Here is a 71,674-nt window from a genome sequence, read left to right as displayed (position 1 = left end):
ATAGACCTGTGGTTTTCAGGGGCCAGGGGAGTGGAGAATGACTGCTAATGGGTATGGGGTTTATTTTCAGTGTGATAAAAACATTTTGGAATTAGATAGTGGTGATGGCTGCCTAACTTTGTGACTATATTATAAAACCATTGAATTATATATTTTAAAGGGGTAAAATTTATGGAATGTGATTTATTTCTCAGCTGCGAACAAAAGGGGTTAGCCAGGACTTCCGACCAAGATGGAGGCCTAGACAGACACACTGCGTCTCCCTCCACAACTAAGAAGGAATACAACTATCTGAAAACTAGATACAACCAGAAGTTCCAGAAAATTGAGCTCCATGGAAGTCCAACAAAGATATAAAGAAGAAATATTCATCCAGACAGGTAAGAGGGGCAGAGCCAGGGTGGAGAGGACACAGTGTGGTGGTGGCAGGAGCGGTGGCAGTGGCAGGCCAGCAGAAAGCACAGTCACACATTTTAAAAAGTGGGGAGGGACACCTGGGGAGCGCTCCCAGCACCAGACCAGTCCGCTCAGCTTATGATTCCAGTGCCAGGGAAAATAAAATCTCATTGTTTCAGACTATGAAAACCAGTGGGGTTGGGGCAGAGGAAGAAACTGCCGGTTTCTCAGTAGAGTCCATTTGTTTAGAGGTCCCCATGGTCCTAGAACATCCACAGACCCACCCACTCTGGGAACCACAACCAGGGCAATAGCTAGAGAGGTGCCAGTCCCATTGGAAGTGGGAGAAGTACCTGGAAAAGGGATGAGTGCTGAGCAAGTGGCATTGTTCCCTCTCAGACCCCTCCCCCACATACAGCACCACAATGTGGTGAAACGGGTCACCTGTACTGACAAATACCTAAGGCTCTGCCCCTTACAACATAACAGATGTGACATCTCTGTCTAAGACACAGAGGCAAACAAACACAGGAGCCTGTCAAGATGAGGTGACAGAGAAATATGGTCCAAAAGAGGGAGCAGATCAAGGTTGCAGTGGGAGAACTAAGCGACAAGGAGATCACCAATTTAACAGATGAGGAGATAGCTAACCAAATAGACATAGAGTTCAAAACACTGGTGATAAAGATGCTCACAGACTTGACAGATATGCTTAAGTATGGTAAACGCATAAGGGAAGAGGTGAAGGCGATGCTAAATGAAACGAAGGAAAATCCACACAAAACCAAAAGTGAAGAGAAGAAAATTGGCGTTCAGATCAATGATCTGGAACATGAGGAAGAAAAGAAACAGTCAACCAGTACAGAATGAAGAAACAAGAATTGAAAAAATGAGGAGAGGCTTAGGAACCTCTGGGACAACTTTAAACATGTCAACATTCAAACCATAAGGGTGCCAGAAGGAGAAGAGAAAGAGCAAGAAATTGAAAGTGTATGTGAAAAAATAATGAAGGAAAACTTCCCTAATTTGGCAAAGGAAATGGACATGCAAGTCCAGGAAGCACAGAGAACCCCAAACAAGCTAGACCCAAAGAAGACCACACCAAGACACATCATAATTAAAATGCCAAAGGTTTAAGATAAAGAGAGAATCTTAAAAGCAGTAAGAGAAAAGCAGAGAGTTACCTACAAAGGGGTGCCTATAAGCCTATCAGCTGATTTCTCAAAAAGAGCTTTGCAGACAAGAAGGGACTGGCAAAAAGTATTCAATGTGATGAAAAGCAAGGACCTACAACCGAGATTACTCTATCCAGTAAAGCTATCATTTAGAATGGAAGGGCAGATAAAGTGCTTCCCAGACAAGGTCAAGCTAAAAGAGTTCATGATCACCAAGTCATTATGATATGAAATGTTAAAGGGACTTATTTAAGAAAAAGAAGGTCAAAACTATGAACATTAAAACAATATCCAACTCACAAACTATCAACAACTGAATCTAAAAAATAAAAACAAAATCTAACTAAGCAAACCAGAATAGGAACAGAATAATAGATATGGGGATCATGTGGAGGGTTATCCGCTGGGAGGGGGAAAGGGGAGAAATGGGGAAATGGTGCAGGAATTAAGAAGCATAATTGGTTGGTACAAAATTGACAAGGGGGAAGTTAAGAATAATATAGGAAAGGGTGAAGCCAAAGAACCAATATGCATGATCCATGGACATTAACTAAGGGGTATGGGATTGCTGGAGGGAAGGGGGGTACTGGCTAGAGGGGAGTAAAGGGAAAAATATTGGGACTACTGTAAAAATATAATCAATAAAATATACTTTAAAGAAAGTGTGGGGTAGCCAGGGCTGGGTTCTCATCTGGGGCCTGACTGGGGAGGAATCTGCTTCTGAGCTCATGTGCCAGCATCCAGCTCCTTGCAGGCTGCTGGGGGAAAGCCTCAGTCCTTGTCGGATGCCGACTCCAGAGGCCCCCTCAGCGCCTCAGCCCCTCAGCCACATAGCCCTCTCCATACGGCAGCTCAGAACATGGCAGCCGGCTTCGTCAAATGCAGTGAGGGCTGGCCCCTGGGCACAGTTTTACAGTCTTCTGCAGGTAGCATAGCCGCATATATGTAATCACACCCATTCTGTCGCCTTTGCTGGATTCTCTTTGTTAGAAACAACTCACAGGTTCTGTCCACACTTAAGGGGAGGTAGTTGTGCAAGAGTGTGAACACGGCAGTGGGGATCTTGGGGGCCACTTGGAGTCTATTACCATGTAGGCCAATTTAAGTGACTAGGACTTTACTCTGAGATGAGGGTTTTGAGCTGAGGAGTCACATGATCTGACATGTTTTAAGAGGATATCTCTGGCTGCCATGTTGGGAACAGATCGAAGGTATCAAGAGCGGAAGTAGGAAGCAAGAGTTAGAAGGCTACTGCACAGTATCATCCAGAGGAAAGGTGGCGTGTGGGCTGTTGATGAGTTGACAGACACAGTTCCCCTCCACTTCTTAGGGGCCCCCGGAGCTTCTCCAGGGGTGAGGACTCTTCTCTTCCAGCAGGCTTCAGCTTCTCTCAGGGCCCTCCCTCTTCTTTCTTTAAGGTGTCTTAGGCCCAGCGCACATACTAGTCAGCTCACTAAAGGAAACAGCAATTTGGCTGCTGCTCCATCTGTCAGCAAAATGTTATTAAATGTCTTGTAACTAGAACATGATGTGAATACTGAGAATACAAGGAGAAATAAGGCACGATCTATGTGCCAGAAAAGTTTATGGCCGGGTTAAGGCTATGCCACTGTAGGTGAGACACACACTCTGCCAGCAGGTGAACGAACATGGGGGAGGGGCGCAGGACGTATTCAGGGCTGCAGAGCTAGGGGGCGCTGAGCGATACCTAAGCTTCGCGATGTAAACGAACAGACACGGCCTGCCCCGTGAAACACATTCTTAATGTTGCCAGGTCGGTTGTCTCTACCCGCCCACCAGCCTCCACTCCCTTCCTACCCCAGCTCCCACCACCGAGCTACCTTTGGCTCTACCCTCGAGAACCTTCTGCACCCACCTTTCTAATTATTCTCTTCCACCAGAAGCCAGAGTTCAGTCTCTCCAGCGGCCTTTACATCTAGAGAGAAAAGCTGTCTGGTAGAAATGCAATGTGAGCACCTGTGATTTTAAAATTTCTAATAGCCACATTTTAAAAACTTTTTAAAAGGTGAAATTAATTTTAATAGTATATTTATTTAAACCATATATCCAAACTATTATCATTTCAATATGTAATCATGTAAAAATTATTAATCTGGTACTTGAAAAAAATTTTTCATACTAAGTCCTAGACACACATTTCAATTTGGATGCTAAATTTTTATTGAGAATACATGGTCTGTATTTAGATTTCACAAAGCTAGATTGAAAAAGTAAGTTCACATACCCAAGTTTTCTCATACATACTGATGTTTTCCAATAACTGAATGGAATACAATTTTAAAATTACTTTTAAATTAGTTAAAATTAAACACCCTAATGGTTCATCTCTTAAGTGGCACACACAAGCCACATTTCAAATGTTTAATATCCACATGTGACTAGTGGCTCCCAGAGCAAAGGCCCCTCCTGTCTGGGCCCCAGGTCCATCACTCAGCTTCCGCTTTCTCCAGTAACCCAGCTTACCCAGATCCTGTTGTGCTCAGCATTTCTGTCCAGTCATACATTTGACCCTACTGCCTGCCCTTCATCCCAGCACCCCCATCTCCATCCTGCAGGAGACACCCATGATGCACACCCATCCCTGGCTCTCCTGGCCCACTTTTACCTGGTCCTCCTAGCTAGATTATCATCTTTATGCATAGACAATAGCACACCAGAAAGACAATTTGCATACTGATTATTTCTACCCAAGTCAAATTCACATAATTTCAGGCTCATAAGGCCCCAGGAAATTGGATCTTGTTTTCCTGTTACCTACTGGAGGAGGTAAGATTTCAGTATCTGCTTGGTTTATAAAATGGGAAGGAGAAAAAGAGAAGGTACCTGAGCATGGGTGGTGGTGTGAGTGGGAGAGAAGGTGCTTGTTGGGTGTGTGGGGGGCATGGGAAGGATGTTTCACATATGGTTCATTGTGTTGGAATGATTTAGTTGTTAAATAAGCGTCAGAACATGGTGGCAACTGGACTGCCCGCTGGGACGCTGATGTATGCAAATGAGCCACATGCAAATTAACCTTCCGAATGTGTTGATGGGTAAACTCATCCTAACCGAATGTACTTTTAGAAAGATGTGGAGACAGCACCTGCAGGTACACAGACAGGAGATACATACGGGCATGAATGGGTGACTGGGAGCCTCCATTCCCCCCTGCCCCTTTCCTTTTCCTGCATTTTCTTGCTCTTACAGGTTGTTGAGTTGGTCTGGTAGTTTCCTCTTCTCTCAATAAACCTGGTGTAAAATCCTAAACTGTTCTCTGGGTAAATTCTCAGAGCAAGGCTACCTGCCAGTAGCACCTTAAAAAGTTATTTCACATTCATATTTTAAAATTTTCATAATTTAAATTCTTTCCCCTAAACTGGGTTTTTTCAAGCTTCAGATCTCTGGCTAGAATTGGCTTTATCTGCATAATCTCACCTCTGAGATTTAGTCCATACCTGAGGACCCTCTCCTTGCCATGCCCTGCCCAGAAGCCTCTGCTGGGCATTTGCCTTCACCAGCCTTCCCACTTTGGGCAGCCACCCTGCCCTGGCTGCCCCCTTCCTGAAAATGAGCCTACCATGCTGCTGCTGAGAGGCTGGGATAATTCTCCCTGAGCTATTTCAAGGATTAGTCCCACTGCCCTGTACCCAGCTCCCACACTAGTGAGGTTTCAGAGCTGTGGACACTGTGTCAGGTGAGGAGGAGCACAACTCCTGGGGTGCAGATCCATGCAGGGCAGTGGGCACCAGGTTCCAGGTTTTAGGTTCCTTTGAGCATGTCATACATGTCATAGTCCATGGAGTTCAGTGAGGTGGACCCTGGCAGCTTGCGACCCTAAATCTTAGAGCTGGAGAATTGAGAGCCCAAAGTCCTGAGTCCTCAGTCTTTGCCTTGAAAACACACACGCACACGCACACGCCCACGCCCACACACATGCATGTGCAGACATACACACACACACACACACACACCCCTCTTATTTTCCCCCTCACCCTTCACTTTCACACACCAACCTCCTTATGACCTTCATAGATTAAGTGCATTGCCTTCACAGGGACCTTAATCTATATAAAAACAATATTTAGTATAATACTTTATGTTGGCACACAGATGAATATGTTAATATTACATATTAAAATACCTCCTTCAATCTAAAGTTTTTTTTCTTCTGATTTTAATTATTTTTGTAGGCCCTTAAAATATTGTGTCTACAGTGCCTAAGGCACAAGTTAGCCCTGCCTGCTGCCCTGTGATTGCTCCCCCTCTCTTGTTCCACAGCTGTAGACTTGGGGGTGGCAGTAAGGCAGAAGGCAGCACAGGAAGAACTCTGAGACTGCTCTGCAGTTGCTGACCAGCATCTAATGTCCTGGTTACCAGGAAACGCCTTTGTCACTTAGGCAGGATGGATAGTATACCAAGGCAGGGAGGAGGAGGGAGACGTGTCTCACCCACTAGCTCAGCAGTCCTGAGCCTGGTCTGATACTATTGCCAGGTGTTACAACATCAAAAGAAACACTATGCTAACACAGGAGGAGGGCAGTCCTTGACATTCTATGTATGGTCTCCACTGTCTGGGAAAGAAAGCCTTTGAAACTGATTTCACCCCAAGACCAGAAAGGCAGGAAATGACTCACAGTACCCCAGAGAAGAAGCCTGTTAACATCTTTGGGTATTCACCTCCCTCAAAAGCTGGCACCACCTTTACCTGTCAATCAATATGTAACTTCTTCACCCTCATCCTGCCAACTATATCAGTCCTCAGAATAAATGACCTGGCGCACAGGCTTGCCACCCTGGCTTTTGGCTGCCCTTACCCTGCTTTGCCATGAACCTATGCCTTAACCCACCCCGCAGCAAGGCCCGTTCTTTTCCATGAGAACATACCACCAGTAAACCCTGCTTGCTTGCTAATAGATTTGCTGATCTGTAATTCTTTATGGTGTCAGCAAGAACCAGGTTTCGCCCTTTCACAGTAGGAGAGCTGTAAGGCCCTCAGGTGGGTCATTTTGAGCACAGAGAAGGGCACTAAAGTTCCCCGTCCCCTCCCTCTGAGAATGGAGACCTTCCTCACCTGGGAGCCAGGTGCTGACCAAAGAAGAATGTTTTTATGGTTTCAAGAAGCTCTTCCTGCTCCCCCTCCACTGTATTACAGGTAAGTCTGAGGAAATCTAAGGGAGCCCAGGTTTGGCAACAGAAAGAGATGACTCAAGTCTAGACTCCTTACTATGACACATGAGACCCTCTTTGAGAGGTAATGTAATAACCGTGGTGAGAGTGCTTATAAAGAGCTGGCCCTATCTGACCTTGGATAAATTCTTAACTCCCTCAAAGCCTTGTTTTTCTCCAACTGCACATAAGAATGACAGGAATATTTTCCTCCCCAAATTTTTATAAGTATTCAATATTGTATATGTACATGTGTGTGCACACAATGAAGCTTTATGCACTTGTTAGGAAATAGGATTGTTATGCAAAACAAATACACAGAAAAGATCTCTTCTCCTCCACAGGTCAGATACGCTATCGTAATTGAGATTATGTATGTAAAGTACTGAACTCATTGCCTGGCACAGAGTGGGGATCCAAAAATGGTACCAAGTGTTGTGGTCTGGTTCCTTTTTACTTCTCTAATCTCATCCCCTCCCCTCTCTGCCTTGAAGTTCAACACCAAACTGTTTATGGTCTCATTCAGTTCCCACTCCACACCAAACTGTGCATTTTCTCACCTCCTGATCACTGTAGTAGCGCCTGGCTAGCTCTTCCTCCTGGGAACATAGATAGACTATCTTTCCCAGCCTCCATCTAGCCAATGGAATGTAAATGAGAGTGACAGGTGCTGCTTCAATGCCCATTCTGTCAAACCTCCCACATGATCTTCATGCTCTTTCCCCTTCTACTTTGGAAGCCCCGTGTTTCAGATGGTAGAGCCATTGATGGAAAGCAAGTGGGTCCCTAAATTAAAGTGTGAAGAAAATTCACCCACTGTTCCATTAGTGAGAAATAAACTTCCATTATGTTTAAGCCATTATACAGTTTTTAGTTTGTTGCAGCAGTTAGCCTTACCTTAATTAATACACTCTTGTTGCATGTCCCTGGAAGGCCTATAACCTCACCCTGCTTCGCCAGGGAAACTCCTACTTACCATTTATCATCTCTAGCATCAAATCATCCAGAAAACTCCTAAGCAACCTCTGACCTCTCAAGGAAAGGTTAGGTGTATCTAGCAGACACCACACCATTGACTACCCTCTGTCTGTTCTCTCCTTCTTCCTCATAAAATCCCAATTTTGTTCAGGGCAGTAATGTTCCCAGTTGGCAATACCCATTTCACAAGACACCCTTCCAGCTAGCAGCAGTCATGTGATCCAGTACAGGCCAATAAGATATAAGAGGAAGTTGCTGATTGAAGTATCTTAGAAAAGTTTTTTTAAGAAAAGGAGTTGATTGGGCTCATATCTGCCTTTTATGTTTTTCTTTGTGCTTCCCTTTTCCCATCTGGAAGTCAGCTGCAATGCCCAGGAATGGAGCACATGTTACACCCTAAGGAGGACAGCCACATACTAAGGCAGAGTAGGAAGAAGATTCCAGCTTCCTCAAGGCACCATGGAGCCACCATAGCAGCCCTGTTTTGTCTACTTCTGGTTCTCCTGTAACGTGGAAACTAGAAACTCATGACATGGAAGCTCTGAAAGCACGACTATGAGCACCCTGAACTGAATGTGTGCCTTGCTCAATGCTCCAGAGTGAAAAATTCAATGGCATTTAGTACGTTCATAACATTGTACAACCACTACTTCTATATAGTTCCAAACATGTTAATCACCCCAAAATAAAACCCTGTGCCCATTAAGTAGCCATTTCTCATTCTCCCCTCTCCTCAGCTCTTGAAACCACCAATCTACGTTCTGTCTCTCAGGACTTACCTATTGTGGATATTTCATATAAATGGAATGACACAAGGGGCCAACAAAGGTAAGCAAGACCTTAGTGCCCACAGATTAGAATGACATTCAGCTTTTCTTTATCCAGAGTGAGGTCAAGGATTCCCACTGCAGTTTGAGTGGCTGAGGTCAAATGTCTTTGCAATCTGTTTCCTTGGAGATTTTAATATTTTTTTCTTTTTTTAAACATAAATTTTTACTTTTCAATTACAGTCGACATAAAATGTTATATTAGTTTTATGTATACAGCATAGTGATTAGACATTTATGTAACTTACAAAGTGATCCCCTGATAAGTCTAGTACCCATGTGACACCACACATGGTTGTTACAATATTATTGACTACATTCCTTGTGCTGTACTTTACATCCCCATGTCTATTCTGTAACTACCAATCTGTACTTCTTAATCCCTTCCCCTTTTATAATCCATCTTCACCTTCCATCTGACAACAATCAAAACGTTCTCAGTACTTATGAATTTCTATTTTGTTTGTTCATTTATTTTGTTTCTCAGATTCGACATATAAATGAAATCATATGGTATTTGTCTCTCTCTGTCTGATTTATTCCACTGAGCACAATACCCTCTAGGTCCATCCATGTTGTTGCAGATGGCAAGATTTCCTTTGTGTGTGTGCACCACTTCTTCTTTACCCACTCATCTACTGATGGACATCCAGGTTACTTCCACGTCCTGACTATTGTAAAATAATGCTTAAATGAACATCTGGATGCACATGTCTTTTTGAATTAGTGTTTTAGATTTCTTTGGATAGATGCCCAGAAGTGGAATGGCTGGGTCCTTCTTAGTCTTTCGTGATAGTCTTTGTTTTGAACTCTGTTTTGCCTGGTATAAGTATTGCTACCTCAGCTTTATTTTGTTTCTATTTTCATGAAATACCTTTTTCCATGCCTTTACTTTCAGTCTGCTGTGTCTTTTGATCTGAAGTGAGTCTATTATAGGCAGCATATGTAAGGGTCTTGTTTTCTTATCCATTTTATCACCCTATGCCTTTATTTATTTATTTTATTTTTTAGAGAAAGGGGAAAGGAGAAAGAGAGGGAGAGAAACATCACTGTGTGGTTGCCTCTCACTCACGACCCTAACTGGGGACCTGACGTGCAACCTAGTAATGTGCCCTGACTGGGAATCGAACCAGCGACACTTGGCTCACAGGCCGATGCTCAATCCACTGCCCACAGCAGCCAGGGCTTACCCTATGCCTTTTTATTGAAGCATTTCATCCATTTACATTTAAAGTAATTGTTAATAGGTATGTAGTTATTGCCATTTTATTATTCACATTTTTTATCTATTTTTTTCTTCTTAAAAAAGTCCCTTTAACATTTCTTGTAATACTGGTTTGGTGGTGATAAACTTTTTTACAGCTTTTTTTTGTCTGGGAAGACAGTTTTGAAAATTGGGTCTGGGATAAGCCTGTCAATAGATTAGGTAGAGAACTTCTATGATGTGGAGAGTGAACTGTATGGAGGTGAACTGCCTGGTCTGGGCCCAGGGGCACTGTCTAGCAGCACTTTTAAGTTTGATATGTGATATGGTGTGTGTTTGTGTGTCTATATGTAGATAGACATCCTAGAGCATATATAAATTTCCTTTCATGCTTGAATATGCTATATAAATCACAAAGTACTCCAACAACCAATGGCAGCTCACAAGAGGAGGCAGGGCAAGCACTCTTGACCCTAATTTATAAACAGGGTAACTGAGCCCCATTAGATAACTTGCCCAAGGTCGCACAAGGAATGAATGTCAGAGCCCTCAAGTCTGTGTAGTCTCCTTTGTGCACAGCACATTTTCCCTTCTTTGATGTGTCCTGGGTACCTTTGACTACTTAGTCACTGCTCTAGGAGTGAAGGGGGAAAAGTGTTAGCAGGTTGTATTAGTTAAAAACAAAATACCATAGCCTGAATGGCTTAAAAAACATAAATAATTATTTCTCACAGTTCTGGAGGCTGGCAGATCCAAAATCAAGGTGCCAGCAGTCAGTTTGGTCCTGAGGAGAACACTCTTCCTGACTTGCTTATGGCCATCTTCTCTCTGCATGCTCACATGGTGAAGAGAAAGTGAGAGCAAACTCTCTGATGTCTCGTCTAATAAGGTCACTAATTCCATCATGAGGGCCCCACCTTCATGACCTCATCTAATCCTAATTACCTCCCCAAAGGCTCTATCTCCAAATAACATCTCATTGGGGTTAGGGCTTCAATATGTGAATCGAGTGTGGAAGGGACCACAAATACTCAGTCTATAATACAGGCGGACACCACAGCTGGTGGAGATCATACATTACAGTTGGTGATAATGCAAAATGTTGTCAAAAAAGACAATTCAACCTAACCCCCCCAGGAGGGGCAGGGAAGGAGGACAAGACTCAGAAAGTATTAGGAAGAAAGCAGTGTTGCCAGATTTAGCAAATAAAAATATCAAATGCCTAAGTGACTTTCAATTTCAAAAGTAATAACTGATTTTTTAGTATAAGTACATCCTGTGGTTAGTTTGAGATATACACTTATATAAATACACATATGCATATACATATATACTATGTAGAATTTTATATAGTCTATCCGGAAGGTATCCAGCCATATAATATGAAAAAGAGACATTTATTGAAGAAGATACAAGGTACAAGAAATATTGATGCCTGAGTCCCCTTCAAAGTAGGCAGCTTGGGACCTCACATTAGTTCTCCCAGTTGCCATCAGCTGCCCTGTGATATTGTCCTGAATCCCATCAATGGTCTGAAATCTCTTCCTTTTCAAAAGTGATTTTAGTTTTGGGAGAAGCCATAAGTCTCAGGGTGCCAAATCTGGGCTGTAGGTGGGCTGAGTCACCTGTGTGATTTGATGTTTCACCAAAAACCTCTGTATTAGATGTGATGCACGAGTGGGTGCATTATTGTGATGAAGCTTCCAATCACCAGTTGCCCATAACTGCGGCCTTCTGAATCATCCAAATAGTTTCTGTGGAGGAATGTTTAAGCTTAATGTAAAATCTGATGCAGACTCGCTGCTCTACTTTCTCATTTTGAATGCATGTAACAGCCACACAGTACACATGCTCATCCAACAGCGCCTACTGCCCCCACTGACTAGTACAGTGAAGTCGTCATTGTTCACACATGCACATTCCCGCCCACTCTCTTTGGCTGCCTGGTTACGTCAATGTTGCGTTCCCGTTATATGAACAATAGTTGGATTTTTCTGGACAGACCTCGTGTATTAGTGTAAGTATGTAAATTTTATCTGAAGTTTAAATTAACTTGCTGTCCTGTATGTTTCTCTGGCAACCCTAAAAGAGAGGAACCAAGAATTCTAAGACAAGCCAATGAACTTCACGAGGGACTATTGCAGGATCTCTGGACAAATGCTTCCTTTATATATTTAACTTTTAAAAAATCTTGTTTTTAAAAAATAGCTTGCTATTTTTGTGTGGTAACATAAAAATAAGAAAATTTAACATTTTTAACCATTGCTAAGTGTACAGTTTAGTGACATTAAGTACATTTGTTACAGAATCCCTGGGCTGTTCCAATTGAAAAAAACCCACGGGCTCTTTAGTTAGGGGTCCGATTGCCCGCCGCCAGAATTACAACTCTGAATATTATAGTTGAGTGAAAAGAAAATTGTTCATTTAACAGTTACACATATCCTTGCCTCCCCTCTACCAAACCAAGCCAGTTTTAGGGGGGGGTCAGAAACACCGTTTCCCTACTTCCTAGGCACAGTTCAGCTTTACCAGCAGCTGCCAATCACTCAATCTGATTGGGGAGGTCCCTTCTGGGCTGTGGTGCCCTCCAGCTCTCAATGCAGGACCGCCTGGATTCTCAGCCTCCTTGCAAACTGTCTTCTTTCTGTAAACTGCGTGGATCTCCTCTCCTTCTCCAGAGCACCTCTGCGGACACTCACCAGCCAGAGCACGCTCCCCCTAAAGTGTTCACAGCTGCCTATATATCCCTGACTGTGTCCTCTGACGCAGTGGGTGTTGCCAACAGTTCTGACCATTCACAGAACCTTACGTAGGCTCTGTGTGCTTTCCATACCGTCCCCTGGTTCAAGACTCCTCCCATCCACCTGAGGCTTTGGGTGCATCCAAGCAATTTACATAATGAAAGACACCGGCCACCAGCCTCAGGCATGTGGAGGCTTCTGAAAGCTACTTCCTTCTCCCCATCCCCCAGCCACAAACTCCAGGGATTTTTGGACTCCGCTGTTTCTGTAACAAGCAGATATAGAGGGTGAGGGATTCTCACTAAAATTTGGAGAGGCAAGTAGAAGCCTCTCTGACTACAGTTTGGTCAGTCTTTGTTCAAAAACTGTACCCGTTAAACAATAACCCAACCCATCCCATCCCAAATTGCTTCCCCGTCCTTGGCGACCACCATTCTACGTTCTGCCTCTATGAATTTGACTCTTCTGGCTACCTTATACAAGTGGAGTCATCCAGTATTTCTCCTTTTGTGACTGACATAGTTTTTAAAGGGGGATGGAAACGAAGTGAGTTCTATGGGGAGAACGGCCCACAAAAGCCGAGACAAGAAAATAAGAGCCTGCTAAAAGGCGCATTAAATCAGTCAAGTGTGTCCGCCGGAGGGGAAGGGGCTGTGTCCACGCCGGTGCTGGGGGTCGGGCCCAGGAAGCACACGGGGGAAAACGACGGCGTCCCTGAGCGCTGGGCCGCGGACAGCGCAGGTCCGGGCCGTGGGGAGGCGGGTGCCGACGGGTCCGCACGCAGCTCCGAGTGCGGATTCCGCGCGGGGGCCCAGAACTGGGGGACCCGGCAGCGCAGGCCCAGCAAACGCGCAGCGGACAGAGCGGGCGCGGTGCACGCGCAGGTGGGGAGCGGAGGAGGCCGCCGGAACCGGCAGGACAGCGCTTCTGTCCGGACGGGCGAACGTGGCCGGCGCCCGGATGCGGAGGGCAGAGAGGCGGGAAGGAGGGGCTCCGGGAGGGCCGGGCGGAGACCGCAGCTTCCGCGCGGCCAAGCGCGAGCGAGCGTTCGCCAGAGGCTGATGGGACCGCGGACCCCGCGCCCGGCTTGACTTCCGACCGTGCCGTTCGCCTTGCTGCTCGCCTGGAAGCGGCGCCGGGGCCCTGCCCACCAGTAAGACGGGACTCCACCCTTGTTGGTCCTGGGCCCTTCTCCCCGAGTGTCTGAGCCCTGCCCTAGTCCCGACCCTTCCCGCCGCAGGGAGGCCGAGGCCCGGGCGCGGGAGGGCCCGGCTGGACCAGCGGGATCGGAGCTGCAGGCCGCAGCCCTCACGTCCTCTCTCGGCCCCGCCCCGAAGCCCTCACGTGCTTTTCCGCCGTCGGGCTGGGCTCTAGCAACCGGGCTGCAGGGACCGCTCAGGCCTTCTGCAGCTCCCGACCCTGGCTGTGTTCCGGGGTGTTTTGCAGCAAAGGTTTCATGCACTTCCGAAATTATAAACAGCATTATGAGAGGTGGGTATGGTGTAGGCTCGTTTTTGTGAAAGCATCCATAGTTTTTACCAGGTTCTCTAAGGTAGTGTTGGTTCGTTACGTATGTGATCCTAAAAGTAAAAAGAAACCAATTAATTTAGTAATATATTTTATTTAACTCAGTAGAGCTAAAATATCATTTCAGCATGTAATCACTATACATACAGTTCCCCTCCCCTCCCATCTTATCCCCGGTTTTGCTCTTTGCGGTCTCAGTTACCCAGGGTCAACCATAGTTTGGAAATATTAAAATGGAAAATTATGGAAATAATAAGGTTGCACCCTGTTCCGAGGAGCATGATGAAATCTCATAGGTGTCCCACGCAGTCCTGCTTTGCCCTGGCTGGGATGTGAATCATCCGTTTGTCCAGCGGCCCCTCTGTAGATGCTCCCCTACCTCTTAGTCACGTAGTAGCCAACTAGGCTATCAGGTCAGCTGTCAAGGTATTGCAGTGGTTGACTTCAAGTTAACCTTTCTTTTTCTTAATAATTACCCAAAGCCATTCACTTTAACTTTTATTTCAGTATCTTGTTACACTTGTTTTATGATTGTTAATATCTTACTGTGCCTAATTTATAAGTCAGACTTTATCATAGGGATGTTATGTATAGAAGAAATGTGATGTATATATAGGGTTCAGTACTACTTGTGGTTTCAGGCATCCATTGGGGGTGGGGGGTATCTTAGAATGTATCCTCACTGAATAAGGGCTGCAAAAATTTTAATGGATTATCTTACATTCTTTTCTCTTATTAAGTCTTTGAAATTTTGTGTATATTTTATATTTATGCTGCATCTCAACTCAGAGTAACCACATTTCAGAAGTACTCGATAGCCGCATGTACCCAGTGGTACCATATTGGATAGCACAAGTCTAAGGATTTCAGTCCAAACTCCTTGCTGTGGTATTCAGTGTTTTTCACAATCTGACCTTTCTTTATCTTTCTTTTTCTGGCTACTTGGCCAAGGATAGTTATACCACCATTCAAGACCACTTGCCATTACCCTATAAACCTCTGTTAAAGCTGTTCCTTCTACCTCGAATGCTCTCTCTGCGCTTATTAGGGAGGTTCAGCTTCTGCCAAGAGGCTCTTTCTGAATCACCTAAAGGGAGAAGGGGTTTATTACACCTTCCTCAGTATGCCCCTACACTGTATTCATGGCTGGATTAGAGCGCTTACCACATGCCGTTTAATTGTCCTTGAGGCTGTCTCCATGGCTACTGTAGTTTCCTATTCATCTTTGTTGTGACCATGGTGGGCACCTAATAGTTAATCAGTAGATGTTTGCAGAGAGAAGGAGTAAACAACCAACCAGCTGTACTCAGTCTCTTCATCCTGTTTGTTTTTTATCATCACCTGAGGACATTTTTTTTCATTGCTTTAGAGAGGGAGGAAGGGAGAGAGAGAAAGAGAAAAACATCAGTGTGAGAGAAACAATTGGTTTCCTTCTTGCAAGCCCCCCAACCAGAGATCAAACCTGTGAGATTTCAGTTATGGGATGATGCTCCAACCAACTCAGCCACACCGGCCAGGCCAGTCTCTTCATCCTTGAATGGATCCGTTACCATTACTTCCTTGTTTGGGAGATTTGTGTCTGAATAACTACCTTGTGCATGTACATATGCACAGAGATGTGGATTCAAGGCAGGTTCAGGTCTGAGAAGCTGAGGATGTCATTGCTAGGAAACAAGTTGGAAAGCAGAAGTCATCTGAGAGGACGAAAGGTGCTGGCCTGGGAAGGGTAGGAGAGGACAAGTAGGGTAGAAGGAAGGGCTGGGAAAGCTGGCAGAGGGAGTAGAGGGGTAAGCATACCTGCTTGATGAAGATGTTGGTGGGTTACATTGGGAATATCCACTTATAGAGAGCAGTGCCAGTCTCAATCTGTAGACTGGGAAATAGAATCATATTCAGGGAAGGCAAGCAACTGACACAAGGTCACACAGCAATTTAAGCCCAAATGAAGCCTCTTTAGCCCTCCCTGCCATACTTAATATGGTGCCTAGGAAAACAGGTCTGGGGCACAGTGTGCCAGGCTTGATAATTGTCCTCCTCACCATCTTCTACCAAGAGGCTGTGCTTAGGCCTCTTTATAGGGGCCCGGTGCCTTAATATTCTGCCTGGTGCATCTCTTGCCAATCAAATCAGTGCCTTCTGCAGTATGGTTGCTGCTTTAGTGGCACCAGGGAGTGGAGTTAATTAAACCCAGTATAAATAGACTCTGTCCTGTCTTACAATTTAGAGGAGTATTTTTCCTTCCTGTTTCCCACCCCAACATGCCCCTTCTTCCTCCTGGCCCCTTTAGCTCTCGCCTGGGTGAGCAGAGCCTGAACACCTGTACCTGGAGTCACTAGCCACTGCCTGTCCTATCTCAGGACCTGGGTACCATTGGGCAGTTAACTGAGGCAGTTTCACCCCCAAATTCATCTTCTGCTTCCAGGCAGCTTTTCACTCTGCAGCAAGGGTTTCTTTCTTGTTCATCTAGGCTTAGGAGGTTGGAATGAGATAATGTATAATGAGGGTATGTACCTAGCAGGGTTTCAAGCACCTTATGGGGTCAGTCATGTTGTACCTTCTCTGAACCCCTCTCATCGGCCTCTATTGTCCCTACCAATTTCACTCCTTCATTCACTCAGTAAGCAGCAGATCAGCTCCTGTGGGTGCCTGGCCACCCTCCAAATGCTGTGTCCCCAACTCCCCCCCTATACAGGCTGACGCTATGGCACACGGTTGGGTGAGGGGCTGTGCTTTCTTCTCTCGTTACCTCGCCCTGTGGTAGGTGGGCGTGGGTGAGTGTGGGACAGCCCTGACACTCTGGTTCCCACCCACAGGCACCATGACTCCCATGAGGACCCAGCACTCGTTGGCAGGTCAGACCTACACAGTACCTCTCATCCAGCCAGACCTGCGGCGGGAGGAGGCCATCCAGCAGATAGCAGATGCCCTGCAGTACCTACAGAAGGTCTCCGGAGACATCTTTAGCAGGTGGGTGCTGCTGCCCATTGCCACCTGATAAGGGGCTTCTCCCCGCCCTGGGCAGTATTCTTTCAATTCCCAGGAAGGCACCCCCTAGGAGTGGACTTTCTGCTGATTCTTGGTCATGGGCAGGGAGGCGGTTGGCTTCCCTGTGCCCAAGGCGCATAACTTAGAAGTGTTTTCTCAGAAGAACTACCTACTATCCCACTGAGCTCCCTGGGTTCCCTGTGACCCCACAGGCCCTGATGGTGGCACTGTTCTTCTAACTCATCCTCTTCCTCCCCCTGGGGGCCCTGTTCCTTCACTTACTCCTGCAGTTAGCAAATACCTGTTCAACACTTCTTGTGTGCAAGGTGCTGCTACTCTCCGTAGTTACCACGTGAATAAGGCAACGTCCTGTCCAGCTAGAGGACATACTCTGGCAGCAGAGATAGACTATTATAAATCAATTACATGTTAGTTTTTTAATTACAGTTATGATAAGACCTATTTTAAAGTAATTTTGTAATAACTAATATTTATATAGCATTAGCCATGGACCACCATTGATCTGAAGTACATTAATTTACTTAACCCTCACAACAACTTTATGAGGAGCTACTGTTGTTATCTCCATTTTATAGATGGGGAAGCTGAGGCACAGATTGGCTAAGAGACTTGCCCAAGTGGCAGAGCCAGGGGTCACACCCGGGTCTTGTGGCTCCAGACTCTAGAGTTCTTACTGTCTTTCTGTGAAGGGAAGGGAAGATGCTATGAGAGTTAACAGGAGGCCTGACTCGGTCTGGGGGAATGAGAGGAGGTATATGTAAGGAAAAAGATTTATGGTGAAATCTGAAGGATGAGGGGAGTTACTGTGAATGGGTAGGTTGGGAAGAAGAATGTTCCAGAAAGAAAGAAGTACATGAGTTAAAGCCCTAAGGTGGGCCGGACCTGAACGGAAGCCAGTGTGGCTGGGGTGAGGAGAGTGAGGAGAGCTGGGGTGGAGGGAGGGCCTGAGGGGTCATGGCCGATTTTGAGTTGGTGAGTGGCAGCTTTTTGTTACCTCCAGCGCTAATCTAGCACAGTCTTGGGCTATACTGTAGTGATTTTTCATTTAGTGTCATTTAACATGAGTGAATGGTGTTTGCTATTGCCTTGCAAAGATCCCAGGTTTTGTCCTGTCTTTCTGTGGCCATAAGCAACCTGGGATGGGCTTAGGTCTGCTTCGTGGGTGCCCCCATCATGTCTCACATAGGAACCCTTTATCCCACCCCGTGTGAAGTATTTGACTGCCTGGCTCAGGTCCATCTCATGGTTCAAGTCATTACCTACCCTGCGCCCCACTTCCTCCCCAGTCCAGGAATCCCCTTCTGCATCACCAGGCAACCTCTTCCTTTTCCATCAGCTGGGGGTCCACCTCTTCCTGAAGCCTTCCTCACTGGGAGCAGAAAATGGGGTCATTGTCTTCAGTTGGACTTGGTATAAACACCAGATCCTCTGGACTCTTCTGCCTGTTACCTTCCCACTGATGTGCCTGCCTGCCCCAAGCCTGCCCAGAACAGAAATGTAACCAGGGGGTGGTTCTCATGTGGGTCAGGCTTGACTCTGGAGCAGACTGCCTGGGCTCCACCTGGCCTCCTCATCTGCTTGCTCCATAGCTTTGGGAAGGTTACTTAACCTCTCTAAGCCTCAGCGTTCTCATCTATGATATGGTGATAATAATGGTGCCTTCCTAATAGAATTGTTGTGAAGATTACAGGAATTAAAACTTGCAAAGGAATTACACTGGCAGGCATGTAATTACTAAGCATGCAGTAAATGTTCACTCAATAACATTTCTGCTCGTTTGCTGCCTATGGTGGACCTCCTTTAACCTGCTATCAGTTGTTATAGAAAGGGTTAGGTGCCCCCTTCGTGCTTATTTTTGTGTTTACTATGCCCAAGGAACACATAAGCAGGAGAACACAGGCCTTTAAGAGCTGTCATTCCAGATTATGGCCACCCCATGCTCAGTGATTGAAACGGATGCCTAAAACAGTCCACCAGAAATATTTGTGTTTCCTCACCAGGATTGTGGCTGTGTGCTTGCCTTTCTCTAAGGAGAACTTTGGAGTTTCAGCATCCTTAATCTCCCTGGTATCTGGCACCTGTAGATAGTTTCATGGGGTGAGGAGAGGGCAGGAAAGCCATCTCCTGGGCAGGGATGGTGAGTTGGTTGAGAGTGGGCATGGGCCCTCCAAGTGTCTGAGGGAGGGGAGCATGCCTCTCAGGAGCCCTCAAAACCAGGTTCCAGGTCATCCCATTGGTCTCCCACCATATACCCAACCTGCTGGACCCTGAGGGACACTGAAGTTATGTATGGCATGGTTCCTGTCCTCAAGGATCTTATAATTTAGAATGGTAGAGCAGTAGGTCCTGGTTGTTTCTTAGCTGCATAGCATGAAATATGTGAGCCTCTTGGGATCTAGAGAAGAGAGAAATAAGTAAAAATTGATGGCATATTTATCAATCAGAACTCCCCAAACCAATTTAAGGAAAAAGTAACCAATCAGTAGGGCGGGCTTTGGAGCTGAAGGGTGTAAATGATGTCCTCGGGACCTGGTTTTGCTTTCACCCCATCCCAGCTCTCTGCCTCTGGGTTGGCCCTATTCCCAGATGGGCCTTGCCCTTGGGTGGCAATGTCACACCAGTAGGATCCGAGCTCCTAGATTCAAGTTATGGTCCAGCATTGCCTCGGAAGTCCCCATTGGCTTTTCTTGGTTCTCATGTCTATGTGAGAGCCAGTTGCTGGGGCAGGGGAGGCATGACACTGACTGGCTCAGACCTTGGTCACATGCATTACCGTAAGCCCTGGGTTTAGCCCCACCTGATGTCCAGGGACTGAGCCTGTGAGAGTGATGGAAACGGGCTGTTACTTGAATAAGGAGGAAGTAGATGGTAGCAAGGAAAACCACATGCTTCCTACACATGGTCAGGGAAGGCCTCCTGAAGGAAAGGGGCATGAACTAGGCCACCGGGGGAACAGGCTGTGGTTAGGCAGGACGGGAGATGTGGGCCCGCAGGCCATTTTGGTGGGGTCTGGAAATGTGTGCCAGAGGCTTAGAGGCCAGAATGTGGAGCAGGCTGTGTGCTGGACTGTGGTGTTTCCCGGCTCCCAGAGTGCATTCATTGCTGCCTGTCCCATACTCTCAGCTCCCCACTGCAGAACAGAACAGGGTGTGGAAAGTAACTTGCCATGCACCTGTGAGTCTCACTTCCTCCTCCGGTCACATGCCCTCTCGAGGGACCTTGCTCCTGGCTTCTCTCTGTTCTGCAATGCTGTGGGGGTGCTCCACGGCAGAGGAGTGGGATTGAGGGGGGCAGAATGAGAAGTTGGGGTAAGTCAGGGCCCATGGGGACCTCTCTAAACAAGGCAGGGCTTTGATCTTGACCCAGGAGTGTCAGGGAGCCTGCATGGGTGTTGGAGCAGAGAGGTGACGGGACAAAAGAGTTTCGGGAGGCTCGTTGGGCAGCCATCACAGAGTGGACAGGAAGGGGGGAGAGTGGATTCCAGGGACACCTTGGAGGCTGTGAGTGTGGTCAGGGCGTGGAAGGGGTAAGGCTGCAGTCCAGGGGAGCTGCGGGCAGGGACACTCAAAGGGGACCCGATGGCAGGATGACAGAATGGGAATGAGGAGGAGGAAAGGGAGGGGTCAGGGATGGCTGGGCCTAGACCTAGCCCCTTTCTTCTGCCCCACTCCCATCCTGTAGCAATCAACAAGCAAGGGGGCCTTCCATTCCTCGTGGGCTTTTGTGGTGGGGAGGGGACGCCGGCTCGGAAATCTCCCCCCGTAAACGTGTTCCTCCTGCTTGTAAACTTTGCTGAGAAGATAGTTTCTGTCTCCTCCCATTTCAGGCCCAGACCTGGGCCCAGTTCTGCAGGTAGGTGAGCTCATGGAAAATCAGCATTCCAAGCTGGTGTTCCTCCCTCCTGCTCTGCCGCAGTGGGGGCTGTGCAGAGACCGGAGAGAATGACAAGTACCTCTCAGGCTCTCCTGGAACCTCTCCTTCCTTCCCCTGGCTTCTCTTCCTGCCTCGCAGATCTCTCTGGTCCTCACCTGCCCCCATCTGCACCTGGGAGAATCCAGGCCCAACATATCTGCCCAGAGACGTCACCTGCTTCACAAGACCTAGATGATGAGGCAGAGGGCGTTGCGGTGGCATAGGGAGAGGAGCTGGACGGATTCTGCATGTGGAAGTTGGGATGCTGTCTCTCGCCATTCCCGTCAGCCCCACACAGCCCCATCCTTCCCTTTCTCTCTAGCGATTGGCGCCTGGTGACTCCCAAGGTTAGGAAGCACTCAGTCAGCTGCCTGCATAATTAGCAGATCATTCTTAATTATCCCTGTGAGTGGAGAAGATAAAGGTGAAGGCAAGAACCCAGATTCAGGGTCTGCTGTGCCTGGGACAGGACAGGCAAGGGGAGGAGAAGCAGCAGTTATGGGGCAGGAGTGGGTGCTTCTTCCCTTCCCTCAGGGAGGAGCCTGCAGCGCTGCAGGGGCCGTGGGCCTGCCTGGCTTTATAGGAAGGGGTAGAGGGTCAGCTTTGGAGGTGGTGGGACAGGGAGCCCAACCACTGGCCTGGCCAACCTATGCCCCTCCTGGGGTCACACCAGGAGGAGAGTGGTCCCTGGGTGCCTCCTGGAACCCCTCCCACCCCAGCCAGGGGAGCTGCTTACTGTTGCTCTCCCTTCCGCCCTGCAGAGCCTTCTCTTGCAAAGTGCCCGTTCCAGCCTGGAATTTCCCTCTCTATGCCTCCCCAACACTGCCTCTTTCCCTGAATGCCTAGAGTTCCTCATCCCTCCCTCCATCTTATGGGAGGTCATAGCAGATGTCAACCGAGCACTTAGGATGTCAGCTAGTACAGGAACACTAGACATACATTCACTCATTTCTAGCCTTTACAGTAATTCCATGATGCAGAAGTTCCTATTCCTACTTCTCAGCTGAAGAAGCTGAGGCACAGGCCAGTTAAGTGACTTGTCCAAGGTCACCCTGCTACCGAATAGATGTTAACCCTGGTCTGTGGGACATTGCAGTTATTTATCTCCCCAGTAAACTGGAATCTCCTTGAGAGCAGATGTGTGTTATCTGATCCATCTCTGTCCCAGGCTCTGAGCAAACCAAGTGGCAGGTCTGTCCCTGATGCTGACGGGGGCAGCCCTTCATCCGCTAGGGTCTGAGCAGACATGTTGTAGGGACGTGGCTTCAGTGATGAGCTTGGAAACCGACCTACTTTGAAGCTGGCCGCCAAGCCAGGGGCTGTAGATCAGGGGTGGCAGACAATTGCCCCTTTGCCTCCATGCCCCGCCCTCAGGGTGGGCATTGCTCACCAGTTGTGGCACTGGGTGGCAGCCCCAGTGTGGCCAAACAGTCCTTCCTAACACAGCCTGCCAGACTGTCCCCGCCAGTCGGTAGAGATGGCACATGAAGGGAAAGCTTTCTCATCTGTGGCCTGTGTTCTCGGCGTCCTGGTGCGTGACTGTAAGAGGTTAGACTGTCTATGAGCTTTATCAAAAGACCAGCCATTACTGCACTTAGAGGATTTTGGATAAGAAAAGAACCCTGGAAATCCTGTCTTCCACTCCCCTGCCTCAGGAAGACACCTCCCTTGAAGCGTTCCTGGCTGGTGGTCTCCAGCTGGTGTCTGATTGCTTTGCAAAGCTCTGCAGCTCTTCGTTAGGGAGTTCTTATGCAGAATGGAGGTTGGCTTCCTTGTAACTCCACCCACTGGTCCTAGAGCTGCCCTCTAGGGTGACAGAAGCCTGATTGTTTCCACATGACAGTACTTGTGATATTTTTGATATTTGGAGGGAATTACCATATTCCCGAAATCACCTCATCTGTAGCCAGACATCCTTCGGTTACCCTGTGACGGGCGTTTCTCACTCAGTACCATCCTCATTACCCTCCTTTGGATGTTTGTTAACGGGTCACTTTTTATTCAGCCAGTGTTTGGTCCATGTCAGGCACTGTCCCGGTGCTGGAGACACAGCAGTAGTAAGGGAATAGTCTAGAATGGAATTCAGAGTCCTCTTAAAATGTGGATCCAGTTTAAGGAGACACAGCTGTGAATAAGATCGGTCGGTGCCCGGCATAGATTCAGTTCATTCATTCAGGGCCCCGTTTTCGCTCCAGTGCCTTTAAGAGAGTGGGTGCTCCCTGATAATTGAAAGGAGTTAGGAGAGGAACTAGGAGCCGTGTGCCCTAAGGTTGTAGTTCCTTTTTAAGCTGCTTAACATTCTTCTAGCTCATACTGAGTTTATAGTTAACCAGAACCTAAGGTCTTTCTCACCCTGAACTGCTGTCAAACTCCATCTTCTGTATTTGTGCACCTGACTTTTTAACCTAAATGATGGGCTTCATGTTCACTCCTTGTCAGCTTTATCTTGTTGCTTACATTCCATCCCTCCGGCCTCAGGATTATTTGAGTCTTGATTCCTTCATGCAGACCATTTTTGACCCTCCCCCGTTTGATATCCCCAGTTTGCTGATCAAGTGTTGACTGAGCTGGATGGGGCCCTGCCAGAGGCCTTCGTGCAAGGCTGAAATCAGTCCAGTCTTCAGCCCTGATTTTCCTAAGTGGATTCTCCTCCAACACCCACAGCCCGATCTTGCCTGCAGAATTGTGTGAGAAACCATCAGAAGCCTTGCTGAGTCAAGACGCACTGTGTTTAGGTTTTCTCCTGATCCACCAGACTAATAACCCTGTGAAGGAAAGAAATGCTGTGGATTTAGAACAGTGCTGCCCTGGGACCTGTCTCTTCCTTTTCTCAATGCTTACAGACCCTCTATTTAATAATCCATTCTGGAAACTTGCCAGGGTCCACTGTTGAGCTTGATGTTTATAGTTCTAAGAAACCAGCCCTTCTCTCCTTAGTGGAAGAAGCAGAACAGAGTAGCCTTTGTCCGTGTCCAGGTCTGCTGTCCCTCTCTCTCCACGCCAACTTTGAGCGGAGTGCTTACAGAACCACTGGGGAGGCTCCAGCCCCCAGGGCCAGAGTGGCCGAGGTGGGAACTAGAGGAAGCAGCTTGTGGTGGAGTTCCCCTGCCCGGAGGGTGAATACCTTTCTGCCTGCCAGGAAAGCTGGAGCTAATGCAGGAAAAGATGGGCAGTTCTGTGTCCTCTTGTTGGAAGGAAACTGCCCACTTGTTCTTGCTCTGCATTGCCGCCCCACTCAGACCAGTCTGTCAAGGAGAACTAAGCTGCCTTGGGTGCCTGCTTGTACCCCAGCCCCCACCTCATGCTGCACCTCTGGCGCATGAGGAGTTGGGAGTAATGGGGAGACTTCATCAGGACGGAGGCCCCTAAGTTGTGAAATTGGCTGACAGGTGGGTTCTTCAGGGGCCAAGACCGTCTAGAGTGGTGGAGATAGCTTAGGAAGGCTGGGCCAGAGTCGGCTGTTCCTTTCAGCCTTTAGAGAAATCTCAGAGTCCCCCAGCCTGCAGTCTCCCACCGCAGAGACGCTGAGGCCCCTCTGCCGCCCAGCCATATCCTCCCACCTGTCCCCACGCACTCACCTTGCAACTCTGCCTCATTCCTCCTGCCTCACTTGTGGGCTCGCTCCCCCCAGGAGAATGCAGAGATGTGACTGCTCTGAATGTGGAACGTGGTGGTCGTGGCAGGAAATGATGTTCTTGGAGGTGGGGGAGCCTCGGGGGGAGGACGAACTGGCACACGAGAGAGTTAATGCTGTGATGAGAAGCCCCTTGCTGTTGCTGAGTGATGTGGGGACAGCGTTAGGCTTGTCTGCATTTATGTTTAGGGCATGTGGGTGTTAGTGTTCAGCAACCATGGAGAGGCCTGTGCAGGTGCCAGGCACTGTTCGAGGCACTGGGGATACACAGGGAACAAGGCAGAGTCCCCAGACCCTCGGAACACATGCAGGCAAGAGACACAGGATGCGCAGTGGCACTGTGTGAAAGTGAAGCGGGGTGAGGCCTGGAAAGTGGCAGGTGCATCTTTAGACTCTGTGGTCAGGACGGCTTCAGCAGGGAGGGGGCTCAGTGCAGGGGAGGAGTGAGCCGCGTGGCATCTGGGGGCGGCCTTCCATCTGATGCAAACGCCACACGACTGGCGTGAGGTTGGCATGTTCAGGGAATGGCAGGGCAGTGAGTGTTTCTGCAGCCGACTGATCAGGGTCGAAGGAGGGGGTGGAAGCCCGTGAGCAGCCAGACCACAACCATGAGAACCTTGGTCAGGACTTGGTGGAGGTATTGACATGAGCCGTTTATCCTGTGTCAGGGCGGTTCCCCGTGAACAGGCCTAGGGCTTGAATTTAGGCCCAGCCTTGCCTGTCACTCAGCCTTGCTGAACTCTGATTTCCTTGTCTGTAAATAGGTGTGTCCATTTCAGTCATGATGATTCTGTCTCTGCTTGCCCCAGCTTGAGGTTCTACATTCTGGGGGCCAGGAAACAGGTCCCTTTAGGCACCAACGTGGGGTTAGGGTAATTGCTACCCCTACCCAGAGCTCCAAGGAACTTAATACACTGCATTCCTAGACCCTTCAGTTTGGATAATCCTTGAGAGGTCACCTGGGCAGTTTCAAGATTGACCCTAACAAGCAGGTAACATTGTTATTTTAAGAACCCTTGCTCACGCCCCTGGTTTTTTGCGGGTTTGCTGTTGGAAGCCAGAGGTGTGTGAGAGGCTGCGGCGGCTTGAGGAGTAGCCCCCAGACCCTGTCTTCTTTCCCGTGGCAGGATCTCCCAGCGAGTGGAGCTGAGCCGGAGCCAGCTGCAGGCCATTGGGGAGAGGGTCTCCTTGGCCCAGGCCCAGATTGAGAAGATCAAGGGCAGCAAGAAGGCCATCAAGGTAGCCCATGTGTCCCTGTGGCTGGTGGGCAGTCGCAGATATCCCATTCTCTACCACGTCTCTGCGCCTCTGAGGTTGCCCCGGGCCCTACCTGCACTGTCCAGCCACACCTCAAGCTTTCCTCCTCCTCAGAATCTCCCCAGCCCAACCCTGGGCTCTCTGGTACTTTTCAGGGCCCCTGAAAAGTAATGTCAGACTCTCCGTGCGTCTGCAGGTGTTCTCCAGTGCCAAGTACCCAGCTCCCGAGCACCTGCAGGAACACAGTTCCATCTTCACGGGTGCCCAGGACTTTGGCCTGCAGAGACGCCCCTGCCACAAAATCCAGAGCAAGCACCGCTCCCTGGATGAGCGGGCCCTTCAGGTCTGATGGGCACACTCAGGTCACACACCGCAGGGGGTGACCAATGGCAGTCCTGGATGTGGGGGAGGAACTAAGGCCACCATTGGGTACTGTCCCCCCAAGAGGATTCGGGATGGGGTGGGGTGGAGGTCACTGGTCTGGCTCTGAAACCCTCCATACTTCTGTCACATTCTACACACACACCCGCCCCCCCAGGAGAAGCTGAAATACTTCCCTGTGTGTGTGAACACCAAGTTGGAACCTGAGGACGAGGCTGAGGAGGGGTTTGGGGGTCTTCCCAGCAACATCAGCTCCATCAGTTCCTTGCTGCTCTTCAGCACGACCGAGAACCTGTATGTCCAGAAGCAGGGCCAGTGAGGTGTAGTGGGAGGCCTGGCTGGCTTAGGGGGGGACCCAAGGGGCCTCAGACTCAAGTGCAGCAGAAGTCTGCAGCCTGCAGAGCCAGGTCGTTTGCTTTGCCTTGTAAGGCCTGGGAGTCCATGGTACAAACTACTTGTGGCCCCTGATGAAGTGGGAAAAGATCAGGAGCATGGGCCTAGAACAGATGATAGATGGCCTGACCTCCACCCCACCTCTGCAGGTACAAAAAGTATGTCTTCCTGGACCCCCTGGCTGGTGCTGTAACAAAGACCCACGTGATGCTGGGGACAGAGACAGAGGAGAAGCTATTCGATGCCCCCTTGTCCATCAGCAAGAGAGAGCAGCTGGAGCAACAGGTAGACACAGATGCTGCTCGGGTGGAGAGGGACGGCTGGACGAGGTGGGGCCCTCCCAGGGTTCTCTAGGCGAGGGGCCTCTAGGCGAGGGGCCTGGTGAACCCTTTATCCCATCCAGGCCTCACTGACGGCCCCAAGGTCAAACTGCAGCTGCCGGCTCACGTACCCCCACCCGACCCTGCAGGTCCCAGAGAACTACTTCTATGTGCCTGACCTGGGCCATGTGCCCGAGATCCACGTGCCCTGCTACCTGCCTGACCTGCCGGGCATCGCGGACGACCTCATGTACAGCGCTGACCTGGGCCCCAGCATCGCCCCCTCCGCCCCAGGCCCCATTCCAGAGCTGTCTGCCTTCCACACAGAGCTGGCTGCGCCTTTCCAGCCAGGTGAGCGAGAGCCCGGAATGGGAGCTGGGCCACATTCTTCCTCAGACGCCTCACGTTTCTCACACTTGTTGCAGACCTAGAAGATGGGGTGCAAACAGCACCCCCGCCGCCACCACCCCCACCACCACCTCCCCCAGCTCCAGCAGTACTGGTCAGCGCTCCCCCGCCCCCACCCCCGCCGCAGACTGTGGCCTCTCCAGGTCAGGATGGCAAAGAGGATGACAGCAGCAGGTATCCTTCAGGTAGGGGCGGCAGGGGGCCCAGGAGTGCATTGGGGGTGGGGGCAGGGAGCTCCCTTTGAGGGTGCCTCTCCATTTCTGGATCCCTGAAGGATTTTCTGTAGTTTGCTTAAGTGGTCATAAATTCTAGAGTTCCAGAGTAGTTGTAATTTTAAATCTTGCTCCATTGGGTTTATAAAATAGTGGTTTTCAGACCGTGTCCATAGAGCTCTGTGGGGGAGCCTGGACGGATGGGGCTGTGGGTCCCCATTCCCACTTAAACCTATGGAAAAAGGGGGGTGGGTACTAAAATAATTGAAAATTACAGCAACAAAGTATCCATGTGCCCTTAAATTGTAGAAGTTCAGTTTTGATATATCTCCAGCCATCTCCACCGTCCAGAAGCGGCACAAAAACTCCGTGCTGGATCATGTGTCATATTCAGCATATCAGTAACTCCCAGGGGCCCCTCTGCAGGTGGCACCTAAGCTGGGTGGGAATGGAGAGAGGCCTGGGCGCCTGCACACGTGACTTCCTGAGCTCAGGCAGCCCTGAGCATCCAGGCTTCACCAGCCGGCTTCTTCCTGAGGAAGGCCCCTCCTCAGAGCCAGGCTGCTGGCTGCTCCTCCGGACCCCCAGAACCTCACGCTGGGCAGGGCTGTCCCGCAGCCCAGCCCTGCCTGAGCAGCCTTCCTTCCCCACCCCCAGCTGCAGTCCAGGGAGCCCCCAAGGAGGTGGTGGACCCCTCCAGTGGCCGGGCCACTCTGCTGGAGTCCATCCGCCAGGCGGGGGGCATCGGCAAGGCCAAGCTGCGCAGCGTCAAGGAGCGCAAGCTAGAGAAGAAGAAACAGAAGGAGCAGGAGCAAGGTGACGGGACTGCGCCCACTCCGGGAGGGCTCGAAGCAAAGGGCCGCCTCTGCCAGCTGCCAGTGTCGGAAGGCCAGCCCCCTGCTTTCCCCAGGGTGTTTGCTGGAAACCCTGGGTGGCCACCCTAACCTGCTTGTCTCAGCTGCCTGGGCAGTGGGTTCCTGCTGGGTTTTGGAGCCTGCTTAGTGGAACTTTCCTCTCTAAGCTGGCAGGGGATCGAGCCTCGTCCAACTCCAATCACAAAAGAGAATCTTCTCATTCTCTGCCAGTTGCCAGGACCTGAGATATTTTAGAAACAGAGGACCTGGTAGCTCAGTCCTGCTTCTCTAAGCCTCTTGGGGCTACAATTACTCTGCTACGGCGTTGGCATAAAACACCCAGGCGTGAAGCAACAGTCCTGGGTTTGAGTCCCAGCGTTGCTTCTGAGCTTTGCACTGTGACCCAGGCCAGTTGCCCAACCACTCAGGGCTGCTCATTCGCGCCTGCCTGCTTGTATCACAGGGCAGCTATGACAGTGCTACTCACATGTTAGCCGGTTTCTTATCAGTGCCCTGGTGCTGCGTCCACTAACAGACGGAAGCTCCCAGCGCAGTGGGGACATGGTGACTGGAGAGCGCTGGGTGTGTCAGTAATGAGGGAAAAGGACAAATGTGACTGAACCCTGAGGTGGTCACCTGAGAGCACGTTTCACTCTTGGTCCCTTCCTCCTTCCTCACCCATTGTTCTTCCTGTTGCAGTGAGAGCCACAGGCCAAGGTGGGGACCTGATGTCAGATCTCTTCAACAAGCTGGTCTTGAGGCGCAAAGGTAGGAGGTGGAGCACCGCCCCTCCCGGGGACTGGGATGCTGTGCACCCTGCATGTTCTGCCTTTTCCTGTTGCTAAGTCTCCAGGGGCTCCTGAGTCTCCAGGGGCTGGGTGAGCTGGTGCCCCCCTCACCCTCACCTCCTCCCTCCCAGGCATCTCTAGGAAAGGACCTGGGACCGGGGCCAGCGAGGGACCAGGAGGAGCCTTCGCTCGAATGTCAGACTCCATCCTGCCTCTGCCTCCCCCGCAGCAGCCTCCTGGAGAGGAGGAGGAAGATGACTGGGACTCCTAGGGGCTCAGCAGCTCCTCCTCCTCCCCAAACCCAGGCAGAGGCTCCTGCCCTCACATGGAACCAGCTGGGATGGGCTCCTTGGCCTGCAGGTCTCTCAGCCCCTGCTGCCCTTGCAGGGATGGGGATCGTGGAGGGACTACCCCAGGTCTGTGCCTGGACCATCATCAAGAGGCAGGCAGGGAGGCTGGCTCTGAGGGTTGGGGAGGGTCCCTCGCTCTTGGCCTGTGCCCCATCCCCTTGTTCACTTAGTGTGCTCTTCTCTGCCCTGAACATTGAGATAGAGCATCACACAGATCAATAAAGAAATATAACGCAGAACTGAGCATAACCAACGGTGCACTTTTAATGAAGGAACTATAGCTGTGCAGAGTGCCAACCTCTCTGAGCCGGGGCCTGTCCTCCTGCTCCCACTGGTCTCAGGTAACGGGGCAGGGAGCCGAGTGGGCCAACGCCCCTTCCTCTGGGGTCAGGGAGAGAAGTGCAGTCAACGGGGGCAGTTGTTGCAGGTGGAGGGGAGGATATTTTCATACAGGAAAAAATGTCTCAGTGACAGACACAGTGTCTAAAAATTGTCATGCTGAGAGCCTGATGGCCCTTGGTGTAATTGCTGATGCCAGGGGAAGAGTGTCTTGGAGTTTGCTCAAGTGGCTGAGCGGGAGAGAGGTGCTACTGACTTGCAGAGCCTGGGACCAATCCCGGGAGATAAGGACACTGTGGAGGGCTGTGAACAGGTCAGGGAGCGGCCGGCAGTCAGGAAGTGAGGCCAGCAGGCGGGGCCCTCCTCCCAGTTCTAAAGGACTTCAGTGCCCGACTGGTCACAGATGGTGCCTAATTCCCAGATGGCAGTCGGATGGGGTAACCAGAAGCCTGAGGGCTGAAGAGTGCTGGACACCAGGGGGCTGGAAATGGGGAACACCCTTCATTCTGAGGAAGGGGTAAAGGTCTCGAACAGCTAATTTTAGCTAGGAAGGGGAGAGGAGAAAAGGGAGGTGGCAGAAGCCTGCTCCGCCTCACCTCTGATAAAGTGGGTGCTGAGAAACGAGCAGGGACAGTCGCTGCAGTGGAAGGCGCAGCTTCCACAGCCGCCCAGGACGGCAGCCCAGCGAGCTCGGCTGGGCCCGTGGTGAACAGGAGGGACAATCCAGTTTCTGGGAGGGGCCCAAGGATGACCAGGACCCACTGTTCAGGATTAACCTAATTTTTGCCTATTGGCTTCGGCACCTATTCCTGGGTCTCAGCAGCCCAGTGATTCCAGAAGGGGGCTGGTCCTCACTTCAGACGAGTGTGGCCATCCCTCAGGAAAGGCCAGACTTCTCGTGATGAAACTGGGAAGACAGGGAAAGACAATGAAACACTAGGTGGGGTTCTTGGTGGGGAGTTCTCGGGGAAAGGGAAAGGCAGGGCTGACCTTCCGCAAAGCAGCAAAGGCAGGGCCAAAGGTGGCTTTGACCTCCACACGGTCTAGGATCCAGGCTGGCAGTTTTGCCAGGACAGGTGGACGGGCATATCGCTGGTCCAGGAGCACTATGCTGGCAAAATCCTTCTGGTGCCTGACGACCCTGCCTGGATGGGGACAGGTTGGGGCTCTGATTAAACCTACCTTCCTGACAACATTCCTATTATGTCCCTTTCCCTTCTTCAGCCCTCAGAGTTGAGAAGTGGCAAGTAAAACCCCATCCTGTCACTCACTCTTCATCCACCTCTCCCCAGCTATTCATGCTGATAGGAACAGTTCCAGGCTTACCTATAGACTGGTTGATGGTCTTCATACATAGTTTCTTCACCAAAGCCTTTCCTGGTACGGGGATCTGACCTGGGGTTTGGGGCTGGGAAGGGCAATGCCAGCGGCTGCTATGATGGACGATGTCATGGGAAGCTCAAGAGGGTATGGAGGATGCTGCTATCCCTCTGTAGCAAACAGAAAACAGTGGCACAGCAAGGGACAGTCGGAAGTCCCAGCAAACCTCAGTCCTAGAGGCTACAGAGCTCTCTCTGCCCCACCCGCCTCCGGAACACTGGAGGTACTCACAAGGGTCTGATCCAGGTAGGCCATCTTCTCTTGGAGCTCTGGAGACTTGACGTTGGGGTAGGGCATGCCCACCATAACCACACACCTGGGGTGAAGGCACATGGGAGCCAAAGGCACCTGGGGTTCTCCAGGCCCAGGTCAAAGGGCCGGGTCCTCATCCGCATGTCACAACTGCTACGTCTACCACGCCTGCAGTCCTCGAGCTGTGCTCGGAAGCTCCACCTCTCCCTCCCCACCCTATCCCTACCACCTAGAAAGGGGTTTTCGGCTAAGAGATCAATCTAGGCCAAGAGACTGAGTTCGATCAAGTTAACAGTCTGCCTAACTTTTCACCTGGCCTCAAAGGGACAAACCCAAAGCTGCCGAATCACTTCCCCACGCAGCTTGCCAACCTGCACAGTCAGCCCAGGTGCACTCAGATGGCAGCAGATTGCAAAGGGCTTGGGGTGGTAGGGGGCGCTGTCTGGAGTGAGGGGTGGGCAGGTTTCAGAGTCCCAGGAGATGCGGAGCCCACTGCTTACCGGCCAAGGCTGTCAGAGAAGTTGATGCCTTCACTCATCTTGCCTCCGACCACCGAGAGCAGCAGGGCCCCCGTCACCGTGCCTCCTGCCTGAACTTGGCCCTGTGGGAACCACCCAGAGCTGGGACACTGTCCAGTCATTTTCAGTGGCCAAACCCACACGTGTGGACCCAAACCTGAGTTCCACCTCTCACCTGAATGCACCTGGAATATTCTGTAGCACCTGTTCCACCTGGTTTGCACTCTTAGGTTCCTGAAAAGTAAAGCAATGTTTCCCAGAACAGGGTTTCAGGATGCCTGGGTCACATGTCTGCTCCAGGCCTTGTTTTCCATCCTGGAGAACTCCAGGGCTTTGCGGACTCCTCTGGGCGGTCATTGGGGATTAGAAATGGTGGGAGAAGCGCCCGTACATGAGGCCTAACCATCTAGTTTGATGTGCATGGGAAATCCTGGGAGGAACTCTGGGTGCATTGTCCCTGCAAGTGGAAGGTCCAGCTGAGGAGTCACTCACCTTTTTCCTGAGAGCCAGGCAGGCCAGCAGGCCACTCTTGTCCCAGTGGGCATGGACCTGGCGTTGGTACTCATAGGAGGGGAAGAAACAGATCACCCCTCCAGGGACTACATTGCACAAGTTAGAGAGGATGTGACCTGTCTCATCCATCTAAGAAAGGAAGACAAAGGGCCCTCCATGGGGCTACTCCTGAAGCCACGCCAGACAGAGGCTCCGAACTTTAGGACTCAGAGCCAAGTAGAGAGGCCCACAGGTGAATGTGGTCAGGGAGGCCTACAGCTGGGTAACACCCCCTACCTGGGAATCACAGACTGGAATGTGCCACCCTCCCTACCAAACACCCAACTGATGCTCCTGGTGACAGGCAGCATGTGACACGCACCACAGTGCTAGCACAGCAGAGCGACCCCTGCTGTTGGTGTGCACCCAGGCCTCCCTTCCCCAGCTCCCAGTGTCCTGTGGGCAATTTGGGATTAAGCACCGTCTGTGACAAATCAGGCACTGAAAACCCCAAGTGTGCCATGAGAGAAGTGCCCCGGCACTTGCATCCCTGCCAGGCAGGGACCGATATAACCAAATGATAAGAGAATCGAAGAAAATGAGTCACTTTCTCATGAGCTTCATCCTAAAGGGATGACTGGAGGTGTCAAGAAAAGTTATTTAGCAGCCTAAGGGGTCCGGGGTGAGAAAACTCAGACCTTCCCTGATAAACACCTAGATACTATCCATGCTGCGACAGCTCTGAATTGGCCAGCGTGTCCCCCCACCCACGCCTGCCCCCAAAATCTCTCTCCCACCCCAGCAAAGGCTGCGGTGAGGCCGGCAGGCTGGCTGGTACAAACCATGTGAGGCAGCTCTCTTTGCAGGTGTGTGAATTCCAGCTGCTGGTTGGAGGGCCCAGTGCAGATGACAAGGGGCAGGATGTTGTCTGGGCGGATCATGTGACCCCGGGAGACCCAGTGAGGAGCTGAAAACTGGAGGTATAGACTGTTCTGCAAGGCAGATGCCAGAAAGAGCTCTGCCCAGCCTGCGTCTTCCGGACTAGGAGCAGCAATTTATAACACACACACCCATCCTGTTCCCACAATAAAACAGCAGTGCTCAGGCCTCTCCCATGTAGATGCGGGGAGCACAGAGTATAGAGATGGTGAGCTCATGAGGCAGTGAGCATCCCATGGTCCCATCAGCCCCTTAGGCCTGATAACAGCATATAGCTCAATTATGAGAACAAAGGGCCATAACATGACTATGTGGCCCATTCCACCCTGGACACGGATCCTCACCACAGGAAAACTCCACAGTCACTCAGCTTCCACTCAAGCACATGCCAGCAGCTGCTCCTGAAAGTCAGACACCTGAAGACCACAACATCAAGGCTCTGTGACCTCCCAGAGGTCCAGGGACAGGGACCTTAGCAAGCAGGGGCCTTGGCAGGGATGGGGAGAGAATCACTTGGAAAGAGAGAAGTCAAGGCGAGGAGGGAGCCAGTACATAAGAACAGAAAAGAGGGAAAAGGAAAGGCTGGTAACAAATTAGCAAAAAGGATAAAACAGTTTACTGACACCAGTGTTGACCGTCTCATTTTAACTACTTGTGGTAACAGCAAAGGAAATTTGGCAAATTCAGCAGTGATTCCCAGCCCTGGATATGCAACAAAGTCAGGAGCAGGAATTTAAAAATATATACATATGGCCAGCCCCCAGCTCAAACTATTGAATAAGAATCTCTAGGGGGAGGAGTAGGATTTCATATTTTTAAAGAGCTCCATCCAGGTTTTTTACCTATCATACAGGCAAAAATCCAAAAGTTTGATCACTCTGTGGAGAAAGAGGCATTCCTATACACTGCTGGTGGCGTACAGAACAGCACTACTCCAGGCAGAGGGGAACTGGACAATATTTAACAAATTAGATACATTTTTACTCTTTAACCCAGCAATCCCACATCCAGGAGTCTCCCCTGAAGACACTGCTCAACAAACTAAGTTACACGTGCCCAAGGATATTTCTTGTAAAATTATTTGTGAGACTGAGACTGCCTTTCCACAGGCACTGGTTCACTGCGCTATGCTACATCCACCAATGGAAAAGTATGCAGCCAACCAAAGGAATGCAGACCATCCCTGTGTGCTGACATGGAGTGATCACCAGAACATACTAGTACATACAAACTGAGTATGCCACCTTTGATATAGGTAAAAAAGAAAAAGGAATAAGGACATCTGCTTATTTTTGCAAAAGAAAAAAAAAAAAAAAAAGGTGGAAGGATAGACCAGCAGCTAATAAAACATGCTCACCTACAGGAATGGAGAACAGGTTGGAAAGAGATGGAAGTGAGACTTACTGAAACATTTTATATAGTTTCAACGTTTGAACCATACAGAGGTTTATATGTTCTAAAAATAGAATTGTCAACAAAAAGGCAAACTCTGAAATGAAAACAAACTGCAAAAAGAAAGCCTAGCTATCTATCAAATTTACAACATACTCTTAAGCACGCAAAGAAAAGCCTGATATCAAATAACTTATATCCTTTTTCTAAAATCCTCAACTGAGGACTTGCTTATTGATTTTAAAGAGAGGGGAAGGGAAGGAGACAGAGAAGGAGAGAAACACGGATCAGTTGCCTTTCATATGTGCCCTGACCGGAGACAGAACCCACAACTTTTCGGTTTACGAGATGATACTCCAACCAACCAAGCCACATCGGCCAGGGCATGACTTCATATCCTTAGTGACCATATATCCTTAGTAGGATATACCCTAAGGACAAAAAATAAAAGCAAAGAAATAAAATTTTAACCAACAGTTTATTGTTAGAATATTGGTATTATAATATATGTTTTGACACTATTTTTAGTATATTGTGGGATAGAGCAAATAAGTAATTATGTTAATTTCAGAAACCAATGGGACTTCCAGTCAAGATGGGCCTAGGAAACATGGCTCGCGTCTTCACTCAAACACATTAAAATTACAACTAAAATATAGAACCATCACCCAGAACCATCAGAAATCTAGTTGAATGGAAGCCTGACAACTATGGAATTAAACAAGCCACATCCATCGAGATGGTTAGGAGGGTCACAGACGTGGAATGGGCCATTCCCTCACTCACGTGTGGTGGATAAACATTTGAGAGGGATATCTCAGGAACGAGGAGTCCCAGCCCCACACCAGGCTCCCCAGCCCATGGTTCCAGTGCCAGGAAGATAAGTCCCCACAATTCTGGGCTGCAAAAACCAATGGGGATTGAGTCACTGGAAGAACTGCTGGAGCCCCAAGCAGTTCCTCTTAAAGGACCCACACATGGACTCACCTAATGAGACTCATGCCCTTTGAGCTCCAGCACCAGCAGCTTAAAAGGTACCAGTGATATACAGGAAGAAACTGAAGTGTCCGGCATCAAGGCAAGCAGAGGCCATTGTCTCTTTTTGGAGGCCTCCCACCCCCCACCACAGAGCTGGCAAGCTGGTGCCATAATTGAGACTCCATCAACCTGGCTAACACTGCTTGACCTGCCTTGGAGACCCCCAGATATTCCACCCCACCCAAGCTGCTTTTCTTATGAATGGCTGGTCTTAGATCATGCTGCACAACTTCCTAAATCCTATCAAAAAAGCAACAGCTGGTCTCAGTGAGGCCCAGGCCCAGCACTAGTAGCAGCCAGCCTAGTTTCACAGCTTGGCTTCCCCTGGGATCTCTAAGCCCATCACAAGTAGAGGCCATGTCAGATTGCTTTATAGCTCAGGCAGCATGGCCCTGGACAAAACACAGGTGGGGGCTGACCTTGGCCTGCACCACCCAGGAAACCTTAGGGCCAGCACACCCAGTGGACAGCTGAAGCACCACCACCCTGCCACTGCACAGCTGACCCTAAATGAAGGATGGAGGTGGGTGGTAAGTGGGCCAATCCTTTCAGCTGACTGGCCTGGGTAAATCCCTTCCATTGATCTGCGAACAGCAACCAAGGTTCAGCTACAGGAGGATGGTGTACTTGGCCACACAAAGGGCACACCTTGAGTACCCAGCATGGGTGATAGGAGAGGCTCTTCCACTGGACTCTACAGGACACCTACTACATTAGGCCATGCTACCAAGACAGGGGGTCATAGTAGCTCTATCTAGTACATAGAAACAAACACAAGAAGGCTGCCAAAATGAGGAAACAAGGAAACATGACCTGAATGAAAGAACAGATCAAAACTCCAGAAAAAGACCTAAACAGAACGGAGATAAGCAATCTCTCACATGCAGAGTTCAAAACACTAGTTATAAGGATGCTCAAGGAACTCAGTGAGGACCTCAGAAGTATAAAAAAGATCCAGTCAGAAACAAAGGATTCACTAATTGAAATAAAGAACAATTTATAGGTAAACAACAGTAGAGTGGATGAAGCCGAGAATCAAATCAATGATTTGGAACATAAGGAAGCAAAAAACAACCAACCAGGAAAAGAAGAAAAAAGAATCCAAAACAATGAGGATAGTAAAAGCAGCTTCTGGGACAACTTCAAGAGGTCCAACATTCGCATCATAGGGGTGGGTGCCAGAAGGAGAAGAAATAAAGCAAGAAATTGGAAATCTATTTGAAAAAGTAGTGAAAGAAAACTTCCCTAATTTGGTGAAGGAATAGACATGCAAGTCCAGGAAGCACAGAGAGTCTTGAACAAAATGGATGCAAAGAGGCTCACTCCAAGACACATCATAATTAAAATGCCAAAGGTTAAAGATAAAGAGAGAATCTTAAAAGCAGCAACAGAAAGAAGTTAGTTACCTACAGAGAAACTCCTATAAGACTGTCAGCTAATTTCTTAAAAGAAACTTTGCAGGCTAGAAGGGGCTAGCAAGAAACATTCAAAGTGATGAAAAGCAGGGACCTACAACCAATATTGTTCTACTCAGCAAAGCTATCATTTATAATGAAAGGGCAGGTAAACTGCTTCTCAGATAAGGTAAAGCTAAAGGAGTTCATCATCACCAAGCCATTATTATGTGAAATGTTAAAAGGACTTATTTAAGAAGAAGAAGATCAAAACTATGAACAGTAAAATGACAACTATCAACAACAGAATCTAAAAAATAAAAACAAAATCCAACTAAGCAAACAACTAGAATGGGAGCAAAATCATAGGCATGGGGATCATTTGGAAGGTTATCAGCTGGGAGGGGGAAGGAGGAGAAATGGGGAAATGGTGCAGGGATTAAGAAGCATAATTGGTTGGTACAAAATAGATAGGGGGAAGTTAAGAATAATATAGGAAAGGGTGAACCAAGGAACTTATATGCACAACGCATGGACATGAACTAAGGGAGGTGGGATTGCTGGAGGGAAGGGGGGTGCTGGGCAGAGGGGAGCAAAGAAAAAATATTGGGACTACTGTAACAACATAATCAATTAAATATACTTTAAAAAAGAAGAAGCGTAATTGGTAGGTACAAAATAGAGAAGAGGGTGTTAAGAATAGTATAGGAAGGGTGAAGCCAAAGAACTTACATGCACGACCCATTGACATGAACTAAAGGAGGCGGGATTGCTGGAGGGAAGTGGGTAATAGGCAGGGGAAGCAAAGGGGAAAAAAACTGGGACAACTATAACAGCATGATCAATAAAATATACTTAAAAAAAAAGTAGTACAAGCAGGTAGTTACAGAACAGCATGGGGATGTAAAGTACAGTATAAGGAATGGAGTAGCCAAAGAACACATATGCATGACCCATGGACATGAGAAGTGGCGGGGGGATTGCCTGAGGGAGTGGGCAGTGCTGGGTGGAGCGGGGGCAAAGGGGGAAAAAATCAGGACAACTATAATAGCATAATCAACAAAGTATATTTTAAAAAAGAAAAAAAAAGCTCAAAAGAAGAGATGCAGCATATGGTCAAATAAATTGATTGATTTTTATTTTAAAATATCAATATGGACTCAAGATGTCTGAAAATATATTTCCTAGGTTTGTACTGAAAAGGCCTATAAACAATAATCACCCAGGAACACTGCAAACACCCTAGCACCCAGATCTTGGTTTCTATGTACCCATCTCCAGTCAAAGAAACTAGGAGACATGAATGATTCCAGTTCTGGGACAATGAAAGCCTCAGGTAGGCTGGGGTATTTCTGTTGCTCCAGAAAGCAAGAAAGCCTTCCTAGGCTAAGGGGGCCACATCCAAAGGGCTGGAGGCAGCAAAGTGTTTCCCACGGGCCATGTCTGAGACAACTTGAGCATCAAAAGCCAAAAGGACTATGTCTGAGACAACTTGAGCATCAAAAGCCAAAAGGACTATAAACTATTTTAATACATGAATAAATAAAAATCTACAAGTCTATACAGAAGAAAGAATGAAAAAATAAGAAAGCTACAGGGATCACCAAACAGATGGCTGAGGTTGGGCACAGAGTGCTTGAGGACGTGGAGTAGCTTTTCATGCACTAAGTCCTGTTCTAGGGTGTCTTTGAAGGACATAACCACTGTGCAGAGACTGGTTACATTTACCACTCTGGAGACAAACTAGAAATCACCTAAATATCTAACAAAAGAAGAGTGGTTATATAAAATATATTCATGTAATAGGCTACAATATAGCTAGGCTATGGCAGAATAAATGCTTGTTTGCCAATGACAAAACATGTAGGACATTCTGTTGTTGAGTGGGGGGGAAATAAAACAAATTATAACAACAGCATATACAGATAATATTGTACCATTATTTTTTATTTTTTTAAATATGCATGTGTATTTGTAAAAGTTATGCAAAGAGTATTACAATGATATGCACAACAAAATGAATCTTTTGCTGGTGAAATTATGATCCTTTTTCTTGTTTTGGTCTGTCTCTGCTTTCTACAATGAAAATATAATACTTTTCTAAAAATATATTTAAATTTAAATTTATAAGAGAGGGAAGGTTATATCTATGGTGGGTACAGGAAGGACCTGGCACGAAGGCAACTCAGTGAGAAGAAGGAATTCCAGAAGGGCTTTCTCTGGACCAGTGTGATGCCACTGCTGCGGACACACCGGAGCCTGGCAGTGCCCACTGTCCCCACAGCCTGAAGGCCTGGGCAGTGAGACAGTACAGCAATGCCACCTGGTGGGCACTGCTTGGCCTGCTCAAGCCAGCCCCTTTCTGGTTTGGGAACCGAAGGGATGAGGTGAAGAGGCCTGGCTGAGTGCCCCTCCCCAGTCACTGTCCCATCCAGACCTGGCACAAGGGGCTGGGGCTGGTGTCCTTACCGGCTGCATGGTGCCCCCTGCAATGACCACTGCCTGGCATTCCTTCACCATCTGGGCAAAAGGCACAGCTGGATTCAGCAGCAGGAACTTGAGGCTGCTCTGACTGAGGCTGCCTGATAAAGAGACAAATAAAAGACAGCTACATGGGAAGGGGGTGGGTACAAGAGACATGTCTATCTGTCTGAGGCAAAGGGTATCTCCCTTTGTCCATGTGGGAGGCACGACCGATAGCATTTTCTCTTCAAATTAAATCCTATTTAATGTCCAAGGCGACCCTGAGGTATCTCCCTTCACATGAGGAAACTGAGGTTCAGAGACAAAGAAACTGGTACAAGATAGGCAGCTTGTCGGTGATGGAACCAAGACTCAACCTTAACTACGAGGCTACATGGCTTCTCTCACATCCTTGCCTGAGATGACGGACCATCCCAGCACGTCTGCACCCTCCTTACTACCCCTACCGCCTGCCCAAGTCTCAGGAGGCCAGGTATCAGCACCATTTCCTTGTCCTGACCCAGGGGCGTGCCGGGGTGGAAGAAAAGGTTCCCTTCATGCTCTGGCCTCCCAGCTCCAGGTTGGCTCCTCCTCAGATTACCTTGGCGGCTCAGGATGACCCTGCCATCCTGGTTGGCAGTGGTGAGAGCCGTGAGGAAGCCTTCGATGTGCATCAGCGGGGAAGCGGGCCGCAGTGCTCTGGCCTCCCTGTCCTCCACAGGGGCTGTGGGAGCTGCACAGAGCAGAGGGAAGAGTCTGGGACCACGGACGAGGACAGAGGGCTGCTCTGCAGCTGGGCTAACGCATTTCTCGGGAAGACGGTCCACGTGTGAGGAAGGAACATTCATGCCCAGAGTGTGCGGCCCAGCTCCCACCCTCCTGACTCACCCTCAGCCACCCCAGGCTGCAGGCTCTGTAGGAAGTGCTGGAACCCAGCCAGTCTGGGCTGCTCCCTGTGGGGTTCGAGGACGGCCCCATACAGTTCTGTGAAGCCAACCAGCTGAGCAGGGATGAGAGCAATGGGGACTAATGAGGGAGGCGGCACTGAGGGAGACCAGGGTGGAGGAGCGGCTTATCTTTGGTCCGCAGCTCCACCAGCAACCCCCACCCCCAGCACCGGCCTCTTGGCAGCCCCTCCCCACCCTGGCAAGGCTGCTTCACAGAGAGGACAATGGAGACAAGGGTGACTGTGTGAAGGCAGCAAGCAGAGGTGCTGCCAGATCCCGCCCGGGTCCCAAGGAGGGGCAGCTGTACCTTCCTGCTGACCATGCTCTTCTCACAGTAGCGCCGCACCTGCAACACCACACCCAGCCTAGGCGCACGGAAACCTTCATCAGGCCGGAACACCAAACAAGAACCCCTTTCCAAAACCCAGGCAGCACGATTCACCACCGCCGCCCCAGAAGCCCAGAGCCTCGTGAGGGTGAGGCCGACAGTGTCATCCTGCTTCCTGAGGTCACTCCTCCCCCAGCGTCCCTACACCACCCAGCCCTCTCCCTCAAGGGGGCCTCTGCCAGGCCTCAGACACGTCTCCCTACAAAGAGGCCTGCACGGCTCCAACCGTCCTAAAGGTGCTCGGTGATAGCTACGCCCCCCTCTGCTTTCCTTCAACACGGCAGGACCTAAGCTAGACCTTGAAGGCTTAAGAGTCAGTTAAAAAAAAAAAAATTCCTATGAGCAAAGGCACAAAGGAGGTAAAGCTTGGGGCTTGTTCAGGGGATGCCTGGAGTGCAGTTTAGTAAGCATGTAGCTTGGAATGCAAGACGATGACTTTGGAGCCTTTAAAGATTTCTGAAAAGAACAGTACCTTTCAATTAAGAGTCACTAGTCTGTAGTTTGTAAAAGCCATTAGAAGGGAAACAATGAAATCAAGAAGATAAGAAAGAAGGCAGAGGAACAAGAGCCACACTGAAGTAGGAGGCATGGAAACGAAAAGGTGGGATAAATCCAACCGCTATTTCAGGCTGTGAGGCCTGGCAACAGTTGGAATGTGGGACAAAGGGGGAGAAAGAAAGGACTCAGAAACAACAGGGTTGCCAGCCTGTCTGAAGGGGACAGTGGCAGTAACTATGATCAAAATGGGTAAGCCAGGGGCCAGCTGGTTCAAAAAGGAAAGTCTGGAGAGAAAGGAAGCAGGGTCTTGAGCCCGTGCAGCTGGGTTCACACACTGGCTCTGCCACACCCCATTTCTACTCCTGTGCTGCTAGTGCGTGTTGTCCTCCAGAGGTGACCTCACTGAGCCTCAATTTCCTTTGGAAGGGTGGTGCCACACCCTGCCCTGGAGTCGCAGAACCTGGTGCACGGCCTCAAACACAGTATTTGACCCGTTACTGTTAGTCAACTAGACGTCCTAAGGTTCTGGGTCTAGAACAGTGGCTGTACCCTTCCTGGGAGAGCACACAGCACGTGAGCCCGGAGCAAGTGAAGAACTGAGGCTGCAATCAAACCACGGCGGGAAGGTCAGGCAGAGTGGCCCAGCTGTGTCCTCACTCACCTCAGCCCAACAGCAGGATCACACTCACAGAATTAACTTCCTGCTCTGCCCAGGCTCACCGCTCACTTCTCACTGCAAGAAGTCTGTATACTCCCTCCCAAAGCCACACACTCTCAATGAAATGCATTCCTTAATTGAGTTTGTAGCCACAAAACCATGTTGCCAATGGCAACAGTGAGGGAGGGTCCTTTCCCAGGCGGGTAACGAATGGGAACTGCCAGTCCCTTGTCTCAAGAAAGCCTGTTGACATCAGCTTAGAAAGACAGCAAGGGTGCATGCAGCCCCACTGACTCAAGAAAGCTGCCAGGAGAGCTGAGAGGCACTGCAAAGGCAGAGAACACGTGATACCTAAGTCCCAACTAATCATGCTGTCCTGTTTCCTACGTCACTCCCACTTCTCGTCATTGTGGATCTCACCTTTAGTATATCCACCAGGTCCCTTTCTTCTTTCTTCTGTACAAACTGTGTAACCCAGTCAGGCTCTCCAGCATACCTCAGGGTGTCTGGGGTCTCTTGACTAGAGGATGAAATAAAGGGGGGCTGGTCCTTCCCATTATTCAAGGAGGCAGTTCCAGTTTCAAGGAGATGTACTTTCTCCTGACGTTTCTTCTGTTCAAAGTCACGGAGTCAGGAAAGGGCCCCGCAAATAAGACTTAAGGATTTTCCCTACAGGAAAGAAAATGTTTTCAGAAATGCAGAACAAAAAAACAAAGCTTTCCAAACGACCTATTCCATTTTACTAAAGCTTCAAGGAAGGCCTGACTTTAAATACTAGAGGGTACTCTAAGACCAGCCTGGGGAAGTAAAGGAAGGAAATTAGCAAGAGAAGAGCCAGGAAAAGGAGGAGGAAGGAAGAAATAAAAATGAAGCTCTTTGCTGAATTACACAGCTCACAGTTCCTAAAAGAATTTAAATTGGTGTATTAGGTTGCACATAACTACTGCAAGTTAACATAATTAGAAGAAAGTGAGAAATTAGATAAATAGCCTCCCCACAGAATTAAGGCCCAAAAATGCAGAGCATGAAATCCCACCCATGTGCTGAGGAGGAGCCACACTCGACTCTAAAGCTGCGGGTGCGCAGGTAGAACATGATCAGTCCCCACGAGTCCCAGGGTTCAGAGCTTTGTTAAAGCAAACCTATTACGCTGGTGAACACAATTCTTGATTTAAAGACCAGAGCTTTCCCTGTGGGTCTGTGCTATAGGTTGAATCGTGTCTCCCCCAATTCATATATCAGACTCCTAACTCCCAGTGTCTCAAAATGTGGCCTCAGTCAAAAGCAGAGTCATTGCAGATATATTTAATTATGATGAGTAGGACCTGAATCCAATATGACTGGTGTCCTTATAAAAAGGGGGAAAATTTTTTTGTTTTATAAAATGTTGCCTTTCAGTTCAGAGTCTTTTCATCTCACCATCCCCATACAATAACCATTCTCAAGTGAAAGCAGTGGGGAATAATGCAAACTCTGCAAAAACTGAAAGTAAATTCATTTATTTCAAACTTGGTGGAGGTTCTTTGACTGAACACTATGGTCAGCTGCAAACAGAATTCATCTTGAAGGAAGAAATCTTTGGCCTATTCCACCATTTCTCCAGCATTGCATAATGAGTATATTTTAAATTCACTTTCTTCTCTAACTGAAGCCAAAAAGCAAGGAGTAGTTTGAGTTTCAGGAGCCCAGATTGGTTCCTTTGAAAGTCTCATTCATTTAGAACAACCTTTCACTTGCTCTGTTTCCATATCAAGGTCTATGTCGTAAAAGCAGGGCCTCGTGGGCAGTCTGGGCATGGTGCTTATTGTTCCAACCAAAGGGTAAATGAACCCAGAGCCTATGCTGGTGCAGACATCACTAATGGGTAAAATGAAACCCCAGGGTACACCTTTCTGGTTGGGTTGATGAGAAAGAGAAAGGTGGGTCTTTGGCATGCAGATGGGCATATTTCTAAAACCCTGTTGCATATAATGATCAATTTTGGATTGTGCCCTGGGAGAGAGTCCATTGTCTCTGGCTCCATAGACAGCCTGGGCAATGGTTCTTATCTTTTCCACAATTGGAAGCTGAACATCACAAAAAGGGGGAAATCTGGACACAGAGGCATGCGTGGAAGGAAGTTGAGCTACGGGGAGAAGACAGCCATGTATAAGCCAAGGAGATGGGCCTGAACAGAGCCTTCTCTCATTGCCCTCAGAAAACCAACCCTGTCAACATTCTGATTGCAGACTTGTTTTCTTTCTCTTTTTTCTTTTTCTTTCAGTTGTCTCCTGCTATTTCTTATTCTTGTTGTTTCGCTTTCTTCTTTTCTCTCATGATCTTTTTTCTTTCCTTTTGTCCTGTCATATTCTTTTTCTCTTTTACTATTATTTTTTTCTCATTATTTTCTCTTTCTTGTTTTTGTTATTGTTGTTGGCATTTTGGGGTGTGTGTTTGTGTTGTTTTGTTTTGTTTCATCAGCACCTGTACAACAGTTTGTAAAATGTGGTTGGAATTCAGCCTTTAAATCAGCCAGCCAGAGGGGAGATACCACCCACAAACAGGCTAATAGCAATCAAGACCCAATTATAATAGGAGAGCTCACATAACGCACACAAGGGACGTCCCTAGAGCATCCAGCTCAGAAGATCAAGGGCACTGCACACTGGGTCCCACAACACTCCTACCACTTAAGGCCACCCCATGAAGACTAGGGGTCAAAGATCTATCTACATAGAAACAAACACAAAGAAGCAACTACAATGTAGGGACAAAGAAACAATCCCCTAATGAAAGAAGAGGAGGAATCTTCAGAAAAAAAGCTAAATGAAATGGAGGCAAGCAATTGATCGGACATAGAGTTCAAAGTAATGGTAATAAAGATGTTCAAGGAACTTTATGGAAATTACAAGAAACTCAGTGGGAACTACATCAGCATGAAAAATGACATCGAAAACGATAAATGAGAAATAGTGATGAAGAATACAATATCTGAAATGAAGACTACACTAGAAAGAATTAAAAGTAGGGTAACTAAAGCAGAGGATCAAATCAGCAATTTGGAAGACAAGGTAGAAAAAAACACCCAATTCAAGCAACAACTGCAAAAAGAATTAAAAAGAATGAGGACAGTTTAAGGGAACTTTGGTACAACATGAAACATAACAATATCTGCATCATAGGGATACCAGGAGGAGAACAAAGTGAGCAAGGGATAGAAAACCTGTTTGAATAAATGACAGAAAACTTCCCCAACCTGATGAAGGAAAAAGTCATACAACTTCAGGAAGTATAGAGAGTCCCATTTAAGATGAACCCAAAGAGGAATTCCAGCCAAGATGGAGGCCTAGACTGACATGCTGCCTCTCTCCCCACAATTAAGAAGAAATACAGCTACCTCAAAACTAGAGACAACCAGAAGTTCCAGAAAATCAAGCTGCATGGAAGTCCAACAAACAAAGATATAAAGAAGAAATACTCATCCAGACAGGTAAGAGGGGTGGAGCCGGCTTGGAAAGGATGCAGTGTGGTGGTAGCAGCAGTGGCGGTAGCAGGGACAAGCTGGCAGAAATCACAATCACATGGTTTAAAAAGTCAAGAGGGACACCTGGGCAGTGATACCAGCACCAGACGAGACACACAGCTCATGGTTCAAGCACCAGGGAACATAGATCCTCATCGCTTCTAACTGTGCAAACCACTGAGGGTTGGGGCAGAGGAAGAAACTGCCAGTCTCTCAGCAGAGTCCACTTGTTTAAAAGGACCCCATGGTCCTAGAATGTCCGAAGACATGCCCACTCTGGGAACAACAGCCAGGGCAACAGCTAGAGAGGCGCCAGTCCCATACGGAAGTGGGAGAAGTGCCTGGAAAAGGGGCGAGTGCTGGTCAAGTGGCATTGTTCCATCTCAGACCCTTCTCCACATACAGCTCCACAACTTGGTTAAACGGGTTGTCCTGTATGACAAATACCTAAGGCTCTGCCCCTTACAATGTAACAGGTACAACAGCTCTACCTAAGACATAGAGGTAAACAAACACAGGAGCCTGTCAAGATGAGGAGACAGAGAAGTATGGCCCAAAAGGGGGAACAGATCAAGGTTCCAGTGGGAGAACTAAGCAATGAAGAGATAGCCAACCTCACAGACAAGAAGGCAGTCAACCTAACAGACGTAGAGTTCAAAACACTGGTGGTAAAGTTGCTCACAGGCTTGAAAGATATGCTTGAGTATGGCAAATGCGTAAGGGAAGAAGTGAAGATTATGCTAAATCAAACAAAGGAAAATCCACACAGAACCAATGGTGAAGAGAAGGAAACCAGGGTTAAAATCAAGGTTTTGGAACAAAATGAAGAAAAAAATAGTCAACCAGTACAGAATGAGGAAACAAGAATTGAAAAAAAATGAGGAGAGGCTTAGGAACCTCTGGGGTAACTTTAAACCTGCCAACATCTGAACCATAGGGGCACCAGAAGAAGAAAAGGAAGAGCAAGAAATTGAAAGCTGTGTGAGAAAATAATGAAGAAAACCTTCCCAAATTTGGCAAAGGAAATAGACATACAAGTCCAGGAAGCACAGAGAGTCCCAAACAAGCTAGACTCAAAGAGGACCACACAAAGACACATCATAATTAAAATGCCAAAGGTTCAAGATAAGGAGAGAATCTTAAAAGCAGAAAGAAAAAAGCAGAGAGTTACCTACAAAGGAGTGCCTATAAGACTATCAGCTCATTTCTCAAAAGAAACTTTGCAGGCGAGAAGAGACTGGCAAGAAGTATTCAATGTGATGAAAAGCAAGGACCTACAACCAAGATTACTCTATCCAGCAAAGCTATCATTTAGAATGGAAGGGCAGATGAAGTGCTTTCCAGACAAGAAAAAACTAAAGAATCTCATTATCACCAAGCCATTATTATATGAAATGTTAGAGGGATTAACTGAAGAAAAAGAAGATCAAACCTATGAACATTAAAATGACAACAAACTCACAACTATCAACTGAATCTAAAAAATAAAAACAAAATCCAACTAAGCAAATCGGAATAGGAACAGAGTCATAGGTATGGGGAACATTTGGAGGGTTATCAGCTGTGAGGAGGAAGGGGGATGAGAGTGGGGAAAAGATGCAGGGATTAAGAAGCATAATTGGTTGGTGCAAAATAGACAGGAGGAGGTTAAGAATAATATAGGAAAGGATGAAGCCAAAGAACTTCCTGACAAAATAACCAACAAGGAAACAGCAGCCTTAAATAACACACTAGATCAAATGGATTTAATTGATATTTACAGAACAGTTCACCCCCAAACAGTGGAATACACATTCTTCTCATGTTCATATAGATCATTCCCAAAGAGAGACTGCATGTTAGGATACAAAATAAGTCTCAACAAATTAAAGAAGACTGAAATCATATCAAGCATTTCCTTGGATCACAATGGCATGAAACTAGAAATCAACTTCAATTTTTAAAAAATTCAAAAAATTCATATTCATGGAGGCTAAATAGCATGTTATTAAATAATGAATGAGTTATCAATGAGATCAAGGAAGCAATAAAAAATTACCTGGAAACAATGAAAATGAACACACAACAACTCTAAATCTATAGGAATAGAAAAAACAGTCTTATGGTGGAAGTTCATAGCATTACAGGCCTATCTCAAGAAGCAAGAAAACTCTCAAATGAATAATCTAACCCTACACGTAAAACAACTAGGAAAACAAAAACAAACAAAGCCCAGAGTGAGTAGATGGAAGAAAATAATCAAGATCAGAGTGAAAATAAATGACATAGAGACTAAAAAAGCAAGTCAAAAGATCAATGAACTCAGAAACTGGTACTTTGAAAACATAGACAAAATTGACAAATTTTTAACAAGACTCATCAAGAAAAAAAGAGAGAGGACCCAAATATATAAAATCAGAAATGAAAAAGGATAAGTAACAACTGATATCACAGAAATACAAACGATTGGAAGAAAATACTATGAACAACCATATGCCAAGAAATTGGATAACCTGGACAAAATGGATACATTTCTAGAAACTTACAATCTTCCAAACCTGAATCAAGAAGAAGCAGAAAACCCGAATAGACTGACAACAACTGAGGAAATTAAAGCCATAATAAAAAAGTTCCTCGCAAACAAAAGTTCTGGACTGGATGACTTTACAGACAAATTTTACCAATCGTTTAAAGGACTAACATCTATCCTTCTCAAACTATCCCAAAAAATTAAAGAGGAGAAAAGACTTCCAAGTTCATTTTATGTAGCCAGAATTATCCTAATTCCAAAGCCAGATAAAGACACAACAAAGAAAGAAAATTATAGGCCAATATTCCTGATGAACATAGATGCTAAAATTCTCACCAAAATATTAGCAAACTGGATCCAGCAACACATTTAAAAAAATCATACACCATGATTCAGTGGGATTTATCCTGGGGATGCAAGATTGGTATAATATTCACAAATCAATAAATATGATATATCACACAAAAAAGAAAGATAAAAAATCACATGGTCATATCAATAGATGCACAAAAAGCATTTGATAAAATCCAGCACCCATTTATGATAAAAACACTCAGCAAAGTAGCAATGGAGGGATCATATCTCAACATAATAAAGGCCATATATGAACAACTTACAGCCAACATCATACTCAATGAACAAAAACGAAAATTGTTTCCCTTACAATCCAGAACAAGACAGGGATGTCTGCTTGCACCACTTATTCAACATTGTACTGGAAGTCCTACCACAGCAATCAGACAAGAAGAAATAAAAGGCATCTAAATTGGAAAAGAAAAAGTAAAACTGTCATTATTGGCAGACAACATGATATTGTACATAGAAAACCCTATAGACTTTACCAAAAAATTACTAGACCTAATGAATTTGGTAAAGCAACAGGATACAAAATCAACACTCAGGAATCAATGGCATTTTTATACACCAATAATGAACTACCAGAAAGAGAAACTAAGAAAACAATCCTATTTACTATTTCAACAACAACAACAAACAAAAATAAGGTAACTAGGAATAAATTTTACCAAGGAGGCAAAACACCTGTACTCAGAAAACTATAGAACACTGAAGAAAGAAATTGAGGAAGATACAAATTAGTGGAAGCATATTCCATGCTCATGGATTGAAATAATTAGTATCATTAAAATGTCCATACTACCTAAAGCATTCTATACATTCAATGCAATTCCTGTTAAAATACTAATGTCATATTTCACAGATCTAGAACAAATATTTCAAAAATTTATATGAAACCAAAAAAGACCCTGAATAGCCTCAGCAATCTTGAGAAAGAAGAACAAAGTGGATATCTGATATCAAACTATACTATAAGTTCTCTGTAATCAAAATAGCCTGGTACTGGCATAAAAGCAGGCATATAGATACATGGAAAAGAATAGGGAGCTCAACTTTTATGGTCAATTAATATTTGATAAAGGAGGCAAGAGCATACAATGGAGTAAAGACAGTATTTTCAATAAATGGTATTTCATGAACTGGACTGGTACATGCAAAAAGAAAAAGAAAAAGAAAGTAAGAAAGAAAGAAAGTAGACCACCAATTTACACCATACACAAGAATAAACTCAAAATGGATAAAAGACTTAACTATAAGTTGTGGTACCATAAAAATCTTAGTGGAAAACATAGACAGTAAAATTTCAGATATCTTGTATAGCAATATTTTTACCAATATATCTCCTAGGGCAAGGAAAACAAAGGAGAAAACAAACAAATGGGACGACATCAGATTAAAAAGCTTTGCACAGCTAAAGAAACCATCATTAAATGAAAAGGGAACCCACTGTATAGGAGAAGATATTTGTCAATGATACATTGGACAAGGGTTTAATCTCCAAAATAAAGAACTTAATATGACTCAACCAAGAAGACAAACAATCCAATTAAAAAATGGGCAAAGGATCTGAATAGACACTTCTCCAAGGAGGACATAGAGATGGCCAATAGACATATGAAAAGATGCTCAACATCACTAATCATCAGTGAGATGCAAATTAAAACCACAATGAGATATCACCTCACACCTGTCAGAATGGCTATCATCAATAAAACAACAGAAGAACTATATGCACAACCAATGGACATGGACTAAAAGGGGGGGACAAGGGGAGGGAGTGGGGCCACCGGGTGGAGGGGAGCAGAGGGAAGGGAAATTGGAACAAATGTAACACTGTAATCAATAAAACACATTTAAAAAAAAAGAAAGAAAACTAATGTTTTAAACTGGCCTCATACTCATGGCCAATTTCTATTAGTTCTAGAAATCCTTAATATTCAGCAATTTTAAATAAAATATTAGAAAACAAAAAAATAAAAATAAAACAACAAATAATGTGCTGGCGAGGATGTGGAGAAAAGGGAATCCTCGTGCAGTGTTGGTGAGAATGAAGACTAGTGTGGAAAACAATATGGAGTTTCCTCAAAAAATTAAAAATGAACCCGCCTTTTGACTCAGCAATTCCACTTCCAGGAATATATCCTAAGAATCCTGAAACACCAATCAGAAAGAATATATGTACCCCCATGTTCATAGAAGCATTATTTTCGATAGTCAAGATCTGGAAGCAGCCTAAGTGCCTATCAGTAGATGAGCGAATAAAAAAAGCTGTGGTACATTTACTCAATGAAATACTACAAAGCAGTAAAAAAGAAGGACCTCATACCTTTTGCCACAGCATGAATGGACCTGCAGACTATTATGCTAAATGAAATAAGCCAGTCAATAAGACAAATACCATATGATCTCACTTATATGTGGAATCTATTGAACTAAATAAAAGTAACAAGCAAAATAGAATCTGAGACATACAAACATGGAACAAACTGACAGCTGTAAGAGGGTGGGGTGAGATGGGGACTGGATGAAAGAAGGTGAAGAGATTGGCCAGCCAAATAACATATATGCATGACCCATGGACATGGACAACGGTGTGGAGACTGCCTGAGAGAGTGGGGGGGGGGGGGCTGCGTAGAGGAGGGCAAGGGAAAAAATTGGGACAATTAAAAAAAAAAAGGCTATTTAGGATTTTTTTTGTTTTTGTTTCATATAAATTTTTGAAATAAATATTTGTTGAAATAGCATAAACAAAATTTAAAAAAAAAATTAACAACAACAAAAAATTAGATCCCCAAATGCACTCCCAGAGGTGGCCCAGCATAGCCCAGAGTCTGCTAATCTTTCTCCTCAGGGTTCACATGCATGGCCCAGAAATCTTTGAGAGGGTGGAACCAGGTACTAGCACCCTCTTGAACCTTGATCTGGAGAGGGGTGTATGTTCTGCCTGATCTCTTCCTTGCATTTTTTTTTTCCCTCTGGAGCCTTGGTATCTCTCATGGAAATCTGCTTCCAGCTGCCACCTCCATCATGTATATCAGATGGGCCTGCAGATGTCCAAGTGCTGGTTGTAGACAAAGGTCGAGTGTTCTCCCCCAACTGAGAGTCTTGGGTATAAATAGATTCTTGAGGCAGCACAGACTTTACCTGCAGGAGAATTTGAGCCTGAGCTCTGGCGCAGCCAGGACAGCTGGTCAAACACATTCAACAATCTGGGGCTGAGGACAAAACGGAACAGGAAGCAGATCACAACAGAAATAAGCAGACCAACCCATTCATAATGGACTTGAACACAACCAGAATGTTGCTGTAATGTCTACAGTATCCACTAGAAGAATATGAGAAAGTGTATAATAAGATAAAAATTAAATCATACAATTAGATAAAAACCTATGAAATCTATAATATAGACTATAAATGTGGTAAATGTCATTAATTATAAATGTGATATACTCTAACTAATACTACGTTTGTCAGACTGAATAAAAACACAACACAGCTACACCGCTGTCTGTAAGAGACACAGCTGGAGTATAAGGAAGATACAGCAAGTTTGAAAGAAAAGGATTAAAAAAGATAGAGCTTGCAAACATTCAGCAGAAGAGCTGGTATTGCTCCATTAATATTAGACATATTATGCTTTACATTGAAAAACTTAAAAGTATTATCATAAATGGAGAGAGATACTTCATAATAATAAAGGTTTAATAGTCCAGAAAGATATAGTAATTCTTAATTTATGTGCACAGAATAATACAGCTTTAAGGTATATAAAGTAAAATTACAAAAAAATTCACAATTATTGCAGGAGATTTTAATATCCTTTATTCAGATATTAATAAAACAGATGGAAAAATTTAGTAAGTATATAAACAGCATAAACAAGCAAATTTGACCTAATGAACATATGCAGCACACTGCGCTCAACAGTTGCAGAATATCGTCTTTTTAAGGCCATGGTGACACATGGAGCACATATGGAACTGATAAGTAAGTCTCCAAATTTCAAAGGACTAAAATTATACAGAGAATATTATTTCACTTTAATACAACTAGGCTAAAAAATCTATAACAAAAAGGTAATTGTTATTTGTTTGGAAATTAAGCAGTAGTTTTTTTAGAGAACTTATGGGACAAAGAAGGAAGCATATGGATAGTAGAAAATATTTTACATAAAATTATGATTAAATACTATGTATCAAAACTGTTAGGATGCAACTAAAGCCATGCATGAAGGAAAATCTGTAGCCTTAAAATGCTTCTATTTAGATAAGAATAAATGCTAAAAATCAATGAGCTAAAAGTCTATCTCAAGAAGTTTGAAAAAGAAGAGGAAAATAAACCCCCCAAAAGTAGAAGTAAGAATATAATGAGGATAAAAGCCAAAAATAATACCTCAGAAAAGTACACACACAAAAGAGGATCAAGAAAGGCAAAGACTGGTTCTTTAAGACAGTAAGAAAATTCACAACCCACTGGCAAGTCTGTTAAAGAAAAAAGGAAATAATAAATTAATGTCTGGGCTGATAAAGGGGATATTTGCTAAAGATCCCATCATCATTAAAAAGATAAGTAATTATGCTAATACATCTGAAAATGGAGGTGAAATGGACAAAGTCTTAGAATCACAGCATGGGTTCTGCAATTTTATTAAGACTGAGGTTGTAATATGTCACACAGAAATGTTGCTCATTTCCTTCTGTACTCTGGAACTTGGTCTTGGCCATGCCAGACTGCAGTGCTTCAGGCAGATGCACTCTTGTTTCAAATTCAGCCCAAGAGAAGGCTGTGGTTCCCCCTCTGACAAAATCTTCGGGAGCCTGAGGGGCAGGAGCGGCATCTGCTCTGCACCCAGCACTGCCTGGATGGAAAGAGAGCACCATCCCTCCTTAGGCCCCTCTCACGCCCACAGCACTCTCAGTGCAACAGCCAGGCAAGCTGCTTAGGATAAGCCAGCTCTGGTCTGGAAGGTCCTTCCAGGAGACATTTACTCCTGGGGGCAAAGGCTTTAGGCGCCTTCATGCTATTGAAGGACACCTCCCTTGTTTGCCTCCAGAGTCTGTTTTGAGAACACTGAGCCTCTGTACAGTCCCCCTTGAGATGGCTGCAGACACTTCCAGGAACTGGCTATTCAGCATAGTGGCCCTGCCTTCCTGGCAAAGCCAGCAGCTGCAGCATGTTTCTCCAGAGGGGCATGAGCTGGGACAGTGGTCTCTCCCTGTTCTGCAACAAAACACTCCCAACACGGCCCCTAAGACCCAACCGCCAAGATGATCATCACGTTTGTGCCTGGCTGGTTCCACCTACTCCCTGTGGAGGTGGGTGGTGGCACTCTGCTGAGCGGCCTGAGTGCCCACATTTAGCCTCCAGTTGCTCTCTCCATTCTAGGTGTGTTCAGAAACATAGCAGCCCTTGTTTGAACAGCCCAGCTGAACCTTTGAGCTGTATCTACCCAAACACAGCTCTAATGGTAGAGATTCACCTTGAACAATGGGACCTCACACTTGGGGCTATTGTGAGCTGGCAGTCAGGAGGGGTGGGAGGACTGCACAGTCAGCGGACTTCCCGAAGTTGGGAACTGTTTTAGGCCAAGCTTTATTTTTTTCTGAGGACAGTGTTTAGACTACCTTGGCTATAGTTGCTCTGTCAAGGTACTGTTATTTTCAGCCCTGTACTTTTATTTTCATTTCTCTAAAATCAGGGATGTTGATTCTTTCCCAGATGTTCATTTTATGGAACCTTCATTTTTTTCCAGTTCATGTCAAACAATAATATATTGAGCACCTACTATATGCAAGTCATATCAGAGTACCTGGTTTTGTGTATCTCACAGCTCATGAGTGTCTCCCTATCAGTGGAGGCAGGTGGGTTTAGAGAGTGGTACATCTTTAGAGCAAGAGCTGGATTCAAATCCTAGCTGCTGCCTTTGGACTCTGGGGTCCTGGGCAAGTTAGGGGAATCTCTGAGCTCAGCAGTCCTCATCTGCAGTGAGGGATGTCAGTGCTCTAGTGAGGAACATACCTGGTTGGGTTCTAAACACAAGATACTCTTGGTTTCCTTATTTGAACCTCTCTGTCCTGCCATACTGGGAAATGACAGCCTGGCTGAATTCCATATGCTTCCACCAACTTTGTTTTCTAAAAAAGATTTAATTTTTAATAAACTTTTCCTTTAGAGCATTTTTACATTTACAGAAAAATTACACAGGAAATACAGTTTCCACATCCTCCCTACACACCCACAGTTGCCCTATTACTAGCATCTTGCATTAGTGTGGCACATTTGTTACAATTGATGAACCAGTACTGATATATTCTTATTAACTAAAGTTCATGCTTTACATTATGGTTCACTCTTGGTAATGTCCATTCTATGAGTTTTGGTAAATACGTAAAATCATATGTCCACCATTACTATTATACAGAATGGTTTTCCTGCCCTAAAAATCCTCTGTGCTCTGCTATTTACTTCTCCCTCCATCCTAACCCCAGGCAACCACTGATCTTTTTATTGTCTACATAGTTTTACCTTTTTGAGAATATCATATAGTTGGAATCATACAGTATGCAGCCTTCTCTAGTTGATGACTTTCACTTAGCAATATGTTACATTCTCTCTCACACATTGGATGGAGCTAATATGAACTAAAATTAAGGTAATTTGTGAGGAATAGGTAATCCCAGATAACAGTGGTTTAAACAAATAAAGGAGGGGGAAACATTCCATTATTTATTTAAAGACTAGTCAGAATCAAAAGTCATTTAAGGACAGTGCATACATGACTAGTAGGACTGGTGGCTGAAGAGCAATTTGTCAATAATCAGAGAAATCAGTTTAGTCGGTATAATCAGCACAGACTGGTATGATAGGCCAGGTTGTTGGGGACCCAGATCCGTCTGCCTTAACTCTCAGCACATGAATTTCATGTCACAGCTGTGGTAACCGCTGTAGCTCCAGCCATCATATAAGCATTCCAGCCAGCTTGAAGGAAGAAAGGAGAAGGTGTATGTTTCTTCCTTTTAAAGACATTTCTAGGTAGTTATAGACACCAATCTTGCTTATAGTCCATTGGCCACCTTAGGTACAAGGAAGGTGAGTAAGTGTAGTTTTTACTCTGGGTAGTCACATACCCAGCTACAATTTGGATATAATACTAACAGAAGGAGAGGAGCAATTCCAAAAGTTACTTGCCTTGTTTGGAGAACATTAAAGCAGATCCAATTTTTGAGCCTACTGCAAGACTTCAGAAAAACACTCATTACATATCCCTGGCTGCTCTGGGCCCCTCTGCCCCCCCACCCCCAACTCTGACTCCTCACATTCAGCCCACAGCGCTTTCCTGTCTCTTTCCTCCCATACCTTCTACCTCTCCAGTTCTTCAGTCCTCTCCCAAGAGGAAACTTCTTGGACTGGGAGTTGGGGAAGGATGAAATGAGTGAGCAGAGTTCAAACCTCTTTAGTAGGGGCTGTATGTGAGAGGGCAGAGTCATGAGAAGCCTTGTCTCTTGCACGTGCACAGTGTTCCATAGTGTGTTAGTCCAGAGCCTTACATTCTGCCTCCTGGGTGTGGGGCTCGAGACAGCCCATGAAACAGGTCAAGTTGAGCCACACCTTCCCCAAATTCCATTCAGTTTTTCAGTGTTCTTTTGTTTTGTTTTGTTTTTGAGTGCCCACCCCTCAGCAACTACAGACCCTCTGCTCACAGCACATTGCTACATGTGCCGGAGTTTTGTCCTGTGGAAATGGTCTTATTGTCACCAAGGTAGGAATTCTGTCCCTCCAGACAGTTTAGCATCCTATCTTGTGTTTCAGAAGTTCTTAGTAACACCATCCCCAAAGCCCCCGTATGTCCTCAGCAGATTGTTACTGACTACAAAGAGCTGGAGCCTGAATTATTGACTCTTACATCCCAGTGTATTTTCTTGAGTGAAATTGAACCAAGAGGAGTTACAGCCTCTCTGTGAGTGACTGGGCTCAAGAGTGTGCCTCACAGAGACATCAGCCAGCCACTACCCAAGCCGAGGCGACATTCTCCTTCCTTCTGCTGTCACTACATAAAAAATACTCCTCACTGAGAAAGAAAAACATCAAAACATGTGTGGATGAAGAACCATCTAGGCCCCATGTGCTCCATGCCCTGTGTGATGTCGAGGCAGGAAGGTGACCCGAGGTGGAGTACCAGCCCGTGCAGTTTGTTACGGCAACTCAGCTTTGAAATTTCAGGAGGGCCACACTATATGCAAAGTCACACATGTGCACTTTGCCCACACAAATCCTAAGCCCAAGTTTGCAACTGAATTTCAGCCAAAGAGGATGCTTTAAAAATAAAACTGCTCATTCTCTCTGGGTTTTGATGTGACCTTCCACCTGTCCACCAGTCCTTCACTTCCTCCTGCAATGCACACTACCAGCCATTTCTAACCAAGGATTCCTGAGCTGTGCTTGGTGTCTCCAGGCAACTGTATTCTTTGATGAACCCATTGACCTTCAGCCTTTTGGAGGCTAGCGGCCCAGGGGCATCCCCCAGTGGCAGCTCAAGGGACTGGCCCAGGGTTGGGGTTGGTGGTTAGGGTGAGAGGAGAGGGGGTCAGGCAGCTATGGGATGGAGAGGAGCTTGGCCAGGAGGTTTGTGTGGGCTGAAGTTGAAAAAAGTGTTTTTATATCTTCATACCAGGTAATACTGCATATTATTAAATAAGATGATTGGGAGTAAACGTTCTTTTTTTCTCCGCAACTGCTATGAGACTCCCCGGGATGAGACCTGCTGTGGGAGGGTGAAAGCTTCCACTGACTTCTCAGGACTCTGGGCAGAGGCCTGGGGACAGCTGTCACCCATAGCAGACAAGCTGGCAGAGCTGGGGCGAACCAAGGAAGGAGTTCACTTCTGAAGGAGGCATGAGAGAGGGCCCGCTGGGCTCACTGCCTCTTGGGGAAAGAGGGGCATGGAGACCCTTCTTTGCTGGGACAGGGGAGGGCAGAAATCGGTTTGGGAGGAGAGGCATGCCCAAGGGGAATGCAGAGTGAGAGGACACACTGAGCCATGAACTCTTCCCTTGACCCCACAAATGTCGGGGAAAGCAACGTGTATCACAATGTGCTTGGAAGGAAGCTGATGGCAAGGCCGAGAGTTATGTCCCATTTGTGAGGGAATTACAGCGAAGCTTCAAAATGCATCAGGCATTGACTCTGCACTGTGACAGTGTATCCCAGAGGTTAAGGGCATGGGCTTTGGAGTCCTGCAGATCTGGGTTCAAGTCATAGTTCTACAACCTTTAATCAGTAGTCGATAAGTAGGTCTTCACAGACACAAACTCTTCTCCAGGCATAGTGCTAGGTCTTTGGGTGATTGGGATATCAGATAGCTGTGGGACCTTTAGCAAGATAAGTCATTTCTTTCAGTGACTTGGAGTAAACTGGAGATGATACCTACATTAAAAGGCTGCCATTAAGATTAAATGAGAAAATGCATGTAAAGCATTTCTAGTCTCCACCTGGAAAAATCCTGTTTTCATGTGATCTATCCTTATTCTGTACTTCATTAACACTGAGGGAAAAAAAACGCATTCTCTTTCAAGTTCTTAGTAACTTGAAGATAGTAATTAGGTCACTAACTGGCCTCCTTTTTTTAGGATGAATAACCCAGTTCCTTTCATCTTTCCTCACTGACTATATTATGACCTTTAATCACCTTTAACATTGACTTTATTCCAGTTTGTCTACAACCATTTTCAAGTACAGTGTCCCAGGGATCACAACGAACTACAGAAACATGACTGGTGCAGAGATGAGAGGAAAGGCAGGTCTCAGCTCTCTTTCTGAGTTTACTTGGAGCCTCATACTCCACTAGTCTCTCTTCTCCTGTGCTCTCCATTGAGATGCAGTCACCAATAGCTCCCATTGGTGTAGGGCCTGCAAGGGAAGCCACTCATTCAACAGAACCATCAAAGTCATTCTGGCTTCCCTCATCTGTGCACACATATCTAGGATAGAATCAGAAGTCTATTGGACACATTTGCATACATTGCTGGCAGAAATGTAAACTGTTATCTGGAGGGCAGTTTGGAATAGGTCCTCTTCTTGGGTTTCTTAAGAAAAATCACTGGTGAGGGCAAGCATGTGGATGGGGCTATTCCTTGAAGCGTGTTTCCAATAATAAAAGTGAGACTGGTCTAGAGAGTCAATAAAAGGAGAATTGGTTAAATAAACGACAGTATTTCCATTTGATACAATTCTATAGTCGTTAAAAAGGATGTAGTTAAAGACTATGCCATTCATGCCTATAGAAATGGGTTCACTGGTCACTAAATGACAAAAGTGCATGTTGAAAACATTGTAAGGCAGAATGCATGTAAGCACTTAACACTTTGACTGACCCTGCAAGCGTTAACTATCATCACTTTTAGCAGTGTGATCTGAGGTTTTAGAGAAACATTCATAAGTAATGGGAGAAAATACATTACAACTTTAAGTGGTTATCAGTGGGATGAAGAACTGCAGATGAATTGTCCTCCTGTGAGTTTTTCTGAATTTTCCAAGTGTCATCAATGAGCTAGAACTTTCACTTTAGTGTTGCCGAATCTTGGTGAAATCCATCAGTTGCCTCAGCTCAGCCTTAGACAAAGCCCAGAGGTGGGTGTCAGGAGATGCACACCAACCTACTGCATTTCCTGCAGGTATGATTTAAGATCTTCCCTTTCACCTCTCTAGACTTTGTCTAGCCATTTGGGTAAAAAATAATATATGACTTTTTTAGATTAGGGGATACTTGCTTATGCTGACACTCAGGTGAATTTTTATTTGTAAAATAAAGAGCTCCACTTCTCAAGCCCTGCCAGATGCAGCTGTATGCCCATGATCTTAGCAGGACCATCTTAATGAGGACATTTAGGCATAGACACGTGAAGTGACTTCCCTAAAGTGACAAAGACAGAAAGTGAGAGCTCTAGGAGTCAGACAGGTTTCCCCAACTGCAGGCACCAACCAAGCCCTCAAGCACAGGACAACTGGCCCAGGTGACTTACCTTACAACCAGCTCAAGGACATGACTTCTATCCATGATGGTCTCGGAGGAAAAGCATGGGTGGGGCGAGATGCAGGGTCTGGGCTGTGGCCCAGTTGAAGAAGGGGGCCTAAGATGATGTGGCATTGAGCAAACAGGGTGGCACAGATCTTACCCAGACCTGAGCTGGAAGGATGGCCCTGTGGGGAGTTTCCAGCCTCCCCCAGGGCAAGGACACATTACACATACTGGAACCAGGTCACGAGGACTGGGACACTGTAAGGGTTGACATGATAGGCTGGGGATGGCGTGGTGTGCACATTGGCACTCCTCTCCTGGCCCTGTGAGTTGCTTTCAGCCCCAGGGGGCTGACCCATGTGGAATAAAACTGACCCCATGCCCCTTGCTCTAGGAAACTTCCTGGTGACCATTCTATAAATCCAACCCCATATCTAGGATATTACCTCACCTCGCTTAATCCTCAATCAAAAAGCCCAAAGAGGTGACACCCCCTGGGATGAGCAGCACCCTTTTAGGCACAGGTCTGATTCTGGCAAAAGCCTCACCCTTTTTTTCTGGGTGATGGAAGAGGAAACATAGGAGGGGAGATGGAAGGGAGACCTCTCAAGTGGTCAGGGTGGCCTTCAGTTTGCATATATTTTTACAACCACCCTAATAATCCTACCTTAAACTTGTGCAAACAGATATGTAGATTTGTCTGCTGTTTCTTTTCCCTACCCCTAGGGTGGGAGGCAGTTGAAGTTGATGCCTTCTCTGCAGTGGGTTGGGCCCAGTGGCCACCCTGGGAGTGCCTGAGGAAGGACGAGTCCCCAAACCCTGGGCAGAAAAGAGAGCCTCTTCCAGGGCACTCCTATACAGTCTCCCCCAAGTGAAAGAGAAAAGGGGGTGCTGAATATAGACTCAGGATTGGGGCTCTGTTCCTGCTCCGTTCCCAGTCCCCTGGAATCTTTTCTTATCTGTAAGAAGAAGAATGTGTGGACTGCCCTGCTCTAAAATCTGACTCCAAAACTTGCAGGTCACAAAAAGATCAATAGTGTGTGGTGACACAGCATGTTGGCCCACACAGCCACCTTGATCCAAGTTTGAAGCCGGTGCCTGCCCCCTTTCATCTGACTTGGTGCCCTGCCTCGGAGACAGCGGCACAGGCGGGGACCACAGGGGCCGGCAGCACAGGAGCACACTGCACAGACAGGCGGTTGCTGGCAGAGGCGCCGGAGGCAGCACATCCCAACCCACACGAGATGTGCTGCTCGCTCGGGTTTGGTCTTTCTCCACACTCGCCTTCCCTGGGCTGTGGTTCTGCTGAAATTCAGGACTATCCCTAGGATAGGAGATAAAGAAAGCTGGTAACTTCCCTTCCTGGAGCTTGCAGGCAGGCGATGGGCTCCTCCAGCCCAGAAGGAAAGAATGCAATAATAGCTGCCAGAGAAATAGTCCTAAGACAAACTAAATATGCAAAGGCAAGATTAGAATTTATATTTTTTGGATGCATGTAAATTTTATTTATTTGCTGCTTAATCTCCGGCTCAATCCAAATAATCTTTGTCTGTTTCAGATCTTGTACATTCTAAAATTGTTAAGTTTATATGAAAATCTAATCAGGATTCTATAGAAATATAATTACCACATTTTTTGCCCTATAAGACACACTCCCCGCCCCCCTACAAAAGTTGGGGGAAATGTCTGTGTGTCTTGGAGTAAATATTGTGTCACGGACATGATGTGTATTACCTGACCTGTCAGCGGTGGTGACAGCTGTTAGAAGAGGAAGCAGTGGGCCCACACAAAACTCCCGGGGATGCTTAAATGTCCACTTTACTACTGAATTTCAGGGCGTCTGGTCAGTTGCCGTCCACCTCTGCCCATCACCCGGGACCTGGGAGAGTGCAGAGAGCCCCCTGATACTCCCAGCTACAACTGCTGACCTGTCGAATCAGCTGAGGCTAATAACGGGTATGAGGCACGGTGACAATTGCCAGTTGTCTCTGACACTGGGTGGGGTCTGTGTCAGTAGAACCGCCTCCAATCACCAATCACTGCGTCTTAAGCTCTGCCAGTCACGAGAGGCAGATGGGTGGAGCTGAAGTAACATGTTCTCGGTGGCTACTGGCTCCATTAGACACTACAGCTGTCTTGTCTACCTCCATACTGTTTCCAGTGCACACCAGATTTCTGTGCGAGGCCAGCAGTAACTGGGTGAGCAGCCATGAATGCTGAAGTTTGTAGTATATAAAGGGAGTTATGGTGGGGTCGCTATTCTAGTAGTAACACAGGCACTGAGGGGATTAAGGGGTATCACTTGCCATAACAGGCACTGGGGGTAGAACCGGTAACTAGGATAGTGAAACTCTCAGTGATTGTTACTACTAGTGATACCTCTTACCTCCCTCAATGCCTGTTATTAAAAGCCCCACTTTAAAGAGTACCTCCAACTATCCCAAACCCCCACTTCTCTCTCAGTGGTTAGCCTAGTTAGAGCATTAAAATAAAAAAGCTCATCTCTTTGTCATAAAATGGATAGTGGGGGCGAGAAGTGATGAGCTTTTTTTATTTGAATACCTGAACTGGGCTAACTGCCAAGGGAGAAGTGGAGGGAAGTGGAGCTTTCCCTTAGTTCCTATTCTGTAATGCCCTGGTCTCACACCATCTTAGTGCCAGTGTGTGGCTACAGAAAAATGGTCAGTTTATGCAAGAGGGTGAGGTGGCTGGTGCCATGTAGGACAGTGGTCTGAAAGGTGCCAAAACCATAACCATGAAAACCTCAGGACACGAGAAACCCATTACACAGTTGTGTTGTCCTGCTGTGCAGGTGGCACCAAATTGCCACCGATGTTAATTTTCTAAAGGAAAAACTTTCCAAAAGAAGTGATTCCACAAGGAATTGTTGTGCACATTCATGAGAAAGAATGGATGGATGAAAATAGAATGAGAGTAAGGGTTGAAAAAGTATGGTCCAAATGTCCTGGAGGGCTTCTGAAAAAGCCTGCCTTATTAGTGCTTGACCAGTTTAGAGCACATATTAGCAAAATTACAAAAAAGAGCTTTAAAGATGTGAAGACTCATCTAGCTGTAATCCCTGGGGGTCTTACCAGCCAGTTATAACCTCTCAACATTTCCATCAACAAATCATTTAAAGTCCTTATTCGAGAAGAGTGGAACAATGGATGGTTGCTGGTAATCATGATCTGACACCTACTGGATGAATGAAGAGGCCCACTATCCCTCAAGTTTGTGAATGGGTGAAAACATCATGGCACTGAGAGAAGAATGAAACCATTGTACGGTCATTCAAAAAACGTGGCATTAGCAATGCCTTAGATGGAACTGAAGATAGTATCATATATGAAGATAGCATCATATATGAAGATAGTGAAGAAAGTGATATCAGTGACTGTGAGCAACTGAGCTTCATAAATTCTGACACTATCGATGATGAGTTCTTGGGGTTCCCAGAAAACTAGAAGAGTACTTGAACCTTAAAGTCCTCATTTGTTAATGACAGTGATGATGGTTCTTAATACCACTCTTGACTGCTGTTCACTTTACATGGTTGAAATATTATTTTGTTATATTTCATTAAATATTTTAGTACATGATTTGGTTCAGAATATTTTTTTTCTTGTTGTCCTCCTCTAAACCTAGGTGCATCTTATGGTCAAGTGTGTCTTATAGTGCAAAAAATATGATAAATAAAATTTTTAAAATATTTATTTTTTTTTATTTTTAGAGAGAGGGGAAGGCAGAGAAACAGAGAGGGAGAGAAACATTGATTGGTTGTCTCTCACACACCCATAGCCTGCAACCCAGCCATGTGCCCTGACCAGGAATCAAACCAGTGAACTTTGAGTTTGCAGGATGATACCCAACCCACTGAGCCACACCAGACATGGCTATTAAATGAAATTTTGCTGCCTTTCCAAGGTTTTGAAACCTCAGTTTCCAGAGTTGATGTCCACATTGTAGACATAGGTGATCTCTTCTTTCTAAAGGGCACTTAGATTAATTGAAAACAATCTACAAATGTACCTATCTAACAGTAAAAGATGGACAACATTTCACAAAGCAAAATTTATTTGTCATATATACCACATATAAAGTGACATGAACTTCATAGACAAGTACTTTGTTTTAAATTAAGCTATTTTTATAACATGAGCTAGAAAAAGGTACATGTTCAATTTAGCAAGAGAGTTACAGCATAGTGCCATTGTGATATCTGACAAAGAATTATTTGTTCTGCTCTGACTGGGTACTCAATTGGTTGTAGCATTGTCCCATACACCAAAAGGTTGCAGGTTCAATCCCTGGTCAGGACGCATACCTTGGTTCCAGGTTCAATTCCTGGTTGGGGTGCATATTGGAGGCAACAGATCTAAGTTTCTTTCTCCCATTGATGTTTCTCTCTGTCTCTTCCCCTTCTTCTGTCTCTAAAATCAGTAAACATATCCTTGGGCGAGGGTTAAAACAAAACAATTGTTTGTACCACCTTAAAAATTAAAATAAAGTGCATTATCCTATGAATCATATGAAGCTGATTTTAACCCATAGTTGAAACCTTGAGGAAATTGAAGAAAAAATTCAATGCATTGTCAATATTTGACATTTTAAAGATTAACTTTCAAAGTGTCACAACAACTTTTTAAGAGGCAGTATGAAAGTTAATTACAGAACCTTCACACAATCAGCCATTAGTTAGCATTACTGTGACAAAGTGGCCCTTACACCAGTGTGGTGAGACTGTGTTTTTGTGAGAGGGGAAAGAGCTCATATTGTGTGAGGCTGAAAGCACCTACTCAGATAAAAACAAATTCCCTGTGGAAAGAAATACCTGAAAATTATATGAAAGAAGACTACTATAAATTACCTTGCATTTTCCTCATGCTATTCCTCAAAAGTCAATGAAGGGAAGGAGGGAAATGTAGGAAACACACATTTTCAAAGATAAAATTATTGTATAAGAATCAAGAAAATGCGTTCCTTGTTGCAGGTCACCTGGTGATTGAGCCTGAAGATGACAGCCTTTGTGATGACGGTCGGTCTCTCACCTGCTGAGTGTCCCTGAATGCCGGGCACACAGAAACCCAACTGCCCACTTTTGTTTAGGTCCTCCCAGTCTGGCCCCGGCTCACCCACCAGTCCTGGAACACAGACACATCATGACCAAAGGCACTGTTTCTGATTCTAACCTAACCACATGGAAAATGACCAGTGTGGTGCTCTTGAAACCACAGTTAACTGCTATTAGACGCACCTTTACTCTCTCCTATCTCTGCTGCCCCGGCTGCATTGTGGAGCGGGGCTGGGAAGGACAGGAGGATAACACACATATCAATGAATTATGTATCTTTTAATGTTCTTTAAGCTTTATTAAAATTGGTAAAACACATTTTATTTATTTTTTTCTAAAAAACCACTTTATTGAGCTAACACTGATATACAAAAAGCTGTACAAAATTAATGTATACAACTTGATCAGCTTGGGGATAAAAGTATGCATCCATGAAAGCATTGCCACGGTATATGCCGCAAACATACCCACTGCCTCCAGAAGTTTCCTACCACCCTCCTATGTATTACTATTGTTATATAACACATCTACCCTCTTAGCAAATTTTTAAGTATACAATACAGTATTGTTAATTAGAGGCTCTTTGCTGTATGGTAGGTCTCTAGGACTTACTTATTTTGTATTACTGAAACTTTGTACCCTTTGACTAATTGAATAAATTAAAATTTAAAGGCAGGATAAAAAAAAGTGTATTATTTCTAAAAAACCCATCACGAACCTTATGAAGTAAAATTCTTATCAAAAGTGATAACCACTCCTAATGTTTTACTGTCAACAATTAAAAATCTCCACATTACATTTTCTTAAAACAGGGCACAGTGTATAATTTAAAGCTGGTGGGATAGTAAAAAAGGACTGAGAGGCAGAAACTTGATTTCTAAAAATCACATCTGTAGTTGTTTTTAAAGGAATTGCTGCCCAATACAATAGCTACTAGACACATGTGGCTTTTTATATTTAAGTAGATTCCAATGAAATAAAATAAAAAATCCAGTTCCTCAACCTCACTAGCCAATATCAAATGCTCAATAGCCATACAAGACCTGCAGTTACTATGCTGGGTAGCACACACACAGAATATTTCTATCAACACAAAAAGTTCCACCAGACAGCCCTTCTCTAGAGTTTTTCTAGGTGATGAAAACAGAAAATACAGATAACACAGTTTTAAAACAAGTACCTATTGACACAGCTTTTAAAAATAAGAACGATTTAGTTTTGATAGTTCTATGGTAAATATTTAAGAACTAAAATGATACAATCCAAAATATGTAACATCAACATGAAACACTGACATTAAAAATAACTCACTAGCTATTGAATCACATGCTTTAAAAAATTCATGTTTGCAAAAATTGAGTGTGCATTCTTGAAGTCTTCACTTTTGTCCCATTCTCACTATTTTTTTAAAGTATATTTTATTGACTATATCTTTACAATAGTTCCAATTTTTTCCCCTTTGCTCCCCTCTTCCCAGCACACCCCCTCCCCCAGCAATCCCATCCATCACTCCCAGTCCATGCCCATGGGTCATGCATACAAGTTCTCTGGCTTCACCCTTTCCTATATTATTCTTTAAAAAAAAATAATTGATTAAATTTTATAACAATAAAAAACAATCCCCCTTCTCAGACTTAAGAGCCTTTATAATCTTATAAAGGACAATAGGCGAAAGTCTCGTGCTCCTCTAGCTGCTTCAAGCTGGACATGGTCGTCATCCTACCTACCCTTGGGTCCAGAAATCCCTAATAAGAGTCGGGGTGTGGAGGGGAGGGTGGCCTTCCCACACGGGGAAGGATCGTGCAGACTCCAGGTAAGTTGGCTGTCCCTGGACAATGGCTTGCTTGGTTTAACAGGCTGGCATCCTTGTTGTATTCTGAGGGCAACGGATTTGGCAACAGGGTTAAAAGGCATCATTCAATCCACAACCACTAGATGACAAAATGCAGGTATTAATTTTTCAATGTCCCACATTAGGGAAAAAAGGGACTTCTTTGGAGGAAGGTGTGCAAGGCACATCATACTTGTCCAAAACTCTTGCCCACTATGCTTAGTTTGAGCTGAGGGGAATATTTTAGGTTTCCCCCTTCTCACACCTCTGGGCCCTTTCTGTCCAAGCCATTAGGATAGAAAAGAGAAACCAGTTTTAAAGTGAAGCCCACAGACAACCCTATTCTTCACCAACCCAGCCACTTAGTTCAGCCAAACCATTGAGTCTCAGGAGGCAGCAATGAAGACAGAATTAAGTCAAACCTATACATTCAATCACTCAGGTAATGAGATCATAGGTTTATGACCTCCAGTTCAATTTTGCTTGTTTGTTTGTGTTGTTCATTAGTCTCCTGTAATAGGTGATAGCATAAGGTATTTTTCTTTTGTTACCTGGATTATTTCTCTAAGCAAAATTCTCTCTAGTTCCATCCATGTTGTTGCAAATGGTAGAAGTTCCTTCTTTCTTTATGCTACATAGTACTCCATTGTGTAAATGTACCACAGTTTTTTGATCCATTCATCTACAGATGGGCACTTACGCTGTTTCCAGCCCTTGGCTATTGTAAATAGTGCTGCTATGAATATAGGGGTGCATAGGTTCTTTTGAATTGGTGTTTCAGAATTCTTTGGATATAATCCTAGCAATGGAATTGCTGGTTCAAAAGGCAGTTCCACTTTTAGGTTTTTGAAGAAATTCCATACCGTTTTCCATAGTGGCTGCACCAGTCTGCATTCCCACCAGCAATGTACCAGGGTTCCCTCTTCTCTGCATGCTCGCCAGAACGAGTTGTTTGTTGATTTGTTGATGATGGCCATTCTGACTGGTGCAAGGTGGTATCTCATTGTGGTTTTTATTTGCATCTCTCTGATGGCTAGTGATGTTGAGCGTTTTTTCATGTCTATGGACCCTCTGTATGTTCTCTTTGGAGAAGTGTTTGTTCAGGTCTTTTGCCCATTTTTTAATGGGTTGTCTGTCTTCTTGGTGTTGAGTTGTATAAATTCTATATATATATTTGGAGATCAATTCCTTATCTGAGGTGTCATTGGCAAATATATTTTCCCATATGGTTGGTTTCCTTTTCATCTTGCTGATGTTTCTTGTGCTGAGCAGAAACTCTTTAGTTTGATGTAGTCCCATTTGTTTATTCTCTCCTTTATTTCCCTTGCCTTAGGAGATAAATCAGTGAAAATGTTGCTATGCGGGATATCTGAAATTTTTCTGCCTGTGTTTTCCTCTAGGACTTCTATGGTGCTACGGCTTGCATTTAAATCTTTGATCCATCTTGAGTTTATTCTGGTGTATGGTGTAAGTGGTGGTCTAGTTTCCTTTTTTTGCATATCCATGTCCAGTTCTCCCAACACCAGTTGTTGAAGAGGCTCTTTTCACTCCATTTTATGTTCCTTCCCCCTTTGTCAAATATTAGTTGACCATATAGATCTGGGTTTACTTCTGAGCTCTCTATTCTGTTCCATTGATCTATATGTCTGTTCTTATACCACTACCAGACTGTTTTGATTACAAGGCCTAATAGTATAGTGTGATATCGTCGTCGGCGGCGGCGGCAGCCGTCCGTCTCGAGAGACGATGGTGTAGCTTCTTGAGAGTCTATCTGCACCGCCGAGAATGGCTGTGCAGTCCGACTCGGGAGTGACAATCCCTGCCGCACTTGTTACAGGTGAAGGCAGATGGCTGTTGTTGCTGCTGTTGACGCTGCTTCCGCCTCGATCTTTTCTGGACCGCCTCCTCGTTGCGCGCAGCCTCTGCGCGTGACGTACCTTGCCTGACCGCGAGCCTCCAGGCTAGGCGGTCGTCTGCTTGAACTTCCCATGTGTTGAGATTGATGGAGCATTGTGTCATGTCCTTTTTGCAGATGTCTTTGAACCACAGTTTTGGACGCCCTGTCATCCTCTGGCCTTCTGCTAGCTCGCCGTAGAGGAGGTCTTTGGGAATACGGCCTGCATCCATTCTTTTGACATGGCCGAGCCACCTGAGGCGTCTCTCACTAAGAACTGCATGCAAACTGCTCATGTTGGCTCGCTTCAGCACCTCGGTGTTGGGGACCTTATCCTGCCAGGCGACATGCAGGATGCGTCGCAGGCACCTCATGTGGAAGCTGTTGAGTTTCCTTTCGTGCCTTGCGTAGGTGGTCCACGTCTCGCTGCCGTAGAGGAGAGTGCTGAGTATGCAGGCTTGGTAGATGCGCAGTCTGGTTTTCTCAGTGAGGCTGGAATTGTTCCACGCTCACCGGTTCAGTTTGGCCATAACTGTGGCTGCCCTGGCGATTCTCCGATTGACCTCCAAGTCGACTGACAGAGAGCTCGAGATGGTGGACCCGAGGTAAGTGAAATCGTTGACAACCTCCAGGGTGTACCCGTCGATGGTGATGCATGGGGGAGTCCCCGTGCCTTGAGCCATAACGTTCGTCTTCGTCAGGCTGATGGCTAGTCCGAACTCCTTGCATGCGTGGGAAAGGCAAGTGACTAGCTGCTGGAGTCCCTCTTCGGAGTGTGATGTCAATGCTACGTCGTCGGCGAAGAGCATCTCACGGATGAGCACCTCTTTGACTTTGGTCTTGGCTTGTAGACGGGCCAGGTTGTAGAGCTTGCCATCGGATCTGGTGTGAATGAAGACACCCTCGCTGCAGTCCTTAAAGGCGTATTGGAGGAGCATGGAGAAGAAGATTCCGAACAGCATATAGTGTGATATCAGGCATTGTGATTCCTCCTACTGTGTTCTTCTTCCTCAAGATTGCTGTGGCTATTCGGGCTCTTTTTTGGTTCCATATACATTTTTGAAGTATTTGTTCTAGGTCTGTGAAAAATGTCATTGGTATTTTAATAGGGATTGCATTGAATCTTTAAATTGCTTTGGGTAGTATGGACATTTTAATGATGTTGATTCTTCCCATCCATGAACATGGTATATGTTTCCATTTATTTGTATCTTCCTTAATGTCTTTCTTCAGTGTTATGTAGTTTCTGAGTACAGGTCTTTTACCTTCTTGGTTAAGTTTATTCCTAGGTACTTTATTTTTCTTGTTGCTATGGTAAATGGGATTTTTCTTTTAGTTTATATCTCTGAGATTTTATTGTTGGTGTACAGAAATGCCTTTGATTTCTGAATATTGACTTTGTACCCTGCTATTTTGCTGAATTCACTTATTAGGTCGAGTAGTTTTTTCGTGGAGTCTATAGGGTTTTCTATATACACTATCATGTCATCTGCAAATAATGACAGTTTTACTTCCTCTTTTCCAATTTGGATGCCTTTTATTTCTCTTTCTTGTCTGATTGCTGTGGCTAGAACTTCCAAGCGTATGTTGAATAGGAGTGGAGAGAGTGGGTATCCTTGTCTTGTTCCTCACCTCAGAAGGAATGTTTTCAGTTTTTGTCCATTGAGTATGATGTTGGCTTCAGGTTTCTCATATAAGGCCTTTATTGTGTTGAGGTATGCCCCCTCTATTCCCATTTTGCTGAGAGTTTTCATCATAAATGGGTGTTGTACTTTATCAAAAGCCCTTTCAGCATCTATTGATATGATCATGTGATTTTTGTCTTTCATGTTGTTTATGTGGTGTATTACATTTATTGATTTGTGAATATTAACGATCCTTGCATCTCTAGGATGAATCTCACTTGATCGTGGTGTATGATATTTTTAATGTGTTGCTGGATCCAGTTTGCTAATATTGTGTTGAGGATGTTGGCATCTATGTTCATCAGTGATATTGGTCTGTAGTTTTCTTTCTTTGTTGTGTCTTGACCTGGTTTTGGAATTAGGTTAATACTGACTTCATAGAATGAGTTTGGGAGTCTTCCCTCTTCTTGGATATTTTGGAATAGTCTGAGAGGAATAGGAGTTAGTTCTTTCCTAAATGATTTGTAAAATTCACATGTGAAGCCATCCCATCCAGGGCTTTTGTGTGCCAGGAGTTTTTTGATTGCTGCTTCAACTCACTAGTTGTTATTGGTCTGTTCAGGCTTCCTGCTTCTTCTTGATTCAGTTTTGGAAGATTATATGTTTCCAGAAATTTGTCCATTTCTTCTAGGTTGTCAAATTTCTTGCCATACAGTTGTTCATAATAATTTCTTACAATCCTTTGTATTTCTGTTGTATCAGTTGTGATTTCTCCTCTTTCATTTCTGATTTTATTTATTTGGGTCCTCTCTCTTTTTTTTCTTGATGAGCCTGGTTAAGGCTTGTCGATTTTGTTTATCTTTTCAAAGAACCAACTCCTACTTATGTTGATCTTTTGAATTGTTTGTTCAGTCTCTATGTCATTTAATTGTGCTCTGACCTTGATGATTTCCTTCCTTCTACTTGCTCTGAGCTTTGTTTGTTGTTCTTCCTCTAGTTCTTGTAGCTGCAGGATTAAATTTTATTAGAGATTCTTCTATCCTTTTTAGGTAGGCTTGTATTGCTATGAACTTTCCTCTCGGGACTGCTTTTGCTGTATCCCATAGGTTTTGAGTTGTGTGTTTATTATTATTTGTTTCCAGATACCTTTTGATTTCTTCCTTGATAGTATTGTTAACCCATTCATTATTTAATAGCATGTTATTAATTCTCCATGATTTCAAATGTTTTTGAGTTTTTTTCTTGAGGTGGATTTCCAGTTTCAGGCCATTGTGATCTGAGAAGATGCTTGATATAATTTAAATTTTCTTGAATTTGTTGAGGCTTGTTTTGTGTCCTACCATGTGGTCTATCTTTGAAAATGTTCCATGTGAACTTGAGAAGGATGTATATTTGCTTCTTTGGGGTGAAAAGTTCTATATATATCGACTAAGTCCACTTGATCTAGAGTGTTGTTCAATGCCTCAATATCTTTGGTGTTTCTGTGCTTCGAAGATCTGTCCATTGTTGACAATGGGTGTTAAAGTCCCCTACTATGAGTGTGTTGCTGTCTATATCCTTCCTGAAGTCTTTCAAAGTTTTCCTTACATATTTGGGTGCTCCTATGTTGGGTGCATATATATTTATAAGGGTTATATCTTCTTG

At 45.9% G+C, this 71,674-nt stretch overlaps 1 protein-coding gene and 1 pseudogene across 2 annotated transcripts; one reads left to right on the top strand and one right to left on the bottom strand.

Moving 5' to 3' along the window:
* The first annotated feature begins 13,884 nt into the window (after nucleotides 1-13,884).
* On the top strand, nucleotides 13,885-29,713 carry LOC150012439 (WASH complex subunit 1-like). Its single transcript, XM_090273771.1, has 11 exons — nucleotides 13,885-13,978; nucleotides 16,828-16,981; nucleotides 25,694-25,805; nucleotides 26,020-26,166; nucleotides 26,362-26,498; nucleotides 26,747-26,882; nucleotides 27,067-27,268; nucleotides 27,343-27,499; nucleotides 28,172-28,353; nucleotides 29,091-29,159; nucleotides 29,311-29,713. Exons 1-11 carry the CDS (start codon nucleotides 13,972-13,974, stop codon nucleotides 29,448-29,450), a joined length of 1,443 nt encoding a protein of 480 aa, XP_090129897.1. The 5' UTR covers nucleotides 13,885-13,971; the 3' UTR covers nucleotides 29,451-29,713.
* An 842-nt stretch (nucleotides 29,714-30,555) lies between these two features.
* On the bottom strand, nucleotides 30,556-43,322 carry LOC150012438 (putative ATP-dependent DNA helicase DDX11-like protein 8; annotated as a pseudogene). Its single transcript, XR_016510619.1, has 13 exons — nucleotides 43,264-43,322; nucleotides 40,991-41,096; nucleotides 40,625-40,736; nucleotides 40,338-40,469; nucleotides 39,743-39,855; nucleotides 33,816-33,865; nucleotides 33,353-33,497; nucleotides 32,509-32,660; nucleotides 32,001-32,259; nucleotides 31,480-31,564; nucleotides 31,195-31,276; nucleotides 30,859-31,013; nucleotides 30,556-30,775 (listed from the first exon to the last, which is right to left on the bottom strand). The product of XR_016510619.1 is annotated as a putative ATP-dependent DNA helicase DDX11-like protein 8 (transcript).
* Between the last annotated feature and the right edge of the window lie 28,352 nt (nucleotides 43,323-71,674).

The sequence above is a fragment of the Furipterus horrens genome, unplaced genomic scaffold (assembly GCF_987537825.1).
Source record: "Furipterus horrens unplaced genomic scaffold, mFurHor1.1.pri manual_scaffold_4, whole genome shotgun sequence".
NCBI classification, from domain to species: Eukaryota; Metazoa; Chordata; class Mammalia; order Chiroptera; family Furipteridae; genus Furipterus; species Furipterus horrens.
The sequence above is the reverse complement of the archived record's forward strand: the minus strand, read 5'-3'. Positions and strand labels throughout refer to the sequence as shown.

Bases quoted from the DNA above. Each gene is read 5' to 3' on its own strand.
- LOC150012439 (XM_090273771.1), top strand. The intron at 26,883-27,066 runs GTAGACACAGAT...CCGACCCTGCAG, and splicing joins GAGAGCAGCTGGAGCAACAG to GTCCCAGAGAACTACTTCTA. The intron at 29,160-29,310 runs GTAGGAGGTGGA...CCTCCCTCCCAG, and splicing joins GCTGGTCTTGAGGCGCAAAG to GCATCTCTAGGAAAGGACCT.